Below are 72,089 nucleotides of genomic sequence, written 5' to 3' on the forward strand. Positions count from 1 at the left end.
TAAAGTTTTTCCATTATATAGTTTATTGTTTTTATCTTTATTATTTCTTCTTATCTTGTGGTTCATTTAAATGGTAATTGTTACCTTCTGAGGTTGAGAATATAATTTATATAATTTCTTTCTTGTTTGGAAATAAAATATTCGAGAACATCCATTTTTCTAAAATTCAGAATTATATATGCAAAACATTAATAACTCTTTGTTTTAGTTTGTTCAGACTGTGAAAATAAGAATACCATAGACTGGATGACTTAATCAAACACTGACTTCCTATGGTTCTACAGGCTGGGAAGTTCGCAGATTTGCTGAGGATTTGCTTCCGGTTCATATGTTCATAGTCAGCTGTCTTCTCACTGTGTCCTCACATGGTTAAAAAGGAAGAGGCAGGTCTCTGCTTCTCTTTTATAAGAGCAGGAATCCCTTTTCATAGACTCCACTCTCATGACCTAATTATTTCTCAAATGCCTCAGCTCCAAATACCCTCACTTTAGAATTAGAATTTCAATTTATGAATTGATGTTTCACCAATATTTAGTCCATCATGGTCATGGTGTAATTCCTTTCTTTTACTTTCAGTGAGGCTGAAAATTTTCATGTACTGGCTATGTTTTTCAAGAAAAGTTATAATTTGCCCAAATTTTAAATTACTGAGATATTTTCCCCTGTTTATTGAAATAAGAGTTTTTAAATTAATATGTGAGGATACTTGATTTTTGACAATTATGTATGTTGGTTTTTTCCCCTTAGTTTTATATCTTTTGATGTTGAATCTTTACCTACTTAAAATTTAGGTGCTGTACTGTTATTTACTCTTTTCTCATTTAGATTTTACTTTGCTAGATTTTTTTCAAAGAGTCCATCAATTATTCATTCATAATGCTGTAAATAGCCCTAATTTATTTATTTTCTTTACTGCCCAGTCTTCCTTTTGGTGAATATACTACTTGCTTATATATTCTACTGTTAATGATTGTTATTTATGTTCTTCCCAATTGTGGATTAGTAAAATAATTCTAAGAATAGTTTCACATGGGAGATAGATGTGGGGTAATGGGCATCATTGTTTTGTTCCTCATTTCCCATTATAAAAGGAACAATATTCCATGTGTCATAATTAAGAACAATGTTTGCTAACATTTTTTAAAAATACCCTTTACCAAGGTAAAGATGAATGCTTTTCTGTTCCTATAGTTTTCTAATCATGAATGGATAATGAATTTCATCAAATGCCTTTCCCTCATCTAATGAGATCTATGTATGCTTTTCTCTTTTATTCTGTGAATTGAGCACGTCAATATGTAAGCGAGTCTCCAGCTGCCACCATCTGAAATTGTCCTCCTGAAGACTGTCCTGGAAGCTGCAGAAAACTGTTCTCTCTCCTCATAAGGCAGGCTTGAAGTGCCTGGGTATCAACCTCCAACTTTCTTTTTTTCCCTCCCAGGGCCAGCACCCTCAACCGATAACTGACAGGAGCTGGTATTTATATATTCCAGATTCTCCTTCGGCTGGGGATAACCCTGAGGTGTGTGTTTCATGCTGTCTGAAACCTCTGTGGGAGTAAACTCCAGTTGCATGCAGTGGTAGCGAGTTTGATAACACATTCTGCCTAAATTTTTTTAATCCTATTTCGTCCTCCTCTACTGGTGGTTCCTGAAACTACTAAATAAATTGATTCGATTCATATTCTTATCTTGTGTCTGCTTCTGGGGGAAATCCAATCTAAGACTGTTGAGCATTTTACTGTTGGTTTTTCCAACTTTGCATTCCTGGAATAAACCATGTTTATTTCAAGTGATATATTGTATATTGCTGGGTTTGTTCTGCCATTATTCTATGGATGATTTTTGCTCCTACATCCATGAGTTAGATTAACCTGTAATGGCCTTTTCTCTCACAGTCATGGTCAGACCCTCTAGCAAGATAATGCTTGCCTTATAAAATGTATTGGAGAGCATTCCTTGTCTTTCTGTTGACTGCAATAGTTGGTGAAAGACTGGAATTATTACTTCCTTGAATGTTTAAAGATATGTTTGGAGCCATCCACGGCTTCGCATATTTTATAAAGTTTTTCCATCCTGTTGAGTATGTATATAAATACAAAAAGGCCTCTAAGGTGCTGCTTCTTCCTGATCTCCAGATCTCATCAATAGGACATCGTAGGGGATGGTCAGGCTGACTAAATTATGGCTCAGATCTGGAAAATCAATGCAACTTGGAGGCAAAATTATAATGTAAAGGTACTTCCATCCCTTCCAGGTAAACAAATAGAAAACAACAAAAAACAAGTCAGACACCTTTTTCTAAAATTCTAACTGCAGTAAGGTAGAAAATTACCAAATTATAGACTACAGGACAGGAGCCAGGAACTCTGCTAATATGCTCCAGTAAGTAGCCCACATGAGGACCAGCAGCAACCACTGTGCTCAGCGTGGAAGCAAGTCTGTGATGGTCCAGAGTGAGGACTCCGCTGCCCCAGGTACTACCAAAGAAAGAGGGAGATCCACGTTTCCTCCAGGGACAAGACACTGCTTTTTACTGACTATTTTGGTAAAGAGGAGAAATTCCCAGCCCCTTCATAAAATTACAGCCTTTACAGGACAGAGAACCAATGCAGACTTTCTTCCATCTTTAAGGTATACCTTTCAACTGTATGTTTAGAAGCTGCAGAAATATTACACGTGGGTATAGTGGTCTCCTAGGGCTTAAGGGGGTCTAAGTACTTGCCCCCTAAATCTTTGACTAAGGCACCCTAGTGACCCCAATATATAGTATTAGTTCTGAGCCACTGTCTGGTCACACGGCGCGGTGTGAGTATTTTTTTTTCTCTAATAGTCTCCAAAAGGCCTCTCTCTGTGGGAGGCTGAGAGTAATACTCCCAGTACACACAGGACATATTATCGTTGCAGCCAATGCGCTCTTCAGTGATGGTGCTCTAGGCTTATAAACTCTGCTGGTGGGTTTGGATCAGGGGGTGTGACTTTATTGTGGTGGCCCATAACTCTGCTTTCAAGAACTGAAGAACCATTCTTATGAGGTTATACAAATCAAGCGTGTCTTCAAGAAGGTTGTCCTTCTCTTTCCTCCCTAGCAGCCCCTTGGGCCACGTACCATTCAAAGTTGGTCAGACTAGTGATTACCCAGAACTTCATCAAAGTCTGCTCACTCTCTGGGTACTGGGGATAGCACAGGTGGACTCACGGGCTGGCATGCTATTCTCCAGTGCATTCTTCAAGCTTTGAAGAAGGAAATGTCTTCTGGAAGACCCCATGAGTTGTCACTAGGGGTTGGGGATAACTCAAAATAGGAAGGAGTTCAGAGGATGATAAGCCAGAAAAGAAAGAAAGAAACCCGAAACAACAGGAAAGACCACAGACATGGAAAGCAGCCCCATCGCCTCCCAATGCCAACAAGAGTCACAACCACTTATAGCAGGGGGCAAATAATGCATTTTTTCTTCTTTGAATCATTTCTGACTTCCTGGCTTTTAATAACATAATAAGAGTGTAAAACTAAAGTTATCATTTTCTATGATATATTCTCACTTAATTATGTTTGCTATTGGTATTCTATTTTGGAATAAATACATCTGTGATTTTTATTTCAAATTGTAGGTTGCAAAACCAATTTAATGTTTTGTGTCAAGCATGAACAAAAAAAGAGACAGGACAAAATAGAAAATATTATAATGCACTGCATATACAAAATAAGGGTATTATTTGGTGAAACTTTTGTTTCTTTTCACATAGAGTGAGATACAATAAAATACTGACCCATTCTTTAGATTTAACACAATCTGGTGGACAGTTTATATTATGCCTATTTATTTTCAACCTCACCTTTGATTCCTATCTTAGCTGGAGCATAAAGCCGACATAGATTTCAAGACGAGTAAATACATGCTATTCTCCTCTGAGCTTTAACTACCTCAAAATGGTCTGTTTATTTCTTTAACAATGAAAACATAGCTAAGTATGCAATGATTTTATCACAATATTTCTCCCTGACAAGACTGTAATCCATTGTCCTCTAGGGTTTGTATTGTGGGGTCTAAGATCTAATTTTTTTGAATATCTGATAACGTGTGTGTGTGTGTGTGCGCACACGTGTGTGTGTGGTGTACATGTTGTAGCTTCTTTCCTTCCTTTACCTTTTTAATTACACTGCTTTCTCAGCACCTGTCTAGGAGTCAGTCTCTTCTTTCTGTCCACCTACCCTTTCAATTTATATACTCATGCTTTTATTTTGAATTGCATTTGTAGTTATTACAACGAGTTCAGTGCCACGTCCACTCAAAGTGGTCCCAATCTTTCGCTCTTTGCTTTGGCTCCTCAAAGTGATCAACTGTAAAGCAGAGGTACTGATTGCCTTCAAGCTTCGGGTTATAGGACCTTTGGCTGGGAGCTGATGGCCCTACATAACTGACCTTCTGGTTTTGTAATGAGAGAACATGGAAGAATCTCTCTGGAAGGAAATTGAACACTTTAATAGTTCTGCCTATCTTTCTTTGCCAGATCAATTGTAAATCAGCATAGAATGTCTCTAGTAATTCGAGAGACATTGTAAGTCTAGAAAGTTGGTCTCTACTGCCTCCTGTATCCCTGCCATGTCAATACAAAGGGGCAGCCTGGCTGGAAGACTCAGTGCTGTGCCCCAAGCAGTTTTGCTAACAAGTTAGTTAAGCACTAGAAGAGGTCAGGCTGGGGAGAGAGCCTGTGTCCTGATTTTGCAAGTCATTCATGTTGGAATTTCCACACACTCCTGCTCTGTCCTGTGCTCTCCCATTGGTGTGGTCTTGTCTAAGGCGCCCTTGCCTGATGATCTTGCCTCTCGCCACTCTCCCCACACTTAATGCTCTTGTCCTCTTTCTCGTCCTTGAGCAAGCCTAGATGGACTTCGCCTCTGGGGTTTTCCACAAGTCCTTCCCTTTCCCTGTAAGGCTCTGCTCCCAGATATCTTGCCTGGCTTCCTATCATTCAGATTTGCATAAATATCACCTCCACGGAGCAGCCTCCTCTGACCTCCCTGAGATACAGGGTCACACCCCTGTATATCATCCTATTGGGTTTTCTTCTTAGAATGTATCAGTATCTTACATGTTCTTGCTTTTGAATGTTTACTATCTCTCCCTAGATCTAGGGAAGAGCCTTATCAATTTCATTGCTGAAACCCTGAAGTCTTCACACTTCCTGAAACACTGAGTGCTCCCATAATTAGTGAGCAGTTCTGAAAATAAAATTACTTGGGCCTAATGTTTGAAATTATGTGCACACATATTTTTTTAGCTTCATAGTCTTAACTCCAAAATATAATCATCAGAGTTTTATGTGTTATCTCAGACAGGTTGCATTGACCTCCTGCAATAATTTTTTCTTATACAAACTAAGTTATGTTTACTATTTTCACTTTAAAAAAATATAGGATAAATAACAGAACCATTTATTTGAATGGCATCTACGTATCCATTGCAAAATTACATTACTATTCCTGAAAATTCAGCCACCATCATCCTGTATCATTAGTCTATGCTGTTAACAAATTGCAATAATTTTTTTTTCTGAACTTAAAAATGTGTTTTTTTGTCCCCCCTGCACACACCCACACATATGTGTGCCTTAGCATATCTTCCTAAATTATATTCAAGAACTTTAAGGCAAACCAGTTCAAAATGATAATTATCAGGTTTTCTTAGATGCTCAAAATCATCTAAACATTCTTCTTTTAGGCCAGCAAATCATAATCAAATCACTCAGAATCAATGAATTGATTGGCCATATGAAGGACCATCTCCATAAAACAAATATGCAAAAATATACATGGAATTTCAGTGGGTTCACGAACTCCACTGAGCTTATTTACTAACCCCGTCTAGCGGCTTTTGCTTTAAATAATTTTTATCTTATTTTATTATTTTATCCTCATCTGTTTTCATTTGCATTATTTTATTGCAAGCAATTTATAAGTCTTTAAGAAAGAACAAAAGCATTCAACTTAAATTCAAGTAAGCAATTTTAATATTTTAGGATTCTCTCTTATGATAAACATTACATAATCTTGGAAACAAGGTTGAGAATGTCTGCTAACTTATTTTTAAATCTTTATTCATGTTCATAGTTATGGTTATTTACAAAGTTATACTTGCAGAGACAAACTATAAGGTTAAAAATCTCTGAAAGATCTCCTTAATTTGTTTTCGTTTCTGTTCCAGTTTTTAAAGTTCCATATTAACTTCTTGAGTTTGAAGCAAATAGTGCACCATGTTCTTTCTCAAAGTGGCCAGTGAGTTGGACTCTTGGTGGCACAGTGACAGATAAATCGTCATTCTTTTGGACACCAATACAATGAGCCAGTAGCTCATTCCAAACTAGCATATGTATTTGATTATGAGCATGGCAAACATTGCTGATACAGGTACAAGTCTTTGTTGCTTTAGAAATGACCAATCTCATGACCTAAATTTTGAGTACAAGTACATTACATGTAGATTTTTTCCAATTTGACTGAACTTGAAACAATATACTTATGCTTTAATGTATGCAATCTTTAAGGCCCAGCTAAACTTAATAGATGGTATTTATCTTACCATTATTTTATGCATTTTTAAGTATTAAACTTTGAAAGAAAATACATTTCTAGATTAATAAAATAGCGCAGTCAAAACCTTTATTAATTTTTCTCATTAAACTGAAATGATAAACCAAATGAATGAGAAAAATGGCAGTAAAAGATTTAGCATGAAATATTATTTCTCAGGTAATGTCAAGAATATTATGAAAATATATACTTGCTTATAACTGAATCAAAGAAAATGAATGCATTTACCTTTGAAAAGCAGAGGTACTGATTGCCTTCAAGCTTCGGGTTATAGGACCTTAGGCTGGGAGCTGATGGCCCCACATATCTGATCTTCTGGTTTTGTAATGAGAGAACATGGAAGAATCTCTCTGGAAGGAAAACTTAGGTCATTTATCTCTCAAGCTCTATCTATTCCATAATGTATATGGAACACTTTAATATTTCTGCCTATCTTTCTTGCCAGAGTAGGAAACAGGTTCAAAATAAAGTAGTCTGAATTATCATAAAGCCAAAAATAAGAATGGAATATTTAAAATTGTAACTCACTTAACCAGTGAAAACTGAACACATTAATCTTCTTTAGTCGGGGACCTGCCATCATCTTTTGCATATTGTATTTAGCCAACAACCAAATTTTAATTTTTAATTAGGAGACATTAAAATATAATTAGCAGCAAATAACAGAATGACAAAGGTACAGAAATTCATAAAGGTCAAAGAAAGCAGCATTTTTAGCCATAGCAAGAAATGTTCTAACATGAATTTTGGGAATTATGGTGAGTGCTTCACCTTCCCCACATTCACCTCCAAGGCAAATTTTCTAGAAGCAACATTTCTATTTGACAAGAGTATAATGATAATAATACAGAAATAGCTGTCAAAACCAGAGAGTGTACATTCTTCCGAGTCAAGAGACTCTCAAACCTCAATAAACCTTTATCCCATGTATAAAGGAACATAGCAAATTCCAACTTAGCACAGATGTAACAAAATTAATTAATCGATCAGAGACTGATACAATTTTGAATATGCACTTTCCAGAATGAAGCAGAGGACAACAGAGACCATCTGCAGCTGTCAAACCTGTGGAAGTGAAACAATGGATTACAAAATTCACGGAGTGTATGAATTATCAACGAAAAACAAACACTTGGTCAAAAAAAGTTGGTCAGTGGCCCAACACGTAGATATTCTTAAGTATATATTTATATATATAATGATAAAAATTAGCTTGCATGAGGGTCGCAGTACATCTACTTTGAAGTTATAGCACATATACTATAAGCAATTTACAGAATTTGTCAGGTTTGCATATACAGGAATTGCAAAATGAATTAAAATACATTGAAATATAGAACACTCAAAATGTAGTTCTGTAAACCTCCTAGGATTGACGGAGATTGGCCATAACCAGCACTTGCCACCATTGAATAAGAACTGTAATTAAGAAAAATAAGAAAAATCCAAGAAAAAAGGGGAAAATAAAAAAAAATTCTTTCTTGTGTTATTCCTTATTTAAAGTAATGTCCTCCTTGTTGACTTGCAGTGTTGATAGTTTTGTTCTTGCCCTAAAAAGGGGGTTTTGTTTGATGATAGCTTCTGTTTTGTAGCGTTTTGATCTCTGTTTGCTTCCTGAAGATACTGGGTCCTTTAGTAGGAAATCAGTGGTATCCATAGTAAATATTCCCTATCCTGATGACATTCAGGCCAACCCTCGAGCAGTCAGTGAGATGATTTTAGTCGCCGAAAGAAAAGGGAAAAAAATAGATCTTGCTATTAGAAAACGTTCTATCGCTTCACACTAATTCTCTTAAAATAAAAGATCAGTGTTTTGCCAAAGAAAATATGATCAACAAAGCATGTGATAGCCTCTTCATTTATGCTTCCGGAAGCAGGTGCTCCTTGTGTAGTGAATTAGAGTACAGTGGGTGCAGGGTGGTGCTTGGAGTTTAGGGTCAACTTTGCTGTCCGCTCCGTAGATTTTACAGGCGATTTGCTCTTTGCTTTAAGAAGAGAAAGTGATATTGGAAAAAAGTCAGCACTTTAGATTAAAGCAAAGCACCCTTCACAAAGCCACAAACAAGAAGCAGGACAGAAAGTCCATGGCTTGTAGCTATCCTCGCACCTGCGGAAGAAGTTATAAGATATTCGCTCATCTTGAAGATTTCCAACGCTCCTTATTAGGCTGTTTTAAACACATACATATATATATTTAATTAGCTCGCCAGCTTGGCTCTGGTGCTCATGAATGTCTTGGCATGCACTGCAAACAACAACACATACAAAGGATTTCAGTCCCAGGAAGTTGGTGTTGTTTGTTTTGTCTGTTTTCAAACAATGCCATCCCATGGCTGGGAACACTGAGGGGGCAAATCCAGATACTTTTCCCTCAAGTAATTCCTTGAGGATCATTCCCTAAAGTCATCTAGTTCTTCCTATACTGGTACCTAAAAACACATCCCTTTTTTTTCCTACTGCATGAGCATAAATCCACAGGGCATATGACACAACCTGAGAACAGCAGGTTCCTCAACGAGGGGGGAACTTGTTCTAGGGTGGGTGCATTTGGGCATTTACTTTTAGAGTGAGATTTTTTTTTTTTTTTAATCTTCAAAATCTTGGAGAAAGTTAGTGCTATCAAGAATTGGAAACTCCTGAAAGAGCTCCAAGACTATCTCGGGGAAGAAATTGTAGTTTTGCATTTTTTTGTCATATATTTTATTCAATAAGCTTCTAGCTACAGATGACATATTGAATGCCTTTATTAGTAAAGAACAAAAATGTGATGAGGATCAAAGCATTACCTTCTTTCATCTTTAACTGGACAAAGATTAAATGTGTTTGAAGGGGGGTAAGCATGGGGAAATGCAATCTTTTGAATACTTCATCTAAATCATATTTGGGTCCACATTGACAATGATAAAAATTGTGGCAGAACCCCTTTTTCTCTAAAAGTCACTGTTTGTAGAATAAATATTTGGGGCTTCCAAAGTAGCCATTTAGTAAACTCACATTACTGTGTTTCTGCTGGGTTACTTTAGTGTTGTCATTGATTTGCCTTACTGGTAGGAGGGCTATATATTTACCAGTATACAGTATCTCCTCACAGAAACCTAGTGACTGGAGGAAGACCCAGAGGTTAGTAGTGGGGCTCTGCAGAATGGTCCTCTATTCAAATTGGGTGACAAATTTCAAAAAATGCAACAGTGATAGCTCAGTTCACATGCAGTTCTAAGTACAGAGATTTTGCAAGGAAAATGTACACAATCTATGTAAAACCAATAACATCAGAGCTTTCCAAAATTAAACACGTATTCTCATTATCTTTTGAAGAGAAACTCTTTGACAGGGATTCATTTAATGAAAAAAAAGAAAGAAAAATAACTTATTAAATGCTTCCCCAAATAGGCAATGGTCCTTGATTTCACACAAAGTATGTCTGGTATTGAATACAAGTTTTAAAATGCTGAAAGCAAATACAACTTGGTAAAATAATTCACTATTTAAAATGTATTTTGTGAAATAATGGTTTTCTTTTCAACATGGGCATTGCAGATTGGCTCGAATTTGTTGAAACTGCACCATAACTTATGTCGTCCCTTTTCTTAATTAATCAACCCTTCATAGGACATGCCTGATCCCATTAGCCCAGTGAGATATTATGGAAACAGCTGCTTCATTTTGACCCACCATTTCCTATCATACTATATCCAGCATGTGCAAGTTAAAGCATAATTTACATGAGTATTATAACTAAAAGGAAACCCAATGATGCAGTGTAAAGAATATTTTGAGCCTACTAAAATTTTGAACTTCCATCAGATATGTAATAAACTATTGAAGCATGGTACTTTTGTTTTCAGATTGTAATCATTCAACCACTCTAGGTGCATGCATTTACTAGCATATTTTTAATTAAATACAATTCATTTTCACCAGGAAAATTACAAAGATTTTTTCCTATATAGTGAATTCTAAAGCAAATGTGTATTGTCATCAAACTACTGACTGTGTTTCTCTCCTTTCTGTTTTTTATGTCTTGAATGAAAAGATATGTACTTCTTTATCTTTGTAGGCCCAAAGACTTTTAGAAGTGACATCTGAGAATCTAAAATGCTACAATTTGTCCTGTGTAATTTTAACAAATAATCATCATAGTCATTTTCATTCAGATTTATACTAATTACATAATGCCATTACTTCTTATCAAACATGTTATGGTTTATTGTATGGAAATATTAACTTTTATGTAACAAGTAAACTTCGGCCACTCTGTGCTCATTTTACAGATAGAAATTCTTTACTTTTGTGAAATACTCAGAGCCAGGGTTGCGGTCAGGACCCCTGAGTTCTGATTTTCTCTGCTGCCACTCACTTTTGAGATCTTAAATGAGATACTATTTCCCCATGTTTCCTAAAGTGAGCATAATAACTGTGTAGAATTGTCTTATTCTCATCATATTAGTATGCCAGGTATTGTGTTGTGATAGGATTGCCTGTTTTGTTTTATTTGCTTTTGTTCTCTGCTGAGGCCAAGCAGGATAATTTGTTATCCCCTTAATACAGTCACACATCTAAGCAACTATTGCCCTCAGATAATTGCCTGTCCATTTATCTGTTCCTAGTAGCTAGTTATAATCTCTCTCTCCTCTGAACTTCAGCAGTATTTTCTTTTGCTAGGTTCTTTACCAGGCCTACATTGTGTGTAATTAATCATATTTGTCGTACCTCACTGATTATGCTATTAGCTCATTAAAAGCAAGGAGTAAAATTTTTTGCAATTTTAAAAATTACTTTCAATGTGTAAAGCAACGCCTCGAGAGTTTTCAAACTTTACCCCCAACATAAAATGCTCTGTGAAGAAGAAAGGAAGATGCTATTATCTAAATTATGTGAAGAAAATTTACAGGCAGTAGGCTTAGATGAAGATAGGCCTAATAGGACCTAGAGGTTTCTCTTGGACACAGACTGCCGTTTCATAATGTCCTTCGACATCTGTTTAATCATGATGCCTTTCATTTGCTTTGTTTCTACGCTTAAAGATTTTCATAGTGCTCTCATAAGTGTAATCCCCCGTCTTTGTAAGGCGGAGGAGGTAATTTCTTCATTTTGTAAATGGAAGAGTGTGAGAAGTCTTAGAAGTCTCAGCAGGGCAGAAGCTTGGCTTCCATTTCTCATCCTTTTCTCTTCCTCATGCAAGAGTGGTGTGGGCCTCGCCTCTTCTGAGATGCAGCAGGCAAGCATTTCTCAAGAGAGTGTGACAAATGAAAGCCCGGCCGAGGAGAAACATGGAAAAAGCCTTCCAGGTATTAACTTCACTACGGTTATGATTTCAGAGAATAACAGAAATTCCATATATTTCATTACAAAAAGAAAGGAAAATTAAAAACAATCAAAGCATAGTAGTTGAGACCTCGGTAGCCTCAGCAGTCCGGCGGAAACGGTGTGGGGCTGCCCGCCTCAAGTGGACTGCCTGTTGCCAGCCAGAGAGGGCCACTGCCTGGAGAGGTCAGGGTCTGCTTCTGCGTCACTGCCTGAGTGCCACCAGCTCCTGTTCTCATGCCTCTTGCCCTTCCATGCCCCTCTCATATGTCCGCCAGGTAGAAGTGCTTGGCTGCCTTTCAGCACCTTCCTTTTCAGTTTAGACCTCCGTCTGTGCTACCATTTTTTCCCTGCGTCTGCAGTCACCAGGCTGGGAGACAGTGGGCAGGCTGAACAGTGCTGCATCTCTCCACGTGCCCACACCTTACCCTCCAAAACGGCTGAAACTATTGGGGACCTGCTAGGTGCCAGGCAACATGCAGTAGGCACTGTGCCTCCATCATACTGGTTAATCCTCACAACAACCCTGTGTGGCAAATATGCAGATCAGGAATATGTAACCCAAAAATGTGAAATAACTCATCCTAGCAGGGAGTAATGCAAAGACACAGAAATGAAGAAACAGCAGTGTGGTCCATCAGCACAGAGCAGAAATCTGCCGCTTTCTGAAACCTCCTGGGACAAGCAACCTTGCTCCAATACCCCACATTTGTTAAATTGAGATGCGCAGCTATCATTTGAACGTATACTCATCTTTTCAGAGGAAATGCACCACGTGTAACATAGTTCGCATATAACATACTTCATACTTGATATAAAACTTAACTTTTCCCCAACTCTGAACTGATAAATATTGAATATGAAAACATTACCAGCCTCTTGGTTTTTCTATGCATTAATAAAATGTAAAGCCTGTTTGTTCTTCGTAATGTACCAAATTTCTTATGATATAACAATATTTTTAACTTTTCATAGCATACACTTTTACAGCTTGCAAAGGTTCCTCTGAATTCCTTTAAATATTCATTTAATACCTGGCTCCACTATTATTCTAGCATTCCTTCTCCTTTTCAAAAATCTCTTTTCCAAGCTTTTTATTCAAATTTGGTAGTCTGGGCCCAGGAAAGGTTACATTGATGGATCAAAGTACCATCGTTAGTTAGTGGCAGGTGGGGGGTGAGAACCAGACTTTTGGCAGGGGATGTGGGTATTTAATTCAAAGTGCTGAGCGAAGAAAACTAAATAAACCACTTATTCCATGTACATTTGACCAATTCTCCAAATATCCACTTTCTCTTGGCTTTGAATATTTTCTGATGGATTAATTTCCTATGTAAACACAAGTTTAGTTGGCTTAGATATGGGGTACCATCAGTATTTTCGGGGCATCGTTCTGCAGAGTTAGGCGTGATTCGTGATTGGCTTTTCTCTTCTTTCTCTTCTTGTTTGGGTATCTAATGGAATCAAAAGGAGCAAGGAAAAAGAAAGAAAACATTTTCTACTCCCACCCGCCACCCCACTGTGGCTGCATGGTCTGACTCCAGAATCCTTGTTTTGTAAAAATGAATATGAGTGAGGCTCATAACCACAAACTTAAAACTAGAAATCCTCCAACAGTAAAAGTAGCAACAGCCAAATACTTTTCTGTCTGTGCAGAAGTCCAGCTTATGAGGAACTGAGTGTCCATTACAGCTCTTCGAGCAGACGGGCCCCTTCAACATATTTCTCATTTATTACAGGTGCCAGCTTCAGAAATGAAAATCGCTGTGTGAGAAAAACTGAGCTAGCTTCTAATGCAATTTTTATTCAGGTTTGAACATACTAAATCACTGTTTAAGGGGAAAGGTCAAATAATAGAATGATTTTATCCCATAATTTTTTGAGAAGAGTATCTTTTTATTAGAATGCTTATGCATCCGGTGCCAATTTCTTCCAGAAATCTGCTTTTTAAAAGAAATGTGCTTCACTTTGACCTAATACATAAATTGCCTATTTAATGTGCCCCGGCATGCTGGTAGCAGCTGTTTAAATTTCCCTTCTTGCTTTCCTTTAGTCAGCAAATTTACAGCTCTGTTCTAGTTATGAGGGCTCTTACTGTAGCTGAGGGGGAGTGCAGTTCCCCATGAACGCAGGTCTACAGGACAGGGTGCATGGGTGCCACTCCATTCACCAAAGACCGTTCTCTTCTGTTGCTTAGAACCCTCCTCTGCAGCTGTCAGGCCTTTCTACCTCCTGCAGCAACTGAAGAGTGGATGTGTGCAAGCAATGCTGCCTTCTTCTTGCTGGGGACACGGCACATCTGAAAACAGCACATTTTCACGGTAGCACACCCCTACAAGCAAGAACTGATTTTGTGCAGATGGGATGATGGTTATGATAGAAGTTGCCAATAATTTTGAACACTTATGATTTCTTTACCTCTGGCTATGATCCCAGGAGTTAACCATAATCATTTTACTGATAGGGAACTGAAGCTGAAGGAGATTATGCAACTTATTGGAGTTTATTCAACTAGTAGGTGGTACAGGTGAGACTCAAATCCGGTTTCTGTTTGACTGTAGAGCCAAGATGGTACAAATATTTGCATCATAATTTCATATGGCAATTCCTCATATCTGAAAACTTTATACTTTTCCAATTCTGCCTATTAAAAATATATAGAGATATGAATGGCTTTGGCAAAATGTAAAGGAGAACAATATAAATTGGTGGAAAAACAAACAGAAACCTTTCCAAGAATGAAATTCTAATACTGCATATATTTAATAATTGCTTTAATGCATAAATAAGAATGATTTATAATTAGCACTACATTTACTGGTATATAGACAAATGTTGCTAAAATGCTTGAAACTATTTAGTCACAGAGTTTAAAAATGCTTCCTGCCTGCTTGCTTTCATTATTCATTAGCATTCTCTTTATTAATCATGTATAGGTAGTTATTAATCCAGGATTTATTTGAAAAATCACAAATTTCATATTAGGAATTCCACATGTGGTTTTGTTGCCCTGATCATGAATGGTGCTAAATTTGACTAAGGGTTTCAGAAAGTGTATTCAAGTTGGGGAACGCAATAGAGACAAATGGCATCCATGTGCCCTGGCATCCTTTCAGCGATCGTGCACCCAGAGCCCTTCCCTGGCTCAGTGAGGACAGCTTGCCCTGAATTAGAAAGCCAACAGAAGTGCATCACAGCTAGTATTGTTGACTACTAACTGAAAAGGGCAGAGAAAAGAATAACTCGTGAGTTGAGGAAACAGGGGTCAGTTTGGCTGAATATCTGAGAAATCGCTCATCAGTTGGTGAAATAAAGAATACCTCTCCTTATCCACGTCCTCTTTGCATGTTGCTATAGACCTCCACTGCCAATACTGTCAGAGAAAACTCTCTCATCAAAGCAGGAAAAACATCTCATATTTTTAAAGAAATGGCAACTGAGGAACTCAGAGTGAAAAAAATAGAAGAAAAAGAAAGAAGGAAAGAAACATAGCTGCAAATACGTTATTTCATTTCCCACATATCTTCTTAGGTAAATTGAAAAATAAAGATATAGCCATGATTTATAAATATAAAAACTAAAGACCAGGAGCGGTGGCTCACGCCTGTAATCCCAGCACTTTGGGAGGCCGAGGCAGGCAGATCACCAGGTCTAGAGATCAAGAACATCCTGGCCAACATAGGGAAACCCCGTCTCTACTAAAAATACAAAAATTAGCTGGGTGCATGCCTGTAGTCCCAGCTACTTGGGAGGCTGACACAGAGAATTGTTTGAACCCAGGAGGTTGAGGCTGCAGTGAGCTGAGATCACGCCACTGCACTCCAGCCTGGGTGACAGAGTGAGACTCTGTCTCAAAAACAAAAAACAACAAAAAACTAAAAAACGAATTTTTATGGTTAATTAATGTCTGACTTTGAGGAAGGAATCATTGGAGGACCTAATGTCAATAGGACCTAAAAAAGCATAAATTATATGGCTTCAGAAAACACACCTGTTTTAACACAAGGAAAATGTCTTAAGATTTTACCCATATTTTTTCCAAGTTTGAGCCAGTGGCTTTACCGTTTTCCTTAATCTAGCTATTTCAAGTTTTCTTAATTAGAATGCTTTATTAATTACCTTCATTTAGTAGAAGTTATCTTCTTAGCTATCAGCATTAAGTAATTAGAAATATTTGAAGCAAGATTTTAAAAATTCACATCTCATTTATCAAGATATACAAATAAAAGGACAGAAGTAAACCATTGCCTGGGATTTGTTCATCAAACTTCCCAGACATAATTTGTCATTATCTATCATTTTAAATAAATTAATATTATCATCATGAATATGTAAAGGAGGATAGTCCAAGGGATGTTTTTTAATCTTTTCTGACCACTGCTACATAGGCAGTCTGGGGTTGTTTTCTTAAACATTCACCAAATTACACTAAACTTCAAGTATATTCTTAGCAGTGGTATTATCCTCAGAAGTGTTTTGCACTATACATAAACCAAAACGTAATTTTCTATCCCTAAACATTTAACTCTAAGTACATGCTAAACACAATGCTAAGTGCTGCAATAACACTTAAAGTTCAAGACACAATTCCTATCTTCACAATCCTTATAATATTTTCAGATAGTTTGAAATAGAGTGAGGTTTTAAATTCTAAAGTTTTTTTTTTTTTTTCTGTTTAGTGGTTGTGATTCTATTGCTCAATCCCTAAATGTTGGATTTTTCAAATTAACTATTTACAATGCTAGAAGTTAGAGAATTGCCTTCGTAGCATATGAATTTGTTTAATCAGAAAAACTAAAGGTAAAAGATTATATGCATGGCTGAAGAGCAGGCTCCTCAGGGTGTGTCTGTAACAGAAGCCATCAAAATGAAGCAAGAAAAACACTGATCTCATAACAGAGCCCTTCGCTGCACAGTGCTTGACACCTTTACATTTTAACATTTGAAGTATTTCACTGCATTATTTAACTTCATTAAAATGTTTCTCTGTGAAGATAATAATAAAAATGCTAGACTTAATTTCATCTTTAAAATTTTCTCTACAGCTTCATATTTCTCAGCTTCAGGGACTAAGAAACCATAACTCCTAGATTTTACTATTTGCTTTAATTCAAGCACTGTTTAACCTATATCAGGTATGTTTTATACCTATAGGATTCTGAATTCATGCAAAAATGCTCTCTGAGAGTCTGTTTTGAAGCAGTTGCATTAAGTAAAACATAATACTCATTTATAAATCTTCCTGGGTCTGATTTCCCTTGATACTCCCAAAGACAATGGGAGTATCCTCACTTTGATCTCTCTTGGAATTGGGGGTTGTGTGAATCATCTCATTGACAGGAAAAATGATTGCATGATATTTTATTTACTTGTGTGTGTTTGATTTATTTAATCAATGTGAATTCATCAAGATCACACCTATTTGCTTAGAAAAACAAGACTAACTTGATGGTCAGATTCTCCACTCAGACTCCAGGAAATAAGATATAATAAAATACAAAGTTCCTAATTTCAATGCATTTTCTGAGTAGACCATTTCCACAACAGTACTTTAGGTACATATATGTACATGTGTAGATATTTTTAAGATTTTGTCATGAACTCTATAATTATACACCATTATTTTACTTTGCTTCTCTTTGTTGAAATATTTTATGTGTTTGCTAATTTATTTTCTCTCTCATGAGACAACTGTTTACCATTTTTAATTGGAAAAAATTTAAATTTTCTTTTTCTGCTTATAACAAAGTAATACATTATCATTGTACGAGTGTTATAAACAAGCAAAACAATAAAAAATTAAAAATAATAACATATTGACTGCTGTACATTTTCTTTTTTTCTTTTATTTTTCTGTGCACATGGCTCAGACTGATTTAAAGCTTTGTACGCTACATTTTTTCACCTTAAAGTTTTGTATCCTATATCTTTTCATGTGATGTTATGTACTGAGTCCTTTCTAATGTCTCTAAACATTCTTTGAGAACATGATTCTAGAAACTGCTTAATGTTCACTGTATGCTTTAACACATTCACTAGGTAACTTGCCTTTTGGTCATCTGTGTATTTCCAGGTGTATGAAAAACTCCATGATAAGCATTGCACTTCATGACTCACTATGATATCCTTGGAATTTCCTCCTGAAAGTATAATTTCAGGGACATACGGGTTGCATAATCTAAAGCCTCGTGATGACTCTTCCCTGACAAATTTTCCTTCACAAGGGAAGTACTGATTCACCATGCCAATGGCAATGTAGCAGAATGTCTGATTCACTGTAACCTTTATGATGCTTGTTGATTTAGAAAACTTTTGCCAAGATTATATCTGTCAATTTTTTTTTTTTTAATGACAAAGGGTTTTGACTGGGACTGCATCAAATCTATAAATACTTCTGAAAAACCTGACATGCTTGCAATTCTGAGATGGGCCATCCAAGAACATAGCATTGTAACTCATTTATTCAAACCTAAACTCTCTCAATGAAGTGTTTTAGTGGTCATCATATTCATACTACTGATTTGCAACCATACTTTTTCAAAAAATGATTATATATTTTATATCTTTTACTTGTTGCTACTATTGAGGATTCAATATTGTTCCTAAAATTATTTTCTACTTTGGTATTGGAGTTATGTAGAAGGTTGACCAAAGTTTATACTTTTATCTTAATTTTATTCATATTATATGATCACTTTTAATATCTCTAAATGACTAGGAGTGGGTTATAAAATCATAGCATCTATAAATATTGACATTTATTATCTTCCTAAGTATTAGACACAAATATTTCCTTGTTTGATGCTTTACTTTTTAGTTACATATTATTTAGTTAAATAAAATTTTAAAGTTATAGCTAAATATTTTCACTTGCAAATGATTTTGTAACTTTTAACCTTCAAAGTCACAAGTATCTTATTTTATGCTAATCTTCCTATATTTGATTTTTATTTTCTGCTTAGCTCTTTAACTGGCGTTCATTTGGATATATATTGTAAACTGTGATTATATGTCTCCTTTTGGCATTATTAATTAAATAAATCCTTCATTAATTGTTACATTTTAAAATTCATTAGATATTATTTTGTATAATTTTTGAGCTTTCCAAGCTTGTTTTTATTTGCTTTATTCTCTATTCATATTTCTGTTTCTTTGTTGTCCTCTTAAATAATGGTTATTTTGTAGCATAATTTCTTATCTGGTAGGTAAAGAGATAGAGAACTAGGGCATTGCTGAGCTCACTCATGTGCTAGGTTTACTCTGCTAGATTTTTAAAATTCATTATTTCATTTAATGTTAAAAATGATCCTTGGTAGATAAGTATTACCATATCAGTTTTATACATAAGATTTTGAAGTTCAGAGACATTTTGTGAGCAGCTCACCCAAAGTAACATGCTGGTAGATAGCAAATCTAGGAATCAAATCTATATCTACCTGGTACCATAAACTATGAAATTTTTATTATTAATTTATATTCCCATTTTATTTTTGTTTCTTTTTAAGTCTTTAAATAATATTCTAACTTGTTTATGTTTTCAGATGTATTGCTAATTACTTTGTGATTTTAAAAACTCAGAAAACCTTTTTTGAAAACTTGAATTTAATTAAGATGAACACCAGTTTGTATAATTATGGCTTTAGAATACCTGTTATTTATTCAGGTTGCAGTTTAAATTCTTAAAAATCCTTTGGAATTTTATCATAACTAGATAAAGATCTAGTTACAACCTTGGGCAAGACAGCTGGTGGCTAATATGTTGTGTTTATTTAGAGGAAAATTTATCATCAATTAATGGCATTGTGACAGAAGAAAAAAAAGAAAGCTCTGAAATTATAAACCACAAAACATAAGCCAGAAATGGAGATCTAGTTTTCCTTCCTTAACCCATCACTTCCACACACTCAGGAAGGAAAATATTTGCCTAGAAGAACCAGGTGGTAAAGACCATTAACTCTAATCATTTCATGCTGATAATGGTATATAAGCATATGCAATAATAGTCATATTTTTACAGCAACTAGCCACCGTTTATTCAGGGATTATTAAGTGCCAATCTTCATATGTACATCATTTCCTTTAACTGTCAAAACCCTGTGAGGATTGTAGTATAGTTCTCATTTAAGAAATGAGGAAACAGGCTGGGCACAGTAACTCACGCCTGTAATCCCAGCACTTTGGGAAGCCAAGAAGGGTGGATCACTTGAGGTCAGGAGTTTGAGACCAGCCTGGCCAACATGGTGAAATGCTGTCTCTACTGAAAATACAAAAATTAGCCGGGCATGGTGGTGCGCACCTGTAATCCAAGCTACTCAGGAAGCTGAGGCAGGAGAATTGCTTGAACCCGGGAGGTGGAGGTTGTAATGAGCTGGGATCACACCATTGCACTCTAGCCTGGGCGACAGACAGAGCAAAACTCCGTTTCAAAACAAAAACAAAAACAGAAACAAAAACAAAAAAAAAGAAGGAAATGAGGAAACAGACATACAGCGCTATGAGTGATGGAGCTGAGATGTGAAGCAGCCTTCCTCTTTAACTGCTGTGTGCTAGTGCCTCTACCAATTAGTAGGCAAAGCCGTAGGCAGAAGGTCTGAGGAGTGTGTCCCTGCTCATTTACGCCCCTTCACTGCTCAGATGAAGGCACTGGTTCAGCCTATTAGTGGCAGAAGTGGTCCTTGGAAGAAGGAGCTCTTGACCTTTGTTGCTCTTTTAGGGTGTGTGTTATTGTGACTAACAGAGTGAAGCCTTTCTAGCAATTTCTCAACACTTTGGCCATCTAGCCAGGAAGCTGGTCCTCTGGTAGCTTCCTGAAGTCGCAGACATCATGGAATCACTTGAGACAAGAACTTAGAACATTGGCAAATTCTGTTTCATGTCTCCTTAACTACAGAGGAACTAGGAGTCACAAGCAAGCCTTCATGTGGCCAGTTATGAATGGAAAAGCCCATCCAACCTACAGCAAGGCCTTGACATTCTAGGCCCAAATAGTTCTGAACTTCAATGAGTAAAATTAAATATGGTTTTCAGGAGAATTTAACCAGTATAGAATCTTAATCCACATAATTCTGGTTCAAATATAGCCCTACCAGATTCCTTGGCCTGTATTATCCAAATCATTCCCTCATATCTATTTTTTGTCTTATTCATAGACACTTGATTTACATAGTTGCCATTTATATGATAGAACTACAATGATGAAATTAATTTAACCTGTGTCAGCAGCCAAGTTGGATCATTTAAACAAAAATCAGCAGTAAGGGCTGAATTATATGACTGACTCTACCTCAAAGCAGTGCATCATTTACTCACATATTAAATGAGACAAGCAATCTTCCTGCAAAGACCCTCAGCCTCTCATCTCCCTCCACCCAATGGCTTTGCCATCCCGTGTTAAGACGAATCCTGCTGAATGTGGCCACTCTGGGCTCCTGGCAGCTGTTGCAGCAGCTGCCTCTTCACAGTCAGGTTCATATCACGGTGAACACACAATAATTGTATTTCGGAGTTCGGAGAATCAGCATTCCTGCTGAACTACTACAGACTCCACACATGGAGACACAAGTACCACCTTCACTGCAGCCAGTTTCCTTACAAATACCAGCTGTTGATCACAGGAGTGAACAGATTCACAAAAGTCCACCCCAATACTGGAAACAATAAGAGCAACAGAGCAGAGCCTCTAAAAAAAGAATTTTGTAGCATGACACATACAGATATATATCTCATAGTAAATGATAAGAAGAAATTTTTTTTACCCAGAAAAACTTCAAAAAGCTAATGATTCTTTTAACTTTTGGAACATAGCATGCTTATTTCTGGTTCTACAATCATGCTGGTTCAGTAGGCACTGGGTGGAGTCCTGGAATATGAATTTTTAATAAGGTCCCTGACGAGTCTGGCATAGGTAGGCTGCACAACTCACTTTCAGAAACACAGTTTGGGAGGCTTGATCAGTTCTGGAGTAGTGGCAAAATTATCTAATTATGAAAACATAATTATACAAAAAAAAAAAAAAGAACATGAGCCCCATTTGTTCAGGGCACATAGAGAAATTGCAAAAGCAAGTTACGATATTTGTAGCCAAGAAGTTACAGTTAGGGTGATCAACTGTCCCGGTTTGCTTAAAACTAAGAGGTTTTCCAGAACGTGTGACTTTCAGCACTAAAGATTCAACAATACAAGGCACAGTGAGGGCTTCAAAGTAAGTATAAACAAATTGCTGAGATCTTGATGAGTAACCAATTCTGACAAAGAGAAATGGAGAAAGCTTTAATAAAGGAGTTTTCATTTTTGTAGCAACTCAGCAAATAGGGAAAGGAAACAGCATTTGCAAAGCCATAGAGGTAACAAAATATCTGAAAACATTCCTGCAATACCAAATGGAAAGACTGAATGAGATTAGTAACTCAGAAGAAACAAGGCTGGAGTTAGACTACGAAAACTAATGTTGGCACTTTGAAAATAATAATCATTTCATACATGCTCTGTTGTGATATGCCCCTTGTATTAGAGTTAAAACAAGAAATTCTTATTGGAATAGATTGGATTAGATTAGGAAAATGAAAAGAGCCTGTGTTGACAATAAACCAGTATTGGTTAGAACAGAAAAGATGCAGTTTCTCAGGGATGTTTTAGGGAGACAATTACTAGGACAATTCAGTGTGTCAGCTGACAGAAGAGATGAGAACATTTTCAAGGCTTCCTCAAGACCAACGACTGTGATGAATGCTATTAAAACAGTTTGCGATCATAGGAGGAAGAACATTTCTTTTTGGTGAGAAAGCTAAGATAAATTCAGTTTTGAATATTTGAGTTTTAGATGTCTTATCTGAACATCTACTACGAAACAAACCTCACTACAACCTAGTGCCTTAAAGTGACAGGAGATCATCATCTGTCTCTGTTCTGCATGTTGTCTGTGCTTAGCTGGGCAGTGCTCACTTGGGCTCCCTCATGCTGCAATGAGACAGCCACTGGAGCTGTGACTGGAGGAAGGCTGGAGTGGCTGGATACCCAAGGCTGCTTCCAGGCTCGCACACCAAGGGCCATGGCTGAGCTTCAGTCAGTAAGGTGGCTGCACTGCCTCCACAGTGGCTGGCCTCCAGGAGGGCTCAGCAGGTGCTGCCTGCCCCTGTAAAGGATAGGTTTATAATTGGCACAGCTCACTTCTTCCTACTTTATTGGGCAGAGTGGTCACAGGCCAGCCAACGCTCAGGGGAAGGAAAATAGGCTTCATTGGGTGGGATGGAGACAAGTGTGTAGACATTCTTACTCTGCCACAGTTCTTGCAGGACATATATGTAGATGCTCTGGGGACAAGAGTGAATATGAGTCTGGATCTACAGAAATGAGTCAGAAGTACAAAGGTGAATGGAACAATTTTCTAAGAAAATTTAGCAGTCAAAACCATGGAAGTGGATGAGAAGATCAGGGAGTTGACAATGGGAAAAGAACTATATTTAAGAGAGGAATTTAGTGGGGGAGGCCAATAAAGGAGAGAGAGCAATGCTAGGAGCCAGTAAATAGGGGACCAGCCAGCAAAGAGAAGAGAGGTAAGAGTGTCAGGAAAGAGCGATCAAGGGAGAAAGGTCACCTAGAGACTGGGAAGGATGAGATGTGAGAGGGCAGGGAATTGGAAGCAGGAGACACCAGTGACTTGCATGACAGCATTGGGAGTGCAAGTGACCTGGGCAATTGACCTGGAGGAGCCAGCATGCAGCTCTGCACAGCAGGGGTTGATCCACGGCCAGGTTGGGGAGGAAGAGCAGGAAGCTGCTTCACAGTTCTGTGTGACCTTGGGAAGGTGGGGAGGGGGTCAGTAGAAAAAAATGAAGACAGAGAGAAGAAAGGAAGGACTGGTAGAGGTGGTCTGTGGAGGAGATGTTTGACTTCTGGAAGGATTGGAGACACTGGAAGAGACAGGAAGAAACAAGTAGAGAATGGCTTAGTATACTGGGGTATTTGGGGGCACAGTGGAGTGGCATTGAGTCCTGTGTTCTCTGCAAAGAGGGACCTAAACCACCCCATCCTGGTCAAGATCCTGGGACTTCCACAGTCAGTTATGCTTGGTGCCACCCTCCTCTCCGAAAGGTCTTTCTTCACCGTATTTGCTTGTGTGAGCTCTCCCTATCCTCCAAGCCCCTTCATCCAGGTTGCCCTCCCTGACTCCTCCAGCAAGAAGCAAGAATTCACCTTCTCAGAACATCTATAGAACATTTCTTCTGCTTCTAACTTTATGTATTGCTTTCCTGATAACATCATATTTATTGGCATCCTCTCTTGATAAGCTTCTTGCAAATAGAGCCAAAAAAAGTGGGCAGAGGGGAATAGGTTTGATATGATCTAAGCCGGTCATGGTACACAAAACCAGAGAGTGTTCAGAACAATTGAAGACGGCAAACTTTAAAGGGATTGCAACAGCCAAGTTTTGTTTATCTGTTTGCCTAACTGTTTTGCTTCAATATTTTGTTTTAATTGTTGATCACAAAATGGAGGTAGAATTCAAATAATTTTACAAGTAAAGGATTCACAAAGATAAAAAAGAAACGATTTTAAGTGGGAGGGGAAAGTCACATGCTCAAAAACTGTTGGAAAATACCTTAAATAATAGTTAGCTTTATCTTGTGATAGGTAGATGGTCATAGACTATCTTTTCCATCTTCCTCTATTCATGTAAATCTCTGCTCTAGAAAAACTGGTTAAATTAATTGTATGAAAATTTGAAGATTTTATATAAAACTATTTTCAGCTAATACGTTTTCCTTCATAAAACAGAAATTCGACAGAAAAATAGTATCAATTAAGAGGTGAGTGCTTCAGTTTAAATAATTTAGTCAACTAAGTCAAAGATTATGATGAAAATAAAGGGCCAAACAGGCCAGCTTTTTGTGACAGAGGTTGATATGACAGTGTCCCATATACCATAGATGAAGGACGCCTCTTTGCGTCAAACAATAAAAGATAAAAGGCTAGTACAATATAGCTATTGACTTCCAAAAGTAAGATTTTGATTTTTGTGCCTTCACCACATCTTGCCTTTCACAGAATAATGAAATAAAGATGCATGATAAATGGAATGTACAAATATTTTATTTTCTTGCAAACTAAAATACAAACTCCTTGAGGAGAAGAAGTGTGTCTTCCTTGTTTGCGTCCCTATGCTTGGTATGTGAGTTCCTGGGTGGGATGGAAGGTGAATAAATGAATGAATAAATGAAACATGGGTATTGAAATAAGCTTTATTTGAATATAATCTGAAAATTTTAAGGCAAAAATCATAAATCAGGATGTGGGTATTACAGTGAATATAATACATAAATATCCACCCCGATACTGAATTATATATAATAATTGTGCAAGTATAGGAACTTACACATAAGTCAGTGGCTGGACTGCCCCAGCTTCTGAAATAGAAATTAGAAAATGTCGATAGAAGTATATAAAAATATGATCCAGTATTCACTGGTTGGAAATATTGAAATTAAATATTTTGAGGTATTTCAGGTTACTCTTTGATACAAGCAGATACTTTTAGTGAACAGGACTTTTAATGAATATAAACTTCATGAGTCATTTGTTTCTCTCCTTCTATCTTTAACTCTAGAAAAAGCAATTTTGTATCTAACAGCAAGGCTGGCAATGGGATGAAAAAAGAGCAGTAATTTTCATTTGAAAATTGTTAGAAGAGATCTGGAGTTTATCATTTAGCACTAATCACAGCGCTAAGAGATATTAAAATAAAAGAAATAGATATTTTTAGATTGCATTATTAAACCCCAAAAGCTAAGAAAATATTCTAGAAATAGATAAAGCATTTCACTCTACCCCTCTATTCCAAATTCTTCACTTGGAATAGATAAGCTGTTTGATTTTATTCTGCCGAACAGATTGATGACATCTAACTTGGAACAGTCTATGTAGGATAATATTAATAATTTCACTTCCATGACTGGAGTTCTTGCTAATTAGGTTGTAAACTGTCTGCTTAGTCTACTCTGTAATCTTGCCTGTAGTGTCTAACTTCTTTTCTGATAATGTGAAGAAATCTTCCTGAAATAATAGTCACAAAGTTGTAACCATCATTTGGTTACCATTATAATTTAGCATATACCTGTGTGTTTTGTGTGTATGGATACACACACATATGTTCCAGCTATATTAGTTTGTCCTTTAATTTGGGAAACAGAAAAGATGATAAAGAAAAAAAAATTAGACAAATCCACACACACTGGGCTTCAGAGAGGCTAAGCCATCTATTCATCAGACTGACATAAATTGCAATGACCAAGGCATGCCAGGAGAGTTGCTCATCTACATTATAAGGCAGGGCAAACTCAGAGAACCCTAATCCAAGTGCCCTACAAATGTGCAAATCACATCCATTAGGAAGTAAAGCATTAACAGAAAACCTATTTTGGCATACAGTATTTTAAAAACATTTAAAAGCATTGTTCACAAGCAAGGACTTAAAGATACAAACCTATATGTATTTCTACATGTATATATATATTTGATATACATATTAAAGTCTATATTTGATTAGGATGATTTCTGAGATGTGTGTGTGTGTGTGTGTGTGTGCGCGTATTCAGGATGATATGAGATGAGATCTCAGAAATCATCCTGGTGAAGTAATCAGACTTTTTAATTTAATGGCTGAAGAGATCTTAAATAATATTAGCAATGTAATTTTCCATTACTGATGGTAGCATCAATACTTCTTCAGTGATAAAATATAAAGGGAAAAACCTAAAGAAGGATGAAGTCGGTATGTTTGTGCTCCCTTCATCCCATGTCATGTGTTTGAGGAAATCGTGATGGCCGCGGGGTTGTGCAGGGTTCCGCTCATTCCATGGAGCCTTTATCCCACATCAAGGTTAAAACTTCTATGCATTTCCATTGGCTGAATGACTGCATACATTAATGCCATTCAGAACAGCTTTAACTTGCACAGCTGCCTTCAGAATCCTGTGACTAAGCTTCTAAATTGGCCTGGAAGGCACATTCACAGGAGTTGCCTTATCTCTGCACCACTTACTGTCTTCAATCCCCTCTCTGTCCTTCCATTATCATCATCACACGCAGCTGAGGTTTCTCCTTCAAAATCAAAAGCCCTTGGAGAATAGTCCTGCTTAGAGCTATGGGTCGCTGAAAATGCATGATATGGCATGTCTCTCTCATTTACATTTTGATTAAGTGAAAGCCTCTTAATTTGGGTCATTATCGATACATAAATCTGTAGAGAAAATGAACATGCATTTGTAATGTAACCAACATTACATGATTTATTGTTCTTATAATGTGTAAATACAGAAAGGAAAAAAACCAGAGTCCAGCTCTCAGATGCTCTGGAAATGCAGCACCACTAGGGGACTCACGGGGCGCACCCACATGCTTTGAGCTCTGAGTGAATCGGTGCAGGCTCAGCAGTCACCTCTCATAATCACTTGCACTGAACTAGGTCTCCGATTTTAAAAACCATCATTCACAAATGTGTCTACTCTATACGACTGACCTTTCTGTGGAGGGTTCGTGAGTGGTAAAATAAAAGGCTCGAAATGGGTTTCCATACCTGATTGTGGACTTTGTTTGGGCATTTTGGCTACCGCTTGAGGGCTGGAGGTGGAGTGCGTTCGTTGGTTGGCAGAGCCATGGATGCTGCTGGGGACGGCTGCAGAGGCGTTCTTGCGGGGCTTCATATCCTGCAGCCACATGGGAGAGGCTTCGAAGGCCTGCATTCTGCGGGCATGGCTGTTGGCATTGACTTTCAGATAGGCCTGGGCCTTGTGTTCCTGAAGCTCCCCGTAGTTGGCATCAGTCACCCTGCACTCGTATAAGCCTTCATCCTTTTTCCTCACTTTGGAAATCTGAAGCTTGTGGGAGATATCATTGCCTTGGACTTTCACTGTCTGAAAGATTGCAGGTAAAAAAAAAATAAAGTGCTACATCAAATGATTTTGTTCCCATTTTTTTCCCCTGAGCTTGCTAACATTGGAAAGCTAAAGGGTCTTAATGGGCCCATAGCCATAGTGAAGGAGCTTTTTATTTCCTTAACATCACATCTGAAGGCCTTGGTTATCCTATTCCACCAACCACTGCACTTGCAGACTCAGGGGATAATTAGTTCAATGCAGCCAGTGCCAGATTCTGTCAGCCATATGCCCCCCATTGTCCACAGGCCAGTAGCAGCTCTGTCATTTTTCCATCATGGGATTGGCCTCTGCCTGCTTAACTCAGTTCAATGAAGCACAAACCAATAAGGCCAACTCTATAGGTGAAACAACCTCTTTCCTTCCCTGTGGGCTATAAACTAACCCCCTCAACTCTGAGACATCACAAAAATATTTTGTTGGTCATGGGTTTGAGTGAGAAAGCACTTGTATCCCCACACTGGGATGACTACTAAAGGTGCTGTTAACGAACTTGAATACTACTATTTTTTCTTCTTAAATTTTATATGCAGTCTTGCCTCTAGTCATGGGGTGGCATGACTTGGGGGTACAGCTTCCTATCACCTGAAGTCTTGTTGCTCAAAGTATGTATCCCATGCCATTATAGGGACTTTATGCTACAGGGACTTGGGATGCCATCGATAAAACATTGGCTTGATTTTCAAAATTGAAATTGGCTTTCCTATTTCTTCTAATAAGTTTTATTCCAGACTAATAGCAAGATCAGATATCTGATAGATATACTAGATATAATATATGATTTTCTATTATATGTCATATATTGTATATATAAGCATCTTTATCAGAACAGTTAGGTTTAATACATAATCACGTGTTCTTCATAACTGAGACAATTATAGGTTTCATAAGACGTTTGGGATTCAAGAATTTGGTTGATTTTGAAAGATACAGAAAAGAAATGAAGGAGGCCAAAAGTTATTTTTTCTGCTAATGGCCACTACACTACACTTTCAAACAGCCATAAATTATTAGAAAAACCTGAGGAGCACTCATCTGTTTTTACATATAGGGGTATATATACAAATAATTTCCAACAGTTGAACCCTATGGGTTTAAGTGTATATAAAATTACATATAAATACACTAATACTATAAAAATGGAAATGAATACTTCCACGTTTATTCTGGGTTAAATCTCCTAATAAAGTTTGAAGTAGCTAGAGTATTTATATTATTATCCCATTTTATAGTTGAGTAAACTGAGGCTTGGGGTGTTTGGGTCAGTGATTTTCAACACTGAGTGTACATTAGAATCACCTAGGGTGCTGTTAAAAATACTGTCATGTGGAGTAATACAGAAATATTAAGTCTGCATCTCTAGAGGGTGGAGCTTATATCAGTATTTTATAACAACTCTCCTGGGAATTCAAAGTTAATAACTGTTGGTTGAGAACATATGTTCAAGGTCACACAGTGGGTAAACAGAGAATAAACTACTTTCTGCTTTAGTTTGTGTCTAAAACTCTCTTCCACTCATTAACTTTTATGCACTATTGGCACAGGAAATACCATCAACAGTTGTGTGTGTAATCATGTTTCTCATTGTATGCATCAGAGGTCAGGATGTATGAGACTATTTTTGTTACTGGCCTTTAGATGATAGGGGGACGGGTGAAGGCTGAAGGAAGAATAGGCACCAAGCAATCTATCTAGTTATAGATGTATGTGAAAAATAAAATAATTAAGAAAAAACTAGATTTCACCTATACAGCTTTTCTAATATTGCAGGAAAACAACAGTTTCTGTGATATAAGAATAATTGAAGTATCCTAAAAAGTCAGTAATTTTATGAGTTTTAAATCAGAGTTTATGGTTGATATTTCATCTTTGTCATTTTTTCTTCCATGTTGAGATTACACATTTTGATCACAGAATTAGATTCTATGTACAATATATTTGTACATTTTTAGTTATGATGTAACTCCAATCTTCTACCACTTTATGCTATTGTAAGAGCCTTAAAATATATTTTCTTTTAAAATGTAGGTCATTGGGATTTTAGATTTCTAAAAACATATAATAAGGATATGTTTATGCTTAACAGATTTCCTCCTGTTGTATTACATAACTATTTCGTTTCTATTTATCAAATGAAGCAGTATTATTAATATTAACTGATGCTATGTGGCTTCATTTGAGGTACAGTAAAAAAATAAGACTTTCATTTTTTAAATTTTACGCACACTTATTAAAAGTAATAAGCAATAGAGTAGAACTGTAAATTTACATTTTCAATAGGTCAAGCTCCTATAATAACGGTTTTACATTTATATTGGCTTTTGGCATTATATTTATATGATTCTGAATAACAGCACTGGAAATACATTCCATGCATTAAAGTGACATTCAAAATTTAGTTGCTTAATTTAATCACAATTTCAGTATCCTGTTGGATGCTTTATATTTTTCTCCCTAAAAATATTTTCCTCTGCTAGTGTTTTACTTTCTACTAAAATATAATTATTTCCATAATTTGAATAGATGTTAGCATTGTATTTACTCTTACTGTTAGGTAAGTTACAAAAAGCAATGAAAGAAAGTGTCACACAACCTCTCTGGATAGCAAACGATTCTCTAGAATGTTTGGATATTTACGTGACTAAAATATGTAATTTTCTGTAGGGACTCTAAACGTGCTTCCATTTGTATGTATCTAGTGAGGCAAGCAAGGGGCACCGGGCTCTCCTGCAGCGCTGGCAAGCCGCCTTCTCGGGGACAGGGAAGGGCTGTGCGTCCCGGGCCTGGGCTCGCGGCCCCCGGCGCGCCCCCTAACTCACGCTAATCTTGGTCCCGTCGCTGTCCGGGTCTCTGTCTGGCAAGAGCTCCACCTGCGGGCAAGGAGCGAACGCTCAGTCCCACGCCAGGCCCGCCCAACCGCCCGCCCCCACGCGAGCACAGCCTTCGCCGCTCCAGGCAGGGCCCTCAGGGTGACCTGGGGACAGGGAGCGACTAGGGGCGTGGCCACCCCCGTCCAGGCCCCGACCGCACCGCCCCCACGCTGTCCCCGCGCCGTCCCCATGCTGTCCCCTGCGCCCTCCCGGCGCTGTCCCCGGAACCGTCCCGGCGCTGCGCTCGGGAGGCGGGGCCGGGAGCCGCCGGGTCTTTTTCGCGGGTTGACCCGTGCGGACGCTGGCCCGGAGGTGGCGCGGGCGCCGGGGGTGGGGCGGCCGGCGTGAGTAAAGGTGAAGTGCCCCGGGACGAATTTCCGCGCCTTTGCCCCGGGGGCCATCCCGCCCGCCGTCCCGCCCCGGGCTCCTGGCCACAGATTCTCTTGCTGGCTAGCAGGGGCTCCGCCTCTCGCTCAACTAGGTCTCCCTTCTCGCCCCGACCCCCTTCCCTTCTCCCCTCCTCCCACTATTTTCCTTTTCCTCTTCTCCTCCTTTCTCCCCCTGCTTTCCCACCTCACCACCCTCTCTCCTGCCTCTTCCCAAGTCACCCTCCGTCCCCTCCATGCTCCCCACTCCCGTAGTCCCTTCTCTCCTGCTTCCTCTCTTCTCTCCTCTTCTTTCCCTTCTCCACTCTCCTCCTTCTCTCTTCTCTCTGCCCCTTCTCTACTCCTTCTCTCTCCCCTTCTCTTCCTCTCTTCCTTTCCATCCCTCTCCCTTCCCTCTCCCTCCTTCTGTCCCTTCCCTCTCCCTCCCTCTTTCCCTTCCCTCTCCCTCCCTCTTTCCCTTTCCTCTCCCTTCCTCTCTCCCTTCCCTCTCCCTCCCTCTCTCCCTTCTGTGCCCTGTCTCCCCCATCTCTTTCCTTCTCCGTCTCTTCCTCTCCCCTTCCACCTCTCATTCTCTCTCCTCTCCCACCCCTTCCCCCTCTTTACCTCTCTCCCTCTCTCTCCCTTCTTTCTCCCTCTACCCCTTTCTTTCTCTTCTTTCTACTTCAATCCTCCCTCCCTTCCTTCCCCCTCCCCTTCTCTCTCTCCCTCTCGCCCCCTGCCTCCTTTTCCCCTACCCTCTCTCCCTCTCTTCTCCTTTCTCTCTCCCTCTCCTCTCTTTTCCTTCCCTCTCTCCCTTTTTCCCCCTTCCGGTTTTCTCTTTCCCTTCCCTCTCTCCCTTTTCCCCTTCCCTCTCTCTTTCCCCGTCAATCTCTCTTCCCATCTCCCCTTCCCTGTTTCCCACCCCTTCCCCCTCCCCCCTTTCTTTCTCCCTCTCCCCCTCTCCTTCTCCCCTCCCCACTCCAATTCTCCCTTCCCTCCTTCCCCTTTCCCTTCTCTTTCTCCCTCTCCTCACTCCCTCTCTCCCTCTTCCCCTTCCCTCTCTCCTCTTCCACCTTCTTTCTCCCTCCCTTCTCTTTCCCTTCCCTCTCTCCCCCTTTTCCCCCTCCCTCTCTCCGTCTCTTTCTCCTTCTCTGTGCCTCTCCCGGTCTCCCCCTTTCTTCTCTCCCTCTCTCCCTCCTCCATTTTCCCCTTTCCTTCTCTCTCCCTCTCTTCCCGACACCCCACGTATCTGTTAGAGGTGGAGGTGAGAGGAGCTGGCCGCTCTGGTTCTCTGGTTGTTCAGCCCGGGGACTGGGGTCCCAGGTGGTGCCTGGTGCCCAGAGAAGGGAGAGGGGGTGGGGTGGGGGGTGGAGGCCGCCCACCGCTTCCCCTCCCCCTCCTTCCGTCCTGGAAAGGGGCTTGCAGATGTCCCGGGAAGTGGCAGCGCGGCAGGGGCAAGGCGGGCATCTTCCTAAGAACCAGAACTTATAGGAGGAGGCGCTTCCCAGTTTAACAGGAAGAAAATGGGCAGCAGGACTTCCTTCTGGGTTTTAACTTCGCGTCCCCAGGACAAATTCCCTCTCCCTCCCTGGAAGCCCTGGGGGGTCACTCGCTTCCACAGAACCGGGCGGTTCCCCAGGGGTGCCCAGGCAGCACCTCGGCCCTCAGTCCCGGGCCGGACACCCTGAGGACCGGGCAAGCGAAGGGGAGACGCGGGGTCGGCGGGCTCCGCTACCTGCGCGCCGGCCCCCTCGGCCCCGGGCTCCATTTCCTCCGGCCCCCGCAGGAACCACCACTGGATCTCCAGATATACCGAGGCGGAGCCGCTCTGGAAGGCGCAGGACATCTCCACATTCTGCCCCTCGGTCGCCGTCACGTTCCGCGGAAACTCGGTAAATTTTGCTGCAAAACAGAAAGGCATCCTTTTGGAATATCCACACCCCTCTTGCCAGAGTCTCTTTCCTTGAGAGCTCGCTGCATTTTTCCTGGACTTAAATAACAACAGAACCCCTCTCCTACATCCCCGGCTTCGTCTGGTTCCCCCAGCCCCCTTCCTTTGCCTCTTTCCTGTCTAACTTTTGGTATCATACCTAAATCACTATGTTGTTGATCAAATCCAGATAATGGAAAGGTTAACAAGCTTGCCAATAACTCTGTTAGCCAAGATGCCCGCAGGTAGATCCAAATACCTTTTGTCAGATTGCAGTATTCCGCAAAATTTACTGAGAGAGTTAGTGAGATACAATTTAGACAATCTGTCAAGTTGATATATGAGGAGAGTCTCTTGCCTCTAAGTTTCTAAACAATCTACCACTAACTGGATGTTTCATGTAACAGAGTAGATCATGATTATCTGTCAAAATGCACATTCCTGATACAGCAAAACAGTTATTAGCAACACCAGTGAAACACGCTTGCAGTAGTGAAACAAGTTGCACACTTTATAAACTGTGTATGTTTCCTTCTCTCCAAATTAACCTTTATTTGTTCCCATCAAGTCACTGTATTTCAAACTGCCATACATCCTAAGATGTAATGATCACACATCTAGATTGAGTTCAGATTAAATATTATTTAGAAGTCACTATGGAGATGTTTCTCAGCCTTTTCATTACCAGCCTTGACACTGCTAGTTTGCATGATTCATGAAACCATGGTGAAACTCACAAAAATATGTTTCCTTCCTCCTAAAGGCATTTCTTGAACATACAATGCTCTTATCTTGTTACCAACATGGTTGTTTTTATCTTATCTAAGGGGTACTTTGCAAAGAGCTGATGGTTCCCTAAAAGTAGTCTTGGAAAGATTTGTATGGCCAATGGAAATGCACAACCACAATGCACACTTACGGAGAGGAGGGCTGTGAGGACTGCAGAAATGATTTAGGGTGGATGCACTCCTCCCCCCCCTCACCTCACCCCCGTTTTAAAGAGAGACATGGTCTCTTTTTAACATTTTATGAAATCCCAAAAATAATCTCTAGTGATATGAAACTGTATTTATACCTAAAACAGGGAAGCTATTAAGGAGACATTCTGATCGGAAAAGGACTTTTCTATTCTAGCTGGCAGAAGGAGTATGGCATTTCTGCTTGCAGAAGTGATGCAGTCTTTTGGCAGCAGAGATGTGATCTGTTCATGGTGCTGAAACGACCACTGCAGCCTACGAAGTCCTGAACAATCGGGTTCAGCAGGCTGCTGCTGCTTGTCATGCAAGTTGTGGCTTTTTATGGGTCCTCAGAGGAGTCTGTCCTTTGATAAACACACATACAAAAGGAGTTACACGGACCTAGAAAAGGGAAACTCTAAGCTCAGTCTGACTACCCAAGGAAGAGGGACTGGTAATGGAGAGTCCCCATATCCAGCCCTGTGTTTGTTTGTGATGATTATGTATGCATGAGTGGCTACCCTGTGCATGCACACAGATAGCACACACACACACGCACACACACACACACCACATCGACCCTGTGTTTGTGCTCACCGAGGAGCCCACCTCATTGTCAGGCACCAGCTAGATTTTCTCTCCAGCCTAGCTTGTCTACAGTTTAATAAACTTTAAAGAAAATCGTCAAACAGAACACTATTTATACAGCCTAAGCCCACTGTTACTTGCTAGGAAGCTTATTCTATCTGCCTGTCCATTCTTTTTGAGTGTAAGAAACACACACACACGCGAGCAAATGTATATTTGCCATTGAGCACAGACTTACCTTGAGAAGAAAGCCCTTGTTGTACATATAAAACGGAAAAGAAAACAAATCCAACATACGCCAAAATGATCCCCATCATTCCAAAAAGGGAGGGGGGGTCACATCAGTGTAGCCAACAGCCGAAAAGCCCTGAAAGAAAGGCGTGCGAGTGGATGGCAGGCTCTGTCTCAGAGCCCTGGGCGCGACACTGCAAACATCCTGCTGCTTGCTCGGCGAGGGCTGGCTGTGGGGAGAAGGGACTGCGATTCTGGAAGGTTAGAACCAGCTGGCTGGGATTCAGCGAGGCTTCCAGCGGAGCCCAGGCTGGAATCGCTGCGAAGTGTCTCGGCTGCCTGGCTGCCTGCTTCCAGCTACCTGGCAGCTCGTCCAACGTCAGCCCGCCGCTCCGGCTTGCGTGATCACTGCCCTCCCTAAACACGGAGCCGGCTCGGGAAGTGGGGAGTGGGCAAGTGGGGCGGGCTGAGGACTTCGCTGGGCTCGCGGCGCCGCAACTTTTCCCTCTAATGGCTGCGATGATGCCTTTAACTCTGTGCGCGCTGGACAGCGCCCCGCCCGGGAGCTCGCGCCGGGCGGCCGCGGAGGGCTCAGGGCACCGCGGCGCCGCCGGGGTCTCCCTTCTGGAGAGCAGGGACGTCGGTTTTTTTCCACTTTGCTTCTCTCCCCCATCGGGTGTCTTTCTGGCTCGGTGGATCAGATCGCTCGGTGCCGAGGAGGACAATACAGTGGCGGGATTGCGGCGCTGGCGGGGGGCTCAGAGCGAGAGGTTCCGGGAGGGAGTTGGGGCATTGCTGAGGACCGGGGAGCAATGGGATGGAGGAGAGACGGCTGGGCCGAGGAAAACAGCCATTTAGGGAAATGCCGCTTAACCAGTTATTAACTGCTCCAACCAGGAGCATCACATGCTACGATTTCACACGAATTTCTTGCTGAACAGCCTTCAGTACAAGCAGCTCATGCAGGAGCCATATCGCTCCAGCTGGCAGACGGAAAAGAGAAAAAGTACAAAAAGTCACGCATTAAGGGAATTTTCTCGAAACAAAAGCCCACCATACTATGTTTACTTTTTAAAAAATTATATACCTCCTGCCTTCCTTTCCTTCATCTGCCATGTATTTTGGAGGGGGGAGGGGTTTTACATACCATTAAGGTCTTCATTACGTGATTTTGTTTTGTTTATTTGCTTTTCGTTTGCATAGCACAATAATTATGTAATGTTCCCTGGGACTAAGTGAATAAAGAATCTCATTTTAGACACAAAAAATCACAGTAAGTTTCAGAATGTGGAAGAAATCTACTTATCTGCCTTGGTGAAGATTTGAGATGTACATTCTGTTTTTTATTAAGAACTGAAACAACAATGTATATTATGTTAACGACTCAACTATTACTGGATTTAAATCTTTTTAACAAAATTAATAGCATTTACCATCTAAGAAGAGTACACATTTTTTATTCCCATTATTATTTCTATGCAACTATACCACAAATTTTCAGTATTAGTTGGAAATATGAATTAATCTTAACGGTGCTATCAGGAAGCCAATGTAGGGTATGTATTTTCATTTTACAGATAAAGAATTTGTAGTTGCCTAATACCTTTACTAGTCAGGAAAAAATTAACATAGTGGTTGCATTTTAAATCACTTATCTTCTATCGCTGAATGCAGCAATAACTTAAAGCTCAGAAAACTAAAGACACAATAACTTCATCACAATATTGTTTATTTTCTGAAAATATATTTATTTTTCACTGTAAGTAGGGTCAGAATATGGGATTTGGAGACAATCATGGGAGATATTTTACATCTGTTCATGTTTAGGCCAACCAGACTCTGTATCCTCCTTGTATTTAGCAAAGGATTTTGAAGTTTATCATTCTAAGAAAAGGAATCTCTTTATGTTCAAACATTCATGGACAATGAGTTCAGAACACAGAAACATAATCCAAGTTAATACACCTGAACCATACTAAGCATTACTTGGAAAGTAAACAACAAAACCTTGTATATGCTTTAAATGCTATGCCTAACAGGATGTTTTCAATGTGCTAGCATGATTTTGGCTTTATTTCAACCTTTAGCATAAACATGAGTATAATATGTCATGGAAATGACCTGACCTCAAGGTTATCTGATGTTAAAACAGTTCTCAATATAAAGGGCATTTATTTTAAGTAAGAGGAGTTCTAAATTAATTTAGCAAAGCATTTCAACTATTTTAAAGAAGTACTTGATCACTGTAACAATAAAAGTACAATAAAAATAAGCTTAAGAGTGTGAAAAATAAAGTGTGAGAAATCCTTTTTAGTAAAATAAACCGTTGAATTACTTTAAAAGAAAGTTATAAGCATTTAAGCTATGAAGGAAACAAAGAAGAAAGGAGGGAAGAAAGAAAGGAAGGAGAAAGATGAAATTGGAAAAACCTTTTGTTCTCCTTACAAAAAGTGCCTAACAGATATTTTAGTTTTGCCAATGTAGACCAACACTTTTTTCTTAAATATCTGTTATATCATCTCAAGGACTGTAAATAGTGCTAATAAGCATGTATGCATTATCTTCTATAGGTCTTTTGCCTTGTTAACGATAAACTGTCTCTATATTAACAGTTTGAAATGAGAAAATTTAATTAAGAAGTAAATATATTCAATATATCACATGATCACAGTTCTGAGACTAGGTCCAATTCTTTATACAAGTCCTTGTAAAACACTGTACTCTCCCACAAGATTGGAAGTAAATTATCAGGAAAGAAAATTTGTCTGCATCCAGATATAAGAGAAATATTTCCTGCCCATTTCTCCTTTGCCAAAATGATTGCTGATGCCTTATCCTATAATAATAATTGCACATCTGTTCTTAAAAAATACCTATTGATAGTGCTCCAACAATCAAATTCTACCATCTCACTTTTTGATTGCTTTCTTGCCCTGTTAATTAGCTTTTGGTCATTATTTTGCTTCTTAAAAATTCAGACATTTTCCCCCAAAACCTAAAATAGGAATGTTTATTTGAATATGCTCTTTCCTTGAGCATAATACAATCTGTTGGAGATTATTCCATTGTGTTCCTTTGGCATCATATTTAGATTATATTTATTCATTTTCTTTTACATATTCAAACTTGGTCAACTTACTCTTTCAAACACTTTCTTTGTGATGTCTGTAGGCTTCTACATAAACTTTCAGAGCAATTGATCCACGTTAAGAGCTAAACTGGCGAGGGGGAGGGTCTTTACATTTTGTGGCTATGCCCTTTTCTCCTAAGGATTCGGGGACATTTTTCCATCTTAAAGTTGAAGGAGATCACTGTATTTCACTCCCATAGGCTCATGATAGAATGGCTTTCCATATCACACTTTCAAAATTTGTCCTAAGTTGAGGCTTAAGAGCCAAATGTAAACTTCAAAAGTTTTTCATAAGTAACTGGAAGATACAAAATAAGATATTTCCTTTAGAAATAACTTTTAAAATGGCCATTTAAAGAATTGGAAGACAATCCTCACTGGGTTAGATGAGCTGTTCCTGTCCATGCCCTTCGATGTGTATCCTACTGTGTTCTTGAACGCTTTCTTTACAGATGATCAAAACTGCATAAGAGAGAATATGTCAGGGTATTGAGAAACATTTTCACTCACAATCTCATTCCTGGATTAAATTCTTTTCTCACTTCAGGAAATAAAAGGAAATAGTACAGGGTCTTTAAATGTTGAGGCAATATAAAAATATCCACAAAGAAATTCTATTTCAATTGAAGAAAATAAGAGTGCAGGAGAAAGCTGCTAACTCATACTAACCAAAGATGAGCTTTGCATATTTGCTTTCCACTTAGTTATACCAGTCAATGCTTTGGCCTGCTGAATGTATCAGTCTCTCCCTGTTGTAGTTTAAAAGACACAAGAGAGTCTGTCATGTGATAATGACGGAAGAAGCAGCATGAATAATGCCTCTTTCCATATGTGTACAGTGTCTTCACAGCATGTGTGAATTTCAGAATTGGAATAGAATTTAATAAGCAATTAATACAAACCACTCATTCTACATATAAAGAACCTGCCATAATTAGTCACTTGTGTCACAGAAGCAAATCAATATTTTATTTCTTCAGGATTCTAAGATCTCAAATGCTTTCAAGGTAGGGTAAAACATTAAGTATCTTGAGGCAAGCAAGTAAAAGTTGTTGTTTACTAAGAAAAGTACCACATAAAACAAAATTAATTGCACCCAAACTCTTTTCTAGACACTGGTAAACAAGTCTTTTAAACATCTCAACACAACTTGTTTTCTCAGAGTTTGTGTTTTAGTAAGTAAACAATTTGGAGAGAGAGAATAACTGCTGGCCACTGGAAGTGTCAAACATTTTAAAGAGGCAGGTAACCTATGTGGACACTAACCGCCCATTACGTGGCTACTGTTGGTTTTAATCTTCCAGATGGCACTTCTCCTTTTATCTCTTCCTTTTATACATGACTAAAATGTAAATTACTTACATCTGGCTTTCATTCTGTGGAACTCACTGTAACTTTGTAATTGGAGTTCATGAAGTTAGACCTCAAATTATTCATGAGGTCATGTTATGTCATTTTAAATCGTAATGTCTGGCCTAGAGGCAACATCCAGGAAAGGCAAAGGGAAACCTCAATATCACAATCTGCTTAGATGCCCTGTACAAAACTCATGGCCACTTACATTCATTTTTCTTTTCTCTTATGAGAAATCAAAATGGGCTCATGATCAAAACTAAGCTGTGCCTCTCAATTTCTTCATTAGCAACCCAGTTAGCATCAATATTATGTGTCCATTCCTTTGTGAAAAATATCTTCAGCTGGAGGCCACCAGATAAGAAAAGCTGAGGATGTTGTGGCTGAATGTACTGTCTCAGGAATGCTCCTTCCTGTTTCAGAATTATGCTGCAGTTAAAGCTCAGGATTTGTGATATTTAATAATTTCAATATATGTGTTTCTCATTAAAAATTCTGTTATGGATTTTTAGCATGAATAACCAAGTAACCGCTTTCCATATCTATTTTTGTGCAGCAGATAATTATTTAGAGAAAGAAAACAAAACTATGAGAAAAGCAGCAATTTTTTATAAAGTCTATAATTTCTAAGTTTGTCTATGGTTCTATACCTCTATTTACAGTTTGAATGAATATAAATAATGACTTAAAGCAATGCTTGTGAAAATCTTTCAAGAAACAAAACACGTTATAAACATTTAGCTAGCCTTACATTTTTAAGTATACACATTCTCAGTTAAAAGTTGTTTCTGGGCCAGGCGCGGTGGCTCACACCCGTAATCTCAGCACTTTGGGAGGCCGAGGCAGGCAGATCATAAGGTCAGGAGTTCGAGACCAGTCTTACAACATGCAGAAGCCCTGTCTCTACTAAAAATACAAAAATTAGCCAGGTGTGGTGGTACATGCCTGTAATCCCAGCTACTCAGGAGGCTGAAGCAGGAGAATCGCTTGAAACCGGGAGGCGGAGGTTGTAGTGAGCCAAGAGCATGCCATTGCACTCCAGCCCGGGTGACAGAGTGAGACTCCATCTCTAAAAAAAAATTAGTAGTTTCTGAGTTCTACAAACCTGGGCTTAAATTTCCACTCAGTATTTATTATCTATATGTTCTTAAGCAAGTGACTTACCCTTCCTAGACCTCACCCACTTTCCCTGTAAATAATAGTTCCTGTTTTATATTTTATGCAGATCCAGTGAGATAATGCATGCAAATGCTTGATCACACTGTCAGGTACACAGTAGTGTTCAACAAAAGTTAATTTATTTTTATTATCATTTATCCCTATCTTTGATGCATGAACCTGAGGCTTTGTAAACTTCAGATGGAATGAAAAGGGAAGTCCCATTAAACCTTATAGTGATATTTTTAGGAGAATGCATGGGAATATTCTGAGCTCCTGAGGCAAACTATGGTAAGTATACTCTGTGGATATTGAAGAATTAAGAACTAATATTTGAAAGAAAAGCTGAAATTAGTTCAAAACAAGACTACATAAAAAATACACTAGGGCCTTGAGACTATATTTATGAGATATGTGTGAGAAGAGGGGCAGGGCAACAGTCTGGAGTTCTATATTCGATTTAGCAGTGTTCTAGCAGAGTTATTTTGGGAAAAGGGTTTTGGTATGACTCCAGTATGTATGGAGCTTCCACCCATCCTAAAGTAAACTGAGCCAGATATGTTATGAAATGGCGATGAAGTGACTTTTTATAATAATAAACTTGATTGGAGTTAATTGGGTCACAGTAGGAAGGGCTCAGTGACTTAGGTAAGGGATCCTAGTCATCACAGAGCTCTGTGTAGTCCCTGGACTCTTAGAATCCTGAGAATCAGCGGAGCATCTTGGAAATCCTAGGTTGGTTAAAAATGTGACACAACTAGAATGGTCCTAGTTTATGCCAGTTGTCCCATCGGAATTACTAATAGCACACACTTTTATTACACTGTCAAAAGCTGTGCCTTTTGGATGGTAAATGATATGACTACCCTAGCTGAAGAGTAACATGAAGGCCTTAGATCTGATATCAAATTAGGAATCATGACTGCGTAATTGTCAAGGTACAAGATGAAAGATCATTTAAGAGTCTTACAGGCCGGGCGCAGTAGCTCGTGCCTGTAATCTCAGCACTTTGGGAGGCTGAGGTGGGCGGCTCATGAGGTCAGGAGTTCAAGACCAGCCTGACCAACATGGTGAAACCCCGTCTTTACTAAAAACACAAAAATTAGCTGGGCGTGCTGGCACGCACCTGTAATCCCAGCTACTCAGGAGGCTGAGGCAGGAGAATTGCTTGAACCCAAGAGGCGGAGGTTGCAGTGAGCCAAGATCGCGCCTTTGCACTGCAGCCTGGGCGACAGAGCAATACTCCATCTCAAATAAAATAAAATAAAATAAAATAAAATAAAATAAAATAGTCATATAATAGTCAGAATTTAGTTGGGAGGTTATTTGAGGTGGATAAAAGAAAATTTTGATCCCAAGTCAGAGTCTTCTAAATTCAGAGAGTAGGAGTCGGCTCACATTCTCTTTGGAGAGACCTATAGGTCCTGTGGGAATGACCCCAATGGCTGGGCTGGATCATCAATTAGTCTTGGTAATTGCTAAGATTGGGCAAAGACACTTTAGATGTAAGGAAGCATGGGTACAGGAAACTATACTTTGGAAACTGCACTGCAATTTAAGAAGCAGAAAAGAAAAAGATAAAGCAAGTCTTCAAAATTTCCTGGGATTTGTGCTATATTCAGAGGGCTTGGTTACTAATTGTGAATATTATGTTTGCTGCTCCATACTGAGAATGGCGGATGTGTGTGTTGTGTGCATGAATGCATGTACACAGGCATGGTGTGCTGTGACAGTGAATTTCAGGGGTGTGATAGAACTGGGGAGAAGGGAGTAAATGTAAGATTAAAGGGGAAACTGTAGCTGGCATTCTTTTAGTTGCAATCTTTTAGTTAGACAACATGATTGGACCACATGTGCTAGATACCCTCATTCTCCAAGCAAGATGTACCAGCCTTCTGTACTCTGTGGGGCCCTCTCTTTTCCATACTGCTCCAGACCTTCTCCAGTTCTCTCCATTGCATCTTAGAGTTATCTCTTCTTCTTCTTTTATTCTTTTTTTTGAGATGATGTCTCACTCTGTGGTCCAGGCTAGAGTGCAGTGGCACGATCTTGGCTCACTGCAAACTCTGCCTCCTGGGTTCAAGTGATTCTCCTGCCTCAGCCTCCCGAGTAGCTGAGACTACAGGCATAGTGCCACCACGATCAGCTATTTTTTTTTTTTTCTTTTAGTAGAGATGGGGTTTCGCCATGCTGGTCAGGCTGGTCTTGAACTCCTGACCTCAGGTGATCCACCTGCCTTGGCTTCCCAAAGTGCTGGGATTACAGGCCTAAGCTACTGTTTCCAGCCTAGAGTTCTCTCTTCTAAGATTAGAGACATAGAGAAACTTCTCTATGAAGTTTCTAGATCTAAAGTTTCCAGATCTAAAGTATTTTATGTTTTTTTCCCAGTTGCATATATTGGGTAATACTATATATCAGTAGTTACCTATTTATTTTCTAGGTTCATCGTGATTAATAGGCCACAAACAGAGATCCATACAGATTAAATTGGCTTATTACTGTACTTTTGTTGCTTAGTTAAATGTTTAAGTGCTGCCTTGAAGAGGTCAACCCCATCAAAAAAGGAGCCCATTACAATGGTGCACTACAGAAGGCTGACCCCACAGAGCTGACTTTATGGAAGCTAGTGATGCTTCACTGATACTTGGTAATGTCTTAGCGAATAGAGTGTCTTCTGAGCCCTCCCAGGAAACAGTGGGAATGTAAACATGTTTCACATAATAAATACATACAGCATTCCTATCTTCCTGAATCTTTGGTATCTTTCTCCATATTATACTATGGAAGTTAATAATTTTAACTTCCTTAAATATAAGCCATCTTTAAATCCAAGTTTCAGTTACCCAGCCAAGCAAACTCTTAGAACCACTTTCAACTTCTAAAGCTAGCATGGTAAATCTTGGATCTCATTTAGTGAACCACTTTAAGAAGTTAATGAAAATGTAATGAAATTAAATATCCATTTGTGATTATTATTTTAAAAATTTCTTAACACATGTAATAAAATTAAATATCTATTTGTGATTATTATTTTAAAAATTTCTTAACACCAAAATATAAGAACTGTCTTAATATTAAGAAGGACATCTATTACATATCAAAATCAAATATCACATTTAACAGCAAAATGTTGGTGTGTGCCTCTAAGTTTGGGACTTAGAGAGAATGCCCACAACCTTCAGAACCATTCAACATTGTACTGGAGGTACTAGCTAACAGCACGTTAAGTCAAGAATAATGAATAAAATATGTAAGAATCAAAAAAGTTGAAATAAAACTGACAATATTTACAGTTGATATGATTATATATGTAGAAAATTCAAAACCTAAAGATAAATTGTCAGAATTTATATATAAATTTAGAAAAAATTGTTGCATATAAGGTCAATGTATCAAATCAATTGTATTTCCATATCCTAGCAACAAAGATTGACTATTAAAATCGTTTAAAAAGATAACATTTACAAAAGAATAAAATTATCAAACACTCGTGAATAAATCCAATGAAAAAGTGCAGGATCTCTATATAGAAAACTATTAATGTGTTGAGAGAAATATAAGAATATCTAAATAAAATGAGGGTATTTTCATCTTCATTGACTGGAAGACACATGAGTTTATGTATTTATGCAATCTAATAAAAATCTCAAGAGGTCATTTGTGGTGATTGACAAGCAATTTTACATTTCTTCTGGAAATTTTTGAGGATAAAGAATAGCAAATTTTTTTTAAAAGAAGAGATATTGCCTTAGTCAATATGGGCTGCTACAACAGGATACTATAAGGCTGGGTGGCTTATAAACAATAGAAATTTATTCCCCATAATTCTGGAGGCTGGGAAATCCAAGATGAAGGCACTGGCAGATGGTGAGGGTGCACTTCCCGATTTATAGATTATTGTCTTCTCACTGTGTCTTTGCCTGAATAGACATGGTGAAAGAGCTCTCGGGTTTCTTTTATAAGGACGCCAATTCCATTCATGAGGTGTTCACTTTCATAACCCAATCATCTTCTAAAAGCCCCACCTCCAAATGCTATCGCATTGGGGATTAGACTGTAACATATGAATTTTGTAGAGGACATAAATATTCAGACTATAGCAGCTATGAAGCCTTGATCTACTAGGTATTAAGACAATATAAAGAATTGTTAGGACATTGTCATATTAGCATGAGCTTAGAGAAATGAACAAATGATATTAAAGGAGAGAATTTAGGCATCTGAAGGTGTATACATGGACTTTTATACATGATAAAGGTGAGATTTGAGGTAAATAATCAAAGGAAGATATTTTCTATAAATAATGGTCAGTCATTTGGATGGCTGCATGGAAACAAAGGAAAATATGATTCCTAACTTCAAACTCTGTTCAGAAAAAAACCTAGGTTTAACATGATCGAAATGAGAACACCAAAACATTAAAGTTCCTAGCAATAACATAGAGGAAAATACTCTTGATTTTGGTATAGGGAAGTATTGCTTAAACGGGGCTAAAATTACCACCCATAAAGGAAAAAATTGACTAACTGAACTCCATTAAAATTAAGTTCTGTTCACCAAAAGACACTATTAATTAAGAATTAAAGATGTAGAGTAGAATAGAAAAGCTCATATTCAGAATATATTAAAAATTTCTACAGATCAATAAGAAAAGGCAAACTATTTTTTAAAATCAGCAAAACACTTTACACTCACTTCACAAAAGAGAATATCAAAAAGGTGAATAAATACATGAAGACATTTCATCTCTTTAGTAGCAACTCAAATATAAATGAAAGCACAGTGAGATAGTATGCTCCCATTAGAATCGCCAAATTTAGAAGATTGTTATTTTCGAGTATTATTTCAAGTATTGACCTGTGAAGGAATATGTGAAGCAATATAGGAAGGCTCATGCAATGTGGTGGGAATACCACCAAATTAGTACTAGCACTTTGGAACACAGTTTAACATGTCTGCTAAGTGTAAGATGTACTTACACTAACTATGAACTCTAATTCCATTCCTAGGTATATATGCAGTAGGAATTTGTGTATCTGTACACTAAGAAACTTATGCAATAATATCACAATAATTACCTGGCATAATCCATGATAATTATATTTAAGTGGTCAAAACTGTAAGTAACCCTAATGTCTATCTACAGCTTAATAAGTTGTGGCATATTCATATAATTAAATATCAGACATCAAAGAAAATCAATAAGTATACCTATAGACAACAAAATTGGTAAGTCTCATAAATGTATTGAACACAGGGGGTTAGACATAGAAGAGTACATACTCTATGGTACCATTCAATAAAGTTTTAAAACCAGGTAGAGCTATACTATGGTGATAGAAATAAATACTGGAAAAGCGAAAGGGGTGTCATGTGGGTAGGGGCCCAGCGGGTCTCATCATATTCTATTTCTTGACCTGGGAACTTGTTCTATGGGTGTTCTATGTGTTGATTTGTTGATCTGGACATTTATGTTTTCTTCAATTAAAAAAAAAAAAGAAATTCAAAACCATCACCATTAAACTGATATCATGAAACACTCATTCTTAGTAGTCTGTAATGGGCCCTTGGTGTTGCTTGTAACACTATTATTTTCATAGCAATAATTATAAATCTATTAACTATTATTTTCAAAGTAATAATTGTAAATCTAATAATCCCTTACTTGGTTCACTCTCCACTCTCCACAGTTACTATTTCATACTCTTGCCAGCTACCTCTTCCTTCAGCCTCAATAGCTCTCCTTTTGTAATATAAAGACACCCAAGACACCCACTATTGCTGCTCTAAATATTCGACAGAGGCTATGGAAGGAAAGCTCCTTCAGCTTTCTGTCACCAAACACACAAACTTACCTGCAGGAGTGAAGCTAGCACTGTAAGACAGCAGGTTTATTAGTAAGAATTAAATTATGTTCAGAGTGATGAAACTCCCCAAATAACACCTTAAGCAAGACTGAACTTCATTTCCCTTTCACACAAACAATGTCTGGAGGTCAGAGAGATTCAAGGCTTTTCTGACAGTCTGCTCTCTGAAGTCTGAGAGAGGCTGAATGTGGTCCTCGTCTTTGTGGTTCAATGTGGCCACATCTACATTCCAGACAGCAGGCCCGGAGAAGGGAGAGGGCAAAGGACCAACCTGACAATGGTCACAGGACTCAAGGCAGCTGATGCAGGTTCCCCAGGGGTGGTTTCCAGCTGTTCTGTTGCCCTGTGGCTCACTCCACACAGACTCTGTTGGTGTTGCCTTATTTCCCAGATGGTCTTTATGGGCCGAATTTAGGTTGGTTCTCAGATGGCTTTCCCTTTTATAATACATCCATTTTCCATTCATGACTTAATCCAGTGTAATCAGGATTGAGCCAACAGAAATTCACTGAAACTTATTTCACCAAGGTGACTAAAAACGTTCTTGCAAAATAAACCAGTGGACATTTTTCATGTCTTACCTAATTGGACCTCTCAACATAATTTAATTCTGATGGCCAACTTATGCATTTAAAACTTTATTTTCTCTTGATTTTTAAGCATCACAATCTTCTATTTCTCTTCCTATTTCTTTGGCTGTCCCCAGTACCTTTTAACCAAGGCCCTCTTTTTCAACCCTTCATTCTATACTAGTACTTCTAAGAGCTATGTCCTATGCCATGTTCTTTTCATTCTTTACCCAAGTCTTAACAATCTCAGCTATTTCAATTTCAGTTACATCATTGAGAATCTCCAGGCCTACACCTTTAATTCAAAACTTCTCTTCTGAGATCTAGGACCTTCTGACTATTGAAAATATTCACTTTAATATGTCCCAGGCACATTAAACTCAACATGGCCAGGACTTATCTTGTGATCTTCCCAAATCTGTACTTATTTTGCTGTTTACTAACACAGCAATGGCATTATATTGCAATCATTCTGCAATTAAGAGAACTTCAAGTCATCTTGCTTTCTTCTTTTTCCCCCAATTTCCAATGAATCAACAAGTCCTGTTGATTTATCCTGTTATTACTACTTGAATTTCAACTCTTAACGTCAACACCAGGCTACCTAGATTACCACACAACCTTTGAATGTGATTTTCTGTCTACTGTTGCTTTACTCTACATCTTTTCCACCCTGCAGTAATAAGGAGCTTCCAAAACTGCAAATCAAATATTGTCTCTCTTCCAACATCATCACTGGAATAATAGCTGTAATATTTTGGGGGGCCATTCCTGCCTAGCTCTTTAGCTTTACCTCTTGCCACTGACACATTTAATTTTATCTTTCATTTTTATCTGGTAAAAAATATTCTATGCTTTGTCAGTACAAAAGATGTTTCTCTCCAAGAGCAACGTTTCTACCTCCACCTCTCCCGTTTCAAGTTTTCACATGGATCACTCTGAATCAACATAAAGATAACACTGGAATATCGCTTCAGAAGATTCTTTCTGATCACTCTATGCTATAGTACACCTTTTCTGCACTTCCAATCACCTGCATTTCTTTTATACAACTTGTTACTCTGTGGTAATTGCTTACTAATACTCTATTTTTCATTACAGACCATTAGCTCTGTTTGTTCGTAATTTGAGTTACTTTGCTCAATATTTTTCCTTTAGTACACAGTTTAGTGTCTGTCAGAAAAAAAAAAAAACCTGTCCCTGAGAAGCAGATGATGTTGGAAGAGAGACAATATTTGATTTGCAGTTTTGGAAGCTCCTTATTACTGCAGGGTGGAAAAGATGTGGAGTAAAGCAACGGTAAAGATAGAAAATCACATTCAAGGGAGTAGTGAACACAACAAAAAATGAATACCTAGAAACTGTATGTACTTTTGTTCAATGCCAAGACCATTGGTGAGATGAACAATTGCTTATTTAACAATAAAACTGGTCTAGATCTATTTTTCTTACATCAAAAAGAGTTTTATAATATTTTTCACATCTGTGATTAAAAATACATGAAGAGACAAAGGCACAAACACAACCTAATTGAGAAAGGATAGTGTTTTCAACAAATGTTTCTTTCACAGCTAGAACTCCATATGATCAATAATGTACCTAGACACATGCATTACACTATTCACAAAAATTATCTCAAAAGAGTAATAGACATAAATATAAAATTCAAAACTATAAAACTTCTAGAAGAAAACATCAGAAAATTAATGAGATCTTGGGTTTTAGAATTAATTTTCAGGCACAATGCCAAAAGCACAATTCATAGAAGAAAAAAAGTTGTTACACTTTATTAAAATAAAAAAAATGTCCTGTAAAAGACATTGTTAAGGGATTAGATGGGCAAGCCTCAGGCTGAGAGACACTATTTGAGAAACACATATTTAATAAAGAGCTTGTATCCACAAGATACAGAAAACTCTTAAATCTTAATCATAAGGAAATAAGCAAATGAAAGCATGGGAACGGATCTGAATAGACAACTCACACTAAAGAAGATATACATATTGCAAATAAGCATGTGAAAAGATACAAAACATTTGCCATTTGGGAAATGCAAACTAAAACAATAATGAGATACTGCTAAACCTATTAGAATGGCTAAAATCCAAAAACCTGACAAAACCAATTGCTGGTGAGGATGCAGGGAAACAGAAAATCTCATCCATTGCTTCTGGAACTGCAATATATGAGAGCTAAAATACTGTCTTTCTTATGATCCAGTAACTGTGTTCTTAAATATTTACCCAATTTATTTGAAAATGTATGCCCACACAAAACCAGTATGCAAAAGTGCTATTAGAAACTTCATTCATGGTAGCTGGAAGCAACTAAAATGTCCTTTAATAGCTGAATGGATAAAAAAAACTGCAGCAGCCAGACAATGGCATACTCCTCAGTGGAAAAAAAGGATGACTTATTAATTCATATGACAACATGGAGGGATATTAAATGCCTATTATTAAATAAAAAACTCAGCCTGAAATGGGTACATGCTGTATGATTTCAGTTATATGACTTTTTGTAAACGTAACAGTGGTTGCTACTGTTCAAAGCGGGTGAGAAGGTGGAATAAGTGAACATGAGAATTGTTTTAGGGGCCAGGCACCGTGGCTAACATGTGTAATCCTAGCACTTTGGGAGGCCAAGGTGGGCGAATCACCTGAGATCAGGAGTTCAAGACCAGTCCGGCCAACATGGTAAAACCCTATCTCTACTAAAAATACAAAAAATTAGCTGGGCCTGGTGGCCCACACCTGTAATCCTAGCTACTCATGAGGCTGAGGCAGGAGAATCATCTGAACCAGAAGACAAAGGTTGCAATGACCTGAGATGGCACCACTACACTCCAGCCTGGGCAATGGAGCAAGGCTCTATCTTAAAAAAAAAAAAAAATTATTTAGGATGGTGAAACTATTCTGTATTACACTGTAATGGTGGATACATAAATAATTTACCTTTGAAAACCAACTTTACAGCATAAAGACTGAACTTTAATTATGCACATTTTAAAATTTTAATTATGAGTTTCCAGGATGGAAAGCAGAATATGAAGAAAGATTCTAACTCTACTGCAAATGTTAGAAACAACTTCACTGAATGGGGTGAGGAATAGGTGCTGATTTAAGTTAATTTAGAAATAAGTAGTCTATAGGATTGAAAGGAAAGGAGGCCGGGCGCGGTGGCTCAAGCCTGTAATCCCAGCACTTTGGGAGGCCGAGGCGGGCGGATCACAAGGTCAGGAGATCGAGACCACAGTGAAACCCCGTCTCTACTAAAAATACAAAAAATTAGCCGGGCACGGTGGCGGGCGCCTGTAGTCCCAGCTACTCAGGAGGCTGAGGCAGGAGAATGGTGGGAACCCGGGAGGTGGAGCTTGCAGTGAGCCGAGATCGCGCCACTGCACTCCAGCCTGGGCAACAGTGTGAGACTCCGTCTCAAAAAAAAAAAAAAAAAAAAAAAAAAAAGAAAGGAAAGGAAATATGCATAAGGACTATTTTCAACTAAAGACTTGAAAAAGTTGTTTCTATGGGAGTTAATAATTCTGAAACCACTACATATACACTGGAATTAAACAAATAAATGGATAGAAGATGGTTGGAAGCTAGGTTTCTCACTATCAGAGTGGAAAATTGCAAATAAGCAAGAGACAAAACCAGAATGATCCATGTGATAATGGATTACAGTTGGAAGCATCCAATAAATTTGTTTAAATTAGTATAAAAACAGTTGGTTACACATAGAAATAAGTAGATATATGTGTGAAGAAATTGTTAGTATACACTTATATATATGCCTTTGCAGTTGAGAAATCCTAGATGCAAAAGTAACACTGTAGCAATGAGCATAGCTACTTCTGAGAAGTTAGTTTCTAATACCATTCTTCAATAAAATTAATAGAGGCCTCTTGGAGAAATTCTAGGACTGGAGCAAAAAATACACAAGTTAAGCCTGGAGCATCTTGTAGTACCAGCAGAGAGTGAAGAAGTGCTTAAAACAGTAAGAATGATGAAGACAAGTCAAAGGGACACAGGAGCCAACTGAAATAATTCTCAATTGTCAAAATTGAAAAAATTTAACAAAAATTAAGCAAAGTAGTGTTGTGTTATAACACTAAGTATAAAATAAGCGTATTTGATTCCATACTTTCATAGACCCTTGATATGGTGTGATGAGAATGTTTTCATACTTCCGTGGTCTTCTTCCACTAAGTCCATAACCTAAGTCTAATTATGAGAAAATTATCACATTATTGTCTACTGAGAGACATTTTACAATTGCCTGACATTAGTATTCAAAACTGTGAAGGTCATAAAAATTTTCCTTATTTTTCATAAAAAATAAGGAAATTCTGAAAAATTACAACTTAAGAAAATATGATGAATAAATGCATTGTGGTATACTGAATTGGATCCTGAAAAAAAAATAAAATTAGGTAAAAACTAAGGAAATCTGAATAAAATATAAACTCTACCGAAAGATAATTTATCAACATTTGTTTATTAAGTGTAACCAAATAATTACACTAATGTAAGATGTTAATAGTAAGATAACTAGGTGTGGGGTATATGTAGGAGTTTTCTTCACTAACTGCATTTTTTCTGTAAATCTAAATGTTTCAAAATTAAAAGTGTTTACTTAAAAATACACAAAGAGTGATGTAAGCAAGATGGTGAAACAGGAGTTTCTTGCACTTGTCCCCTCAAAGTAACATCATTTGGAAAAGGCATCCATGCATGAAAATATCTTCAAAAGAGCAAAAGAATTCCAGTGAGTGACTACAGCACCTGGGTGGAGCACGGAAATGAGAAGACACACATTGAAGAGGGTAGGAAGCACAGTTTCACATTATTCATGTCACCTCTTCCCTAAGACCACAAAGCCACAGCACAGAGATCCCTCCATGATTGAGAAGGATAGTGAAGTGAGCCCCTAGCTTCACTGTAGACCCTGGCACCAAGCCAGCCTCTGTGGATCCAAGTTCCAAGCCTGCACCTGTAGACCAAGGCTCTAGGCTTGCCCTAGGATCAGGCTAGCCCCTAAAGAACCATGGTTTAGTCACACCCTGTACCGTGCTGGCCCCCAATCTAGACTCAAGGACTGCCCAGCTCCAGGTCAGTTCTCATAGACTCAGGCTTTGGGCAGGTTGGTTCCACAGACCCAGGCCCTACTCCGCTCCCACAGACTTAGGGTTCAGAACTTCGCTTGCAGATCCAGGCACCAGGCCCACCACAGAGAACTCTGGCACCAGATACTTCCTCATGGACTCAGGACCTAGGCCTGCACCCACAGACTCAGGATCGAGGTCTGCCCTCAGGCCAAGCCCTCCTTTGCCTCGACCCAGGAATCAGGAAAACTTATTCAAGGACTATCTTCTGCAGCAAGCTCAACCATAGGCCTCACTAATCAGCCTGCCAGGAATCTCTGGATTGGCTGACTACTAGAGGGTTTTCCCTGCCAAATTCAGTTGTAAATACTGGAAGAGGTGCCTACTTCTTTAAATGTACAGGAACTGGCAAAAAGACATGAGGGGTCGTAAATAAACAGGGAAACATGACACCACTAAAGGATCAAAACAGGACTTCCAGTGGATCATGGCATACGGGACTAGATTGCAGCTCCAACTTGGACTGACAGAGCACTGTGTGGAGACTCCCATCATGAACTTTTGCTCCAGAACAACTGCAGGAATACATGAGGAAACCTGAGAGGAACCACAGATCCCCTGAAGGAAGCGGATTGCTTCTGCAGGACCTGGGAGACACTCTAAATACTGTGAGTGCCCAAACTCTGGAAGGGGGAAAGGGAGATCGTCTGCCTTGGAACATACACTCCCACTGGGGAAACTGACAGCCTAGATTGTGGGAGAAGATTCTGACCTTACCTGAAGCTGAGTTAATTTAGAAAGCCGAGTGAAATATGGGGGTAGAGGAAGCAGCGTGAAAAGCCCTGGGAGCTCGCTGGGCTCCCTAGCCAGCCGTTTTTGCCTGGCCTCACAGGGGTCCTTTGTGAGGACCGCCAGAGGCACTGGGAAAAGACCACAGGGAGAACAGAATTTCCAGCTGAACTTTGTGACAATTTGAACTGATTAAGAAACCTCCTGGCCAGAACTTGGGTGAGGGTGTGAATCTGGTGTGCAGATTCCACAGATGGGGGAAGAAGGAAAGTCACAGCTGGGAGGTGGGTGGCCTGGGAAAGTTCTCAGTCCTGCTTGCTCACTGCCTGGAAACAGACTTGGTGCTGTCATGGGGAGCACGGTAGGAGTGAGACCGACCCTTTGGATTCTGTGAAAGCTAGGTGAGGCCTGTGGTTGCCAGCTTTCCCCCACTTCCCTGACAACCTGCATGACACAGTAGGGGCAGCCGTAATCCTCCAAGGACTATGGAGTTGTGCAACTTCAGTGACCTGAGAACCTCACCCCCATCTCTGACAGCAGTTGTAGCAAACCTCACCCAAGGAGAGTCAGAGCTCAGACATGCCTAACCCTGCCCCAGTCTGATGGTCCTTCCCTACCCACCTTGGTAGCTGAAGACAAAGGGCATATAATCTTGGGAGTTCTAAGGCCCTGCCGATCGCCTGTTCCTTCCCATACCACCACAGCTGATGCTCTCTGGAAAGCGCTGCCTTCTGGCAGGAGGCCAACCAGCACAAAAATACTGAATTAAACCACCAAAGCTAAGAATCCTCACAGAGTCCATTTTACCCCCCTGCCACCTCCACTAGAACAGGTGCTGGTATTCATGCTGAGAGACACATAGACGGTTCACATCATAAGACTCTGTGCAGACAACCCCCAGTACCGGCCTGGAGCTGGATAGACTTGCTGAGTGGCTAGATCCAGAAGAGAGATGACAATCACTACAGCTCGGCTCTAAGGAAGCCACATCCATAGGAAAAGGGAGGCAAGTACTACATCAAGGGAACACCCTGTGGGACAAAAGAATCTAAACAACAGCCTTCAGCTCTAGACCTTCCCTTTGACAGAGCCTACCCAAATGAGAAGGAACCGGAAAACAAGCTCCGGTAATATGACAAAACGAGTTTCTGTAACACCTCCAAAAAATCACATTAGCTCACCAGCAATGGACCCAAACCAAGAAGAAATCCCTGATTTACCCAAAAAAGAATTCAGGAAGTTAGTTATTAAGCTAATCAGGGAGGTACCAGGGAAAGGCGAAGTCCAGTGTAAGGAAATTAAAAATACATATATATAAGAATTGAAGGGAGAAATATTCAAAGCAACAGCATAAATAAGAAACATTCAAAACTTCGGGAAACAATGAACACACTTATAGAAATGCAAAATGCTCTGGAAAGTCTTAGTAATAGAATTGAACAAGTAGAAGAAAGAAATTCAGAACTCAAAGCAAGGTCTTTGAATTAACCTGATCCAACAAAGACAAGGACAAAAGAAAAACAAAATATGAACAAAGCCTCCAAGAAGTCGGGGATTATGTTAAATGACCAAATGTAGGAATAATCAGTGTTCCTGAGGAAAAATAGGAATATAAAAGTTTGGAAAACATATTTGGGAGAATAATCAAGGAAAACTTCCCAGGCCTTGCTAGAGGCCAAGATATCCAAATACAAGAAGTGCAAAGAACACCTGGGAAATTAATCACAAGAAGATCATTGCCTAGAGACATTGTCATCAAGTTATCTAAAGTTAAGATTATGGAAAGTATCTTATGAGCTGTGAGACAAAAGCACTAGGTAACCTCTAAAGGAAAATCTATCAGATTAACAGCAGATTTATCAGCAGAAACCTGCAAGCTAGAAGATATAGGAGCCTTATCTTCAGCCTCCTCAAACAAAACAATTATCAGCCAAGAATTTTGTATGCAGTGAAAGTAAGCTTCATATAGAAAGAAAAGATACAGTCTTTTTCAGACAAACAAATGCTGAGAGAATTCACTACTACTAAGCCACCACTACAAGAACTGCTAAAAGGAGCTCTAAATCTTGAAACAAATCTTGGAAACACATCAAAACAGAACCTCTTTAAAGCATAAATCTCACAGGACCTATAAAACAAAAGTACAATAAAAAAACAAAGAACACAAAAAACAAGGTATACAGGCAACAAACAGCTCAACGAATGGAATGGTACCTCACATCTCAATACTAACATTGAGTGTACATGAGCTAATTGCTCTGCTTAAAAGATACAGAGTAGAAGAATGGAAAGGAATTCACCAAGGAACTGTCTGGTGCCTTCAAGAGACTAAGGACTTGCATAAATTTAAGGTAAAGGAGGGGTGGGGGGCGGTGAGGGAATACATTTCATGCAAATGGACACCAAAAGTGAGCAGGAGTATATCAGACAAAACAAACTTTAAAGTAACAGCAGTTAAAAAAAAAGAGAGACATCATATAATGATAGAAAGACCTTGTCCAACAGGAAAATATCACAGTCCTAAACATATATGCACCTAACTTTGGAGCTCCCAAATTTATAAAACAATTACTAATAAACCTCAGAAATGAGATAGACAGCAACACAATAATAGTGTGGGACTTCAATTCACTGACAGCACTAAACAGGTGATCAAGACAGAAAGTCAACAAAGAAACAATGGATTTAAACTATATCCTGGAACAAATGGACTTAACAGATATATACACAACATTCCACCCAGAACTGCAGAATATACATCCTATTCAACAGTGCATGGAACTTTCTCCAAGATAGACCATATGATAGGCCACAAAAATGAGCCTCAATAAATTTAAGAAAATTGAAATTATATCAAGCACTCTCTCAGACCATAGTGAAATAAAACTGGAAATCAACTCCAAAAGGAGCCTTCGAATCCATGCAAATACATGGAAGTTAAATACCCTGTTCCTAAATGAGCATTGGGTCAAAAATTAAATCAAGATGGAAATAAGAAAATTATTCAAACTGAACAGCAATAGTGACACAACCTATCAAAACTTCTGGGACACAGCAAAAGCATTGCTAAGAGGAAAGTTCATAGCCCTAAATGCCTACATCAAAAAGTCTGAAAGAGCACAAACAGACAATCTAAGGTCACACCTCAAGAAACTATCAAACCCAAACTCAGCAGAAGAAAGGAAATAACCAAGATCAGAGCAGAACTAAGTGAAATTGAAATAAGAAAATACAAAAGATAAATGAAATAAAAAGCTGGTTCTTTGAAAAGATACAACTGATAGACAATTAGCAAGATTAACCAAGAAAAGAAGAGAGAAAATCCAAATAAGCTCAATAAGAAATGAAATGGGAGATATTACAGCTGACATCACAGAAATACAAAAGATCATTCAAGGGTACTATAAACACCTTTACGCACATAAACTAGAAAACCATATTCCAGATAAACACAGATGCTAAAATCCTTACCAAAATACTAGCTAACCGAATCCAACAACAGATCCAAAAGATAATTCTCCATGATCAAACGGGTTTTATACCAGGGATGCAGGGATGGTTTAACATACCCAAGTCAATAAAAGCGATACACCACATAAACAGAATTAAAAAAAAAATCACATGATAATCTCAATAGATGCGGAAAAAGCATTTGACAAAATTCAGCATCCCTTTATGATTAAAACTCTCAATAAAATTGACATACAAGGGACATACCTCAACATGATAAAAGCCATCTGTGACAAACCCACAGCTGAATAAGAAAAAGTTGAAAGCGTTCCCTCTGAGAATTGGAACAAGACAAGGATGCCCACTCTCTCTACTCTTCTTCAATATAGTGCTGAAATTCCTAGCCAGAGCAATCAGTCAAGAGAAAGAAATAAAAGGCATCCAAATTGATAAAGAGAAAGTCAAACTGTCACTGTTTGTTGATGGTGTGATTGTTTACCTAGAAACCCTACAGACTCCTCCAGAAAGCTCCTAGAAGTGATAAAAAAAAATTCAGCAAAATTTCCAGATACAAAATTAATATACACAAATCAGTAGCTCTTCTATATACCAACATCGACCAAGCTGAGAATCAAATCAAGAACTCAATCCCTGTTACAATAGCTGCATTAAAAAGTAAAATAGGAATATACCAAACCAAGGAGGTAAAAGACCTCTACAAGGAAAACTAGAAAACACTGCTGAAAGAAATCGTAGACAATACAAACAAATGGAAATACATCCCATGCTCATGGATGGGTAGATTCAACATTGTGAAAATGCTCATACTGCTAAAAGCAATCTACAAATTAATGCAATTCCCATCAAAATATCACCATTATTCTTCACAAAATTAAAAAATAAAATTCTAAAATTCATATGGAACCAAAAAAGAGCCCAAAGCAAGACTAAGCAAAAAGAACAAATCTGGAGGTGGGGCATCACATTACCTGATTTCAAACTATACTATAAGGCCATAGTCAAAAAAACAGAAAGGTACTGGTATAAAAATAGGCACATAAACCAATGGAACAGAATAGAAAGCCCAGAAATAAACCCAAATACTTACAGCCAACTGATCTCCAACAGAGCAAACAAAAGCATAAAGTGGGGAAAAGACACCCTTTGCAACAAATGGTGCTGGAAAAGTTTCATGTGGCTAGTCATAGTCACATGAAATTGGATCCTCATCTCTCATCTTATAAAAAATCAACTCAAGATGGGTTAAGGACTTAAATCTGAGATCTGAAACTAAAAATTCTAGAAGATAACATTGGAAAAACCCCTTTTAGACATTGACTTAAGCAAGGACTTCATGACCAAGAACCCAAAAGCAAATGCAATAAAAACAAAGATGAATAGCTGGGACCTAATTAAACTAAAGACCTTTGCACAGCAAAAGGAACAGTCAACAGAGCAAACAGACAACCCACAGAGTGGGAAAAAATTTTCACAATCTAGACATCTGACAATGGACTTATATCCAGAATCTACAATGAACTCAAACAAATCAACAAGAAAAAAAGCAACAACGCCATCAAAAAGTGGGCTAAGGACATGACTAGATAATCCTCAAAAGAAAATATACAAATGGCTAACCAACATATGAAAAAATGCTCAACATCACTACTGATCAGGGAAAGGCAAATCAAAACCACAATGTGATACCACCTTACTCCTGCAAGAATGGCCATAATAAAAAATTAAAAAAATAGTAGATGTTGATGTGGATGTGGTGAACAGGAAACACTCCACACTGCTGGTGGGAATATAAACTAGTACAATTACGATGGACAAGGGTGTGGAGATTTCTTAAAGAACTTAAAGTAGAACTATCATTTGACCCAGCAATCCCACTGCTGGGTATCTACCCAGAGGAAAACAAGTCATTATTTGAAAAAGATACTTGCACACACATGTTTATAGTAGCACAATTTACAAATGTAAATCGTGGAACCAACCCAAATGCCCAACAATCAATGAATGGATGAAGAAACTGATATGTGTGTGTGTGTATATATATACACAAGTATGCATATATGTGTGTGTGTATATATATATGAAATAAAATGCTACTCAGCCATAAAAGAGGATGAATTAATGGCTTTTGCAGTGATCTGGGTGTGAGATTATTATTCTAAGTGAAGTAACTCAGGAATGGAAAACCAAACACCGTTTGTTCTCACTTATAAGTGGGAGTTAAGCTATGAGGATGCAAAGGCATAAGAATGACACAATGGATTTTGGGATAAGACTACAAATAAGGTGCAGTGTATACTGTTCAGCTGATGGGTGCACCAAAATCTTACAAATCACCACTAAAGAACTTACTCATGTAAGCCAATGAAACATGACCTGTTCCCCCATGACCTATAAAAATAAAAAAAATTGGAAGAAGAAACAAAAAGGATTAAAGTAAAACACCAGTTACTGACCTAAAGAAATGGAGATCTATGAATTGTCTCACACATAATTCAAAACAATATTTTTAAAGGACTCAGCTAGGTGTAATAGAACACACACATACAACAAAACAATATCAAGAAAATAATACATAAGCAAAACGATAATTTCAACAACGAGACAGATGTAAAAAAATCCAAGAGCTGAAGAATACAATGACTTAACTTAAAAATTTAACAAGAAAAAAACTTCAGTATCAGACTCAATCAAAATGAAGAATCAGTGACCTGAAAGATAAGTCATTTGAAATTATCCATGCAGAAGAATAAAAAAAAAAAAAAAAAGAAAACCTATGACTCTTGTGAAACTCTGTCTAGTAAACCAATATAAAAATCATGAACAGGCCGGGCGCGGTGGCTCAAGCCTGTAATCCCAGTACTTTGGGAGGCCGAGGCGGGTGGATCACAAAGTCAGGAGATCCAGACCATCCTGGCTAACATGGTGAAACCCCGTCTCTACTAAAAATACAAAAAACTAGCCGGGCGTGGTGGCAGGCGCCTGTAGTCCCAGCTACTCGGAGGCTGAGGCAGGAGAATGGCGTGAACCCGGGAGGCGGAGCTTGCAGTGAGCCGAGATCGCGCCACTGCACTCCAGCCTGGGTGACACAGCGAGACTCCGTCTCAAAAAAAAAAAAAAAAAAAAAAAAAAAAAATCATGAACATTGTGGAAGTAGCAAAGAGAGTAAACAGTTACAAAACTTATTTTAAAATAATGACAGAAAACTTCTCAAGTATGGAAAGGCAAATGCACATTCAGGCCCACGAAGCCCAAATGTCTTATCTTTTAAAGAGATTTTCACTGAAATACACTACAATAAAATTTTCAAAAGTCAAAGACAAGGAGAAAATTTTGAAAGCAGCAAGAGAAAATGAGTCATCACATCCAAGAAAAAGCCCCTTCCTCTCCCTGCCACAAGACTATTAGTAGATTTCTCAGCAGACACTTTGCAGGTCAAGAAATAGTAGAATGATACCTTCAAAATTCTGGAACAAACGAAAAACAAACAAAGCCTTCCAACTAAGAATACTATACCTAGCAGAGCCATCCTTTATGAATGAATGACACAGTTTCCCAGGCAAACAAAAGCTGAGGGAGTTTGTCACCACTAGACCTGCTTTAATAGAAATGCTAAAGATAGTGCTTTAAGTTGAAAAAAAAAATGCTACTTAAAACATAAAGACATATGCACAGCATAAAATTAACTAAAAGACAAATATATAACCAAATTCAGACTACCCTAATAAAATAATAGGAGTGTGCAAATCACTTTTAACTCTAGTATAAAAGCTAAAGAAACAAAAATGTTAAAATAGCTATAGCTACAATAATTTGTTAATGGATATACTATACAAATGATGTAAACTGTGACATCAATAACATGAAATGTGGAGGGAGAAGAAGTTAAAGTATAGAGTTTTGTATGCAAAGTTAAGTTGTCATTAGCTTAAAATTATATGTTAAAACCATATGATATTTTATGTAAGTCTCATGGTAACCACAAAGAATAAAACCTGTAGTCAATACAGAAAAGAAAACAGGCAAAGGATTCAAAGCATACCAACACAAAAAATCATCTATTCACAAAGGAGACACCAAGAGAGAAAGAATAGAACAAAAGAACTACAACATAATCATAAAACAAATAACCAAATTGTGATAGTAAGTCCTTACCTATCATTAATTACCCTAAGAAAAATGGATTAAATTTTCCTATCCAAACACATAGAGTGGCTGAATGGATTAAAAGAAAGAAACATATACTTTCTACAAGATACTCACATTAGTTTTAAGAACATACACACGCTGAAAGTGAAGAGAGAAAAGTTAAATGCAAAATGGTATCTACAACAGAGGAAGGATGGCTTTACTTATATTGACAAAATAGACTTTAATCCAAAAATGGTCACAAGAGATAAAAAAAAGCGATTATGTAATGATAAAGGGGTCAATTCATCAAGAGGATATAGCATTTGTCAATATACATGTGCCCAATATGGGAGCACCTAAATATATAAAGCAAATTATAACAGAAATTTAAAAAATACAGCAATACAGTAATAGCAGGGGACTTTAGTGCCTCATTTCTAACAAAAGATGGATCACCCAGACTAAAAAAAATTAGAAAACAGTGAACTTGATCAACGATATATACTAAATGTACCTAAGTGATACAGACAGATCATTTTCTATAACAGCAGTAGAAACATTCTTTTCAAGTACATACAGACCTTCTTCATGATAGATTATACATTATGTCACAAAACAGTTCTTAACAAATATAAGAAGATTGAAATCATATCAAGTATCTTTTCTGACCACAATGATATCCATATAGAAATAAATAATAGGAGAAAATTAGAAAATTCCCAATTATGTGGAAATTTATGCAACATACTTCTGAAGAACTAATGGTAAAAAAATTCAAAAGGTAAATTAACAAAATATTGTGAGACAAATGACATGTGGGATAACAACAAAAACTTATGGAATGCAGAAAAAGCAGTTCTAAGAGGGAAATTTATAGTAGTAAATGCCTGTATTAAAGTAAGCAAAAGATCTAAAATATACAACGTAACATTACACCTCAAGGAAACAGAAAAAGAAAAACTAAGCCCAAAGTTGCCAGAAATAAGAAAATAACAGAGAAGAAATAAATAATACAGACAACAGAAAAAATAGATAAGATAAATAAAACTGAGTGTTGATTTTCTGACAGATAGACAAAATTGACAAACCTTTAGCTAGAATAACTAAGACAAAAAGGAAAGACTCAAATAAATAAAATTATAAATAAAAAAGGAGACATTACACCTAATACCACAGAAATATAAAGGATTTCTTGAACAAGAAAACTGCTAGGGACAATTATATGTCAATAAATTGGTTAACCTAAAAGAAATGAACAAATTCCAAAAAACATACAACCTACCAAGACCAAATCATGAAAATTAGAAAATCTAAGCAGTCCAATAAGAAGTAAAGATATTGAATCAGTAATTAAAGACATTCCATAAAAGAAAATCCAAAAACCTGAAGCCTTCACTGGTGGATTTTACCAAATATTTAAAGATGAGTTAATTCCAATCCTCCTCAAACTCTTTCAAAAAATTAAACAGGGACCCCTTCAAACTTATTTTACAAGGCTAGCATTATCCTTATACCAAAGCCAGACAACAGCACTCCAATAAAAGAGAATTACAGGCCAATATTCCTGAAGAGCACAGATGCAAAATTCTTCAAAAAATACTAGCAAACTGAATTAAACAGCACATTAAAATGATCATATGTCATAACCTAGCAGGATTTTTTTGGCATGCAAGGATGATTTAACATAAGCAAATCAGTAAGTGTGATACACCATATTCACAAAATGAAGGATAATGATTATATGATCATTTCAATAGATGTAGAAAATTCATTTGACAAAATTCTACATTATTTATTATATTATTATTTTATATATATACATATTTTTGAGGCAGGGTCTCACTCTGCCAGTAACATCATATTCAAGGGTCTAAAGTTGAAACTTCTCCTCTAAGATCAGGAAAAAACAAGGTCGCCCACTAGAAGTGTAGTGTTCCTATACATTCCTATACTGTATCACACTTACTGATTTACTTATGTTAAATCATCCTTGCATGCCAAAAAAATCCTGTTAGACTATGGTGTATGATCATTTTAATGTGTTGTTTAATTCAGTTTGCTAGTATTTTTTGAAGATTTTTGCACCTGTGTTCATCAGGAATATTGACTTGTAATTCTCTTTCCTTGGAGTACTGTTGTTTGGCTTTGGTATGAGGACAATACTAGCCTTGTAAAATAAGTTTAAAGAGGTCTCTAATTTTTTGAATGAGTTTGAGGAGGATTGGCATTTGTTCATCTTTAAATATGTAAATGGAGCTCTTATGCAAGAAAAAGAAATAAAGGCACTTGAGACAGAAAAAGTAACATTGTCTGTGTTTGCAGGTGATATAATCTTATATATGGAAAACCATAAAGACTCCACAAAAAAAACTGTTAGGACTAACAAATCAATTAAATAATGTTGCAAGGTACAAAGTCAATATACAGAAATCAGTTGCATTTCTCTATATTAATAACAAATTATCTGAAAAGAAATCAAGAAAATAATTTCACTTATAATAGCATCAAGAAGAATAAATCATTTAAGAATAAATGGAAGTAAAAGTTAGGTACACTGAAAACGATAAGACATTCGTGAAAAAAACTAAAGAAGACACAAACAAATGTAAAGATATTTTATATTTATTAGAAGAGCTGATATTGTTAAAATTTCCATACTATTGAAGGCAATCCACAGATTCAATAGAATCCCTATCAAAATTGCAGTGGCATTTTACACTGAAATAAATGGAAAAAGAATTCTAAAATTTATACAGAAGCAGACAATGCCCATGCTAGCCAAAGCAATCTTGAGCAAGATCAAAGCTAGAGGTATCACACTGTCTGACTTCAAAATACTACAAAACTATCATAATTAAAACAGACATATAGACGAGTTACAGAATACAGAGTTCAGGAACAAATCTGCATTTGTTCTCAATTTATCTTTAACACAGGTGCAAAGAACACCCAATAGGTAAAGGATAGTCTCTTCAACAAATAATGCTGAGAAAACTGAATATCCACATGCAGAAAAAAATTAGACCTTATAGTACCATAATTTCATTGATAAATCTATACAATAAATTGGTATTAATATAATTCACTTTGACTTGTAAACATTTGACTTTATTTTCCTTTCACTTGGTTTTAAGTAAGTCACATACAATTTGGTAATTTTTGACAAAATTGATCATCATGGCGGATGGGAGGCAGGACTAGATTGCAGATCCAGACAGAGCAGCTTGTGGAGGCTCACATTGTGAATTTTAGCTCCAGACTGACTGCAAGAAGAAACCAGAAATCCTGAGAGGACCCACAGACCCTCTGAAGGAAGCAGACGCTCCTGCAGGACCCAGGAGACACCTCAAATGCTGTGAGTACCCCAACTGCAGAAGTAGGAAAGGAAGACCCTCCTCTCCCAAACACACACCCACAGTAGAGAAGCTGTAGGTCTGTTTGTGGGAGAAATTTCTGACTTTACCTGGAGCTGAGTCAAATTGGAGAGCCAAGTGAAATACAGGGGTAGAGGAAGCAACAGGTCCTGGGAGCTCGCTGAGCCCACTAGCAGGCCATTCCTGCTGGCACCATAGGGACCTATCCAGAGGATGGCCAGAGGAGCCAGGGGTAAAACTCCATAGGGAGAAGGATGTTTCTAGATGAACACTGAAACAATTTGAATGGGATGAGAAGCCTCCTGGCCAGAACCCGGGGGGAGGGCGCAAATCTGGTGTGCAGATTCCACAGGCAGGGGAAGGGAACCAAGTCCTTTTCTTTTGTAGGTGGGAGGTGGGTGGCCTGGAGCAAGTTTTCACACCCATCTTGTTTTCTGCCTGGAAATGGATTTGGGGCTGTTGTGGGGGCATGGTGGGAGTAAGACCGGCCCTTGGGTTTGTGTGTGAAATGGGTGATGCCTGTGACTGTCGGCCTTCTCCCACTTCCCTGACAACCTGCATGACTGGGTACACAACTCCATTGACCTGGGAACCTCACCCCCATCCCCCACATCAGCTGCAGCAAGACCTGCCCAAGGAGAGTCTGAGCTCAGACGCACCACCTGATGGTGCTTCCCTATCCACCCTTGTAACTGAAGACAAAGCGCATATAGTCTTGGGTGTTCTAGGGCCCCTCCCACAACTGGTTCCTCTCCATACTACCACAGGTGATGCTCTCTGGAAAGTACCACCTCCTGGCAGAAGGCCACCGAGCACAAAAACAGTGCATTAAACCACCAAAGCTAAGAATGCTCACAGAACCCATTTTACCCTCCTGCCCCCTCCACTGGAATAGGTGCTGGTATCCATGGCTGAGAGACCCATAGATGGTTCACATCACAGGACTGTGTGCAGACAACCTCTAGTACCAGCTCAGAGCTGGGTAGACTTACTGGGTGGCTAGACCCAGAAGAGAGACAACAATCACTGCAGTTTGGCTCACAGGAAACCACATCCATAGGAAAAGGGGGAGAGCACTACATCAAAGGAACACCCCACGGGACAAAAGAATCTGAACAACAACCTTCAGCCCTAGACCTTCCCTCTGACAGAGCCTACCCTAATAAGAAGGAACCAGAAAACCAACCCTCATAATATGGCAAAACAAGGCTCTTTAACACCCCCCAAAAGGCACACTAGTTCACCAGCAATGTATCCAAACCAAGAAGAAATCCCTGATTTACCTGAAAAAGAATTCAGGAGGTTAGTTATTAAGCTAATTAGAGAGGTACCAGAAAGACGAAGCCCAATGCAAGAAAATCCAAAAAATGATACAGGAAGTGAAGGGAGAAATATTCAAGGAAATAGACTGTTTAAAGAAAAAACAGTAAAAAATTTAGGAAACTTTGGACACACCTTTAGAAATGCAAAATGTGCTAGAAAGTCTCAGCAATAGAATTGGACAAGTAGAATAAAGAAATTCAGAGCTCGAAGACAAAGTCTTTGAATTAGCTGAATCCAACAAAGACAAAGAAAAAAGAATAAGAAAATATGAACAAAACCTCCAAGAAGTCTGGGATTATGTTAAATGACCAAACCTGAGAATAATCAGTGTTCCTGAAGAAGAGAATTCTTTTTTTTTTTTTTTTTTTTAACATTGATCCTTTTTATTTTATTTATTTATTTATTTTTGTATTATTATTGTACTTTAAGTTCTAGGGTACATGTGCATAACGTGCAGGTTTGTTACATCTGTATACTTGTGTCATGTTGGTGTGCTGCACACATCAACTCGTCAGCACCCATCAACTCGTCATTTACATCAGGTGTAACTCCCAATGCAATCCTTCCCCCCTCCCCCCTCCCCATGATAGGCCCCGGTGTGTGATGTTCCCCTTCCCGAGTCCAAGTGATCTCATTGTTCAGTTCCCACCTATGAGTGAGAACATGCGGTGTTTGGTTTTCTGTTCTTGTGATAGTTTGCTAAGAATGATGGTTTCAGGCTGCATCCATGTCCCTACAAAGGGCACAAACTCATCCTTTTTTATGGCTGCATAGTATTCCATGGTGTATATGTGCCACATTTTCTTAATCCAGTCTGTCACTGATGGACATTTGGGTTGGTTCCAAGTCTTTGCTATTGTGAATAGTGCCGCAATAAACATACGTGTGCATGTGTCTTTATAGCAGCATGATTTATAATCCTTTGGGTATATACCCAGTAATGGGATGGCTGGGTCATATGGTACATCTAGTTCTAGATCCTTGAGGAATCGCCATACTGTTTTCCATAATGGTTGAACTAGTTTACAATCCCACCAACAGTGTAAAAGTGTTCCTATTTCTCCACATCCTCTCCAGCACTTGTTGTTTCCTGACTTTTTAATGATCACCTTTCTAACTGTTGTGAGATGGTATCTCATTGTGGTTTTGATTTGCATTTCTCTGATGGCCAGTGATGATGAGCATTTTTTCATGTGTCTGTTGGCTGTATGAATGTCTTCTTTTGAGAAATGTCTGTTCATATCCTTTGCCCAATTTTTGATGGGGTTGTTTGTTTTTTTCTTGTAAATTTGTTTGAGTTCTTTGTAGGTTCTGGATATTAGCCCTTTGTCAGATGAGTAGATTGCAAAAATTTTCTCCCACTCTGTAGGTTGCCTGTTCACTCTGATGGTAGTTTCTTTTGCTGTGCAGAAGCTTTTTAGTTTAATTAGATCCCATTTGTCAATTTTGGCTTTTGCTGCCGTTGCTTTTGGTGTTTTACACATGAAGTCTTTGCCCATGCCTATGTCCTGAATGGTACTACCTCGGTTTTCCTCTAGGGTTTTTATGGTATTAGGTCTAACATTTAAGTCTCTAATCCATCTTGAATTAATTTTCATATAAGGAGTAAGGAAAGGATCCAGTTTCAGCTTTCTACTTATGGCTAGTCAATTTTCCCAGCACCATTTATTAAATAGGGAATCCTTTCCCCATTTCTTGTTTCTCTCAGGTTTGTCAAAGATCAGATGGCTGTAGATGTGTGGTATTATTTCTGAGGACTCTGTTCTGTTCCATTGGTCTATATCTCTGTTTTGGTACCAGTACCATGCTGTTTTGGTTACTGTAGCCTTGTAGTATAGTTTGAAGTCAGGTAGCGTGATGCCTCCAACTTTGTTCTTTTGACTTAGGATAGTCTTGGAGATGCGGGCTCTTTTCTGGTTCCATATGAACTTTAAAGCAGTTTTTTCCAATTCTGTGAAGAAACTCATTGGTAGCTTGATGGGGATGGCATTGAATCTATACATTACCTTGGGCAGTATGGCCATTTTCACGATATTGATTCTTCCTATCCATGAGCATGGTATGTTCTTCCATTTGTTTGTGTCCTCTTTTATTTCACTGAGCAGTGGTTTGTAGTTCTCCTTGAAGAGGTCCTTTACATCCCTTGTAAGTTGGATTCCTAGGTATTTTATTCTCTTTGAAGCAATTGTGAATGGAAGTTCATTGCTGATTTGGCTCTCTGTTTGTCTGTTACTGGTGTATAAGAATGCTTGTGATTTTTGCACATTAATTTCGTATCCTGAGACTTTGCTGAAGTTGCTTATCAGCTTAAGGAGATTTTGGGCTGAGACAATGGGGTTTTCTAAATATACAATCATGTCATCTGCAAACAGGGACAGTTTGACTTCTTCTTTTCCTAACTGAATACCCTTGATTTCTTTCTCTTGCCTGATTGCCCTAGCCAGAACTTCCAACACTATGTTGAATAGGAGTGGTGAGAGAGGTCATCCCTGCCTTGTGCCAGTTTTCAAAGGGAATTTTTCCAGTTTTTGCCCATTCAGTATGATATTGGCTGTGGGTTTGTCATAAATAGCTCTTATGATTTTGAGGTACGTTCCATCAATACCGAATTTGTTGAGCGTTTTTAGCATGAAGGGCTGTTGAATTTTGTCAAAAGCCTTTTCTGCATCTATTGAGATAATCATGTGGTTCTTGTCTTTGGTTCTGTTTATATGCTGGATTATGTTTATTGATTTGCGAATGTTGAACCAGCCTTGCATCCCAGGGATGAAGCCCACTTGATCATGGTGGATAAGCTTTTTGAGGTGCTGCTGAATCCGGTTTGCCAGTATTTTATTGAGGATTTTTGCATCGATGTTCATCAGGGATATTGGTCTAAAATTCTCTTTTTTTGTTGTGTCTCTGCCAGGCTTTGGTATCAGGATGATGTTGCCTCATAAAATGAGTTAGGGAGGATTCCCTCTTTTTCTATTGATTGGAATAGTTTCAGAAGGAATGGTACCAGCTCCTCCTTGTACCTCTGGTAGAATTCAGCTGTGAATCCATTTGGTCCTGGACTTTTTTTCGTTGGTAGGCTATTAATTATTGCCTCAATTTCAGAGCCTGCTATTGGTCTATTCAGGGATTCAACTTCTTCCTGGTTTAGTCTTGGAAGAGTGTAAGTGTCCAGGAAATTATCCATTTCTGAAGAAGAGAATTCTAAAAGCTTGGAAAAGATATCTTGGGGAATAATCAAGGAAAACTTCCCCTGTCTTGCTAAAGACCTGGACATTCAAATACAAGAAGCACAAAGAACACCTGGGAAATTCATTGCAAAAAGATCTTAGCCTAGGCAGATTGTTATCAGGTTATCCAAAGTTAAAATGAAGGAAAGAATCTTATCAGCTGTGAGACAGAAGCACCAGGTAACCTCTAAAGGAAAACCTATCAGGTTAACAGCAGATTTATTAGCAGGAACCCTACAAGCTAGAAGTAGGGGCCCTTTCTTCACCCTCCTCAAGCAAAACAATTAGCCAAGAATTTTGTATCCAGTGAAACTAAGCATCATATATGAAGGAAAGATACAGTCTTTTCCAGACAAGCAAATGCTGAGAGAATTTGCCATTACCAAGCCACCACTACAAGAACTGCTAAAAAAGATCTAAATCTTGACACAAATCCTGGGAACATAACAAAACAGAACCTCTTTAAAGCATAAATCACAGAGGACCTATAAAACAAAAATACAACTTAAAAAGCAAAAACAAAACAAAACAAAAATCAAAGTACACAGGCAACAAAGAGCACGATTAATACAATGGTACCTCACATTTCAGTACTAACATTGAAGATAAATGGCTTAAATGCTCCACTTGAAAGATACAGAACCACAGAATGGGTAAGAACTCACCAACCAACTATCTGCCGCCTACAGAAGACTCACCTAACACATAAGGACACACATAAACTTAAGGTAAAGAGATGAAAAAGGCATTTCATGCAAATGGACACCAAAAGCGAGCAGGGGTAGCTATTCTTATATCAGAAAACAAAAACTTTAAAGTAACAGCAGTTGAAAGAGACAAAGAGGGACATTATATAATGGTAAAAAGTCTTGTCCAACAGGCAAATAACACAATCCTAAACATATGTGCACCTAACATTGGAGCTCCCAAATTTATAAAACAATTACGAATAGACCTCAGAAATGAGATAGACAGCAACGCAATAATAGTGGGGAACTTCAATACTCCACTGACAGCACTAGACAGGTCATCAAGTCAGAAAGTCAACAAAGAAACAATGGATTTAAACTATACCCTGGAACAAATTGACTTAAAAGATGTATACAGAGAATTTCATGCAACAACCACAGAATACACGTTCTATTCAACAGCATATGGAATTTCCTCCAAGATAGATCATATAATAGGCCATAGAACGTTCTTTAATAAGTTTAAGAAAATTGAAATTACATCAAGTACTTTCTCAGACCACAGTGGAATAAACCTGGAAAAAACTCCAAAAGGAACCTTCAAAACCATGCAAATACATAAAAATTAAATAACCTGCTCCTGAATGAGCACTGGGTCAAAAATGAAATCAAGATGGAAATCAAAAAATTCTTTGAACTGAAGGACAATAATGACACAACCTATCAAAACCTCTGGGATACAGCAAAGGCGGTGCTAAGAGGAAAGTTCATAGCCTTAAACACCTATATTGAAAAGATTGAAAGAGCACAAATTGACATCGTAAGGTCACATCTCAAGGAACTAGAGAAACAAGAAAAAAATCAAACTCAAACACAGCAGAAGAAAGGAAATAACCAAGATCAGAGTAGAACTAAATGTAATTAAAACAAACAAAATACAAAAGATAAATAAGACAAAAGGCTTGTTCTTTGAAAAGATAAATAAAATTAATAGACCATTAGTAAGATTAACAAATAAAAGAAGAGAGCAAATCCAAATAATCTTACTAAGAAAGAGGAGATATTACAACTGACACCACTGAAATACAAAAGATAATTCAAGACTACTGTTTACGCCTTCATGCACATATCTAGAAAACCTAGAAGAGACTGATAAATTCCTGGAAAAATACAACCCTACTAGCTTAAATCAAGAATTAGATACCCCAAACTGACAAATAACAAGCAGCAAGATTGAAATCGTAATTAAAATTACCAGCATATTCCAGGACCAGACAGATTCATAGCTGAATTATATCAGACATTCAAAGAAGAATTGGTACTGATCCCTTTGACACTTATCCACAAGATAGAGAAAGGAGGAACCCTCCCCCATTCATTCTATGAAGCCAGCATCACCCTAATACCATAGCCAGAAAAGGACATAACTAAAAAAGAAAACTACAGACTGATATCCTTGGTAAACATAAATGCTAAAATCCTTAACAAAATACTAATTAACCTAATCGAACAACATATCAAAAAGATGATCCACCATGATCAAATGGGTTTCATACCAGGGATGCAGGGATGGTTTAACATATGAAAGTGATACACCACATAAACAGAATTAATAACAAAAATCACATGGTCATGTCAATAGATGCAGAAAAAGGGTTAGACAAAATCCAGCGTCCCTTTATGATTACAACTATCAGCAAAATTGGCATACAAGGGACATACCTTAATGTAATAAAAGCCATCTATGAGAAACCCACAGTCAACATAAAACTGAATAAGAAAAAGTTGAAAGCATTTCCTATGAGTACTATAACAAGACAAGGTTGCCCAATCTCATCTCTCCTCATCAAAATAGTACTGGAAGTACTAGCCAGAGCAATCAGATAAGAGAAAGAAATAAAGGGCATCCAAATTGGTAAAGAGCAAGTCAAACTCACTGTTTGCTGATGATATAATTGTTTACCTTGAAAATCCTAAGGACTCCCCCAGTAAGCTCCTAGAACTGATGAAAGAATTCAACAAAGTTTCTGGATACAAGATTAATGTACACAAATCAGTAGCTCTTCTCTACAACAATGAGCAAGTGGAGAATCAAATGAAGAACTCAACTCCTTTTATAATAGCTGCAAAAAACAAAACAAAACAAAATAAAACTTTGGAATATACCTAATCAAAGAGTCAAGGAATTGAAAGACCTCTACAAAGAAAACTACAAAACACTGCTGAAAGAAATCATAGACAATACAAACAAATGGAAACACATCCCATGCTCATGGATGGGTAGAATCAATATTGTGAAGATGACCATAGTGCCAAAAGCAATCTTCAAATTCAATGCAATTCCCATCAAAATACCACCATCATTCTTCACAGAATTAGAAAAGAAAATTCTAAAATTCATATGGGACCAAAAAAGAGCCCACGTAGCCAAAGAAAGTCTAAGCAAAAAACAAAACTGGAGACATCACACTATCTGATTTCAAACTATACTATAAGGCCATAGTCACCAAAACATTGTGGCACTACTATAAAAATAGACACATAGACCAATGGAATAGAATAAAGAACCCAGAAATAAACCTAAATACTTACAGCCAACTGATCTTGAACAAAGCAAACAAAAACATAAAGTGGGGAAAGTTCACCCTTTTCAACAATTGCTGCTGGGGTAATTGGCTAACCACATGTAGGAGAATGGCATTGGATCCTCATCTCTCAACTTATACAAAAATCAACTGCAGATAGATTAAGGACCTAAGCCTAAGACCTGAAACTAAAAATTCTAGCAGATAACTTTGGAAAAACCTTTCTAGACATTGGCTTAGGCAAGGATTTCATGACAAAGAACCCAAAAGCAAATGCAATAAAAACAAAGATAAATAGCTGGGACCTAATTAAGCTAAAGAGCTTTTGCACAGCAAAAGCAATAGTCAGAGGAGTAAACAGACAACCCATAGAGTGGGAAAAAATCTTCACAATCTATATATCTGACAAAGGACTAATATCCAGAATCTACAACAAACTCAAACAAATCAGTAAGAAAAAAACAAACAATCCCATCACAAAGTGGGCTAAGGACATGAATAGACAATTCTCAAAAAAAAAAAAATATATGTGTATATATATATATATATATATATATATAT

At 38.2% G+C, this 72,089-nt stretch overlaps 1 protein-coding gene across 3 annotated transcripts; it reads right to left on the reverse strand.

Annotated features, from left to right (window-relative positions):
* Positions 1–6,640: 6,640 nt before the first annotated feature.
* On the reverse strand, positions 6,641–35,257 carry VSTM2A (V-set and transmembrane domain containing 2A). 3 transcript variants are annotated; one of them, XM_015133424.3, is made up of 5 exons: positions 34,772–35,179; positions 32,795–32,961; positions 30,644–30,694; positions 27,467–27,803; positions 6,641–8,576 (listed from the first exon to the last, which is right to left on the reverse strand). In XM_015133424.3, the coding sequence occupies exons 1-5, from the start codon at positions 34,848–34,850 to the stop codon at positions 8,488–8,490; spliced, it is 723 nt and encodes a 240-aa protein (XP_014988910.1). In that variant the 5' UTR covers positions 34,851–35,179; the 3' UTR covers positions 6,641–8,487.
* Between the last annotated feature and the right edge of the window lie 36,832 nt (positions 35,258–72,089).

Source organism: Macaca mulatta, chromosome 3, assembly GCF_049350105.2.
Source record: "Macaca mulatta isolate MMU2019108-1 chromosome 3, T2T-MMU8v2.0, whole genome shotgun sequence".
In the NCBI taxonomy this organism is placed as follows: Eukaryota; Metazoa; Chordata; class Mammalia; order Primates; family Cercopithecidae; genus Macaca; species Macaca mulatta.

Excerpts from the sequence above, each read along its gene's own strand:
- VSTM2A (XM_015133423.3), bottom strand. The coding sequence starts at position 34,850 with ATGATGGGGATCATTTTGGCGTATGTTGGATTTGTTTTCTTTTCCGTT. Across the intron at positions 32,962-34,771 it reads ACAAGGGCTTTCTTCTCAAG|CAAAATTTACCGAGTTTCCG; the intron begins GTAAGTCTGTGC and ends TCTGTTTTGCAG. Across the intron at positions 30,695-32,794 it reads CCGAGGGGGCCGGCGCGCAG|GTGGAGCTCTTGCCAGACAG; the intron begins GTAGCGGAGCCC and ends CCTTGCCCGCAG.